Below are 71,809 nucleotides of genomic sequence, written 5' to 3' on the forward strand. Positions count from 1 at the left end.
AAGGAGTCTGGTGGCTCCTTAAAGACTAACAGATTTATTTGGGCATAAGCTTTCGTGAGTAAAAACCTCACTTCTTCAGATGCATAGAGTGAAAGTTACAGATGCAGGCATTATATACTGACACATGGAGAGCAGGGACTCCCTGTTAGTCTTTAAGGTGCCACCAGACTCCTTGTTGTTTTTGTAGATACAGATTAACACGGCTACCCCCTGATACCAGAAGTTGAGGAGGATCAGCAAAAACATCCGGCCTCTGTCCAGTGTCCTGATGAGATCACTGACCTCTGCCCAAAGCTCCCAGCTGCTGGACACAGAGTGTGGGCAGTAAGACCTGCCGCTCATATCGTTTGACATCAGGATGCTTTAGCCACATCTCAATAATGCCTGGGTCTGGATGCATGTTAACTACTCTGGGTGTCAGAAATGGCAAGATCAGTTTCCATTTGTTCCAGGATCACAGGTACATAGAGACAGGAAGGACCAAGCTCTACCAATGACCATGGATCTCTGTGGAGATTGGAGGAAACTAAACAAGTCAGGTGTGTGGCCTATCTGAATCTCAGTGATGATCCTTGCTTAATCCCCAGAAGGAGGAGAAAACTCCCAAGGTCCTCGCTTGTCTCTACTCCCTGGAGACTGGGGAGATGGAATTCTTCCTTGCAGCATGAATGAGAATCACTATCATGAAACATTTAATTGCATTTATATTTGGAGATTGATTGATCAATCCCTTGATCTAAAGCCTAACTACTGTGATATCTAGGCATGAACCACACAGTACTGAGAACTGTCTATTTTTTAAAGTCCTAATAAGGTGGATTGTGCCTTGATGCCCCATATAACTGTACCCTGTCCCTTGATAAAGCCTTCCTGTTCCTAATCTCAATCTCCTCCACTCCCTCTCCCTCGCTCAGATGATGCGGAGTGCCAGCAAGTCCCTCAATGGTGTCATATCTGTCCTTTTTATTCATTGCAGGGTTTATTTTTAGCCTGAAACAACTGCTTCCTAAAAATGGAGTTCCTAATGACACAGGAGCTGGGCAGAGCTATGTAAGGTATCCAGGGCTTGGCCTCGCAGCTTCTCCTGTCTGTCTCTTTGTCTTCAGCCCAGGACTGCAAAGTTTGCTGCTTCCCACTGGCCTGGACTGATCATTAGGAAGGCAGAGGAAACTTACACTCAGTTCAAACTTCACCCTGAGCCTTTGGTTTCTTCTGGCTCTTTTCCCTTCCCTTCTCAGAGATATAAGAAAAGACACCCCACGCTGTCTCCCAATGAAGACAGCTTGCTGGCTACTGTCAGGTTTTTACCTGTTCTTCTGCTGCAGGGCTGAAGAGGGACTGGACTTCCCCACCTACGATGGGAAGGATCGGGTGTTTGACCTGAACGAGAAGAACTACAAGCAGGCCCTGAAGAAGTATGACGTGCTCTGCCTGCTCTTCCATGAGCCTGTGGGCTCTGATAAAGTCTCTCAGAAGCAGTTCCAGATGACAGAAATGGTACTGGAGGTAAGTGCTGGTGCATGTCTGGCTGCACAGCTGTTTCAGCCAGGGTTTACTACTGCAGTGCAGTTTGGGGCCATCTGGACTAGCCAGGGGAAAGGACTCAAAAGGTTCAGGTGGGACAGATCCCCAAAGTATTGGGTGTTGAATTCAGCTGAAACCCTTGGGTCTGGAAATCTCATGAGAATAGGTTTTCCGGTGCTAGTGTTAGAATTTCTGCATCCATCCAAAACCAAGAAACCTTTTTCTACAGAACCAGCAGAAAACAAGATGATTGAGCTTTCTCAACTCTCTGGAAAGAGTTGAGGCTCCAGTTTGAATGCTGGGCAAATTTTCAGGTTACTTCACATTTTATCCAAGCTGTTTCGCCTGTCCATATTTTGGACTTGAACCCAATTTTCTAGCCCACTAGGAGGGCTCAGCAGAGGAGCCCTTACTAAACAGTGCTGCAAAGACAATACTTAGCTGCCTTTTTAAAAAAGCTCTCAGTCCCTGCCAATGCTTAATCCTTTGTGCTCCCCTGACATTCAGTTGTCTGCTTGGAGTCTTTCTGTAGCTTCTTGTTAGTTTCTTCAATATAACTATCGGTTTCTGAGCTGGAGAATATGTGATTAATTTCCCAGCAAGGAGAGGTTCTAATTAACTGATCCTTTGTAAAGGGAAATGCAGTAAAAATTACATGGTAAATTTGTAGCACTGACTCTTGCTCATAAAGTGCCTGTAAACTACTGGGTCATATTGGGGTGGGGGGCACCTGAGTTTAAGGGGGGGGGGGGGGGGAAGTGTCTTTAGATATTCATTTTCCACCTTGGTTGAGGAAGCTCCCCTAATCTCAGCTCAGAAAAAGTAAGGAGAGAAGAAGGGACAGTTACACTTTGCTTCCCAGACCTGGGGTTTAAATGCGTTGCATCCTAATAGCATGGCAATTGAAAGCTAGAAAAATAGAGAGAACTACTGAGGGTTCACTATCCTGACAGCATGTTAATCCAGCTTCAGAATTACCCATGCAACTTAACAATGAAGGTGACAGAAAAACTAAGGAGATTTTATTCGCCCATCAAAATTATTACTTGCCCCAGGTGAAAGAGGAGGTAGAGTTCTCTGCAAAGCTGGGTGATCAGCTGAGTAACTTAACTGCAGATCTCTAGCTGAGAGGTTTGTACTGATGCTATAACTGCATTGTTATTTAATAGGATAGTTATGTGCTACATAAATGGCAATCGATTACTAAATACATATTTATGGAGGCTTGACAGAAGGTATCTATTATATATTACAGGTGCTATTCCCTGCCAAAAATCTGTCCGTGAAAGTCTGTCACTAGCTATCTTATTAAATGTGTATGTGAGAATTCCCCCCCTCCCCTGCAAGGGACAGTCCAGTGGTTAGGATATGATTAGCTTTGGACTCTGGAGACCTGGGTTCAATTCCCAGCTCTGCCACAGACTTCCTGTGTGACCTTGGGCAGGTCACTTAATCGCTCTGTGCCTCAGTTCCCCAGCTGTAATATGCAGATAATAGCACTTGACAGGGATGTTGTGAAGATAAATACATTAAGGTGCATGCGGTGCTCAGACACTACTGTTATGGGGCCATAGAAGTACCACAGATGGATAGAACTATCATTCAAAGTGCTACCAAAATAAAACTCACTTAAAATGTACTCCTAAGAATCTGCCTGTTGGCCTGAATGAAGTGCGTTGGTGGGGTTTGTCTGTTCATAGAATGCTTTGGTGTCCACAGTTGATGGGGCCTGGTGGCACACTGACATGACATTCTTAGCGGAGATGGTTGGAAAGTTTTTGTTCCAACATTTTTCCATCAGAAAATACCATTTGACTAACCTGAAATTTTTCATGAAATGGGCTCAATTTCAGCAAAATTTCATTTGGAAACAGATTAGAAAAAATGTTTTGAAAAGGTCAACACTTCCCCTTGTGACCTTTTCAGGATGGAAAGTTTCAATTTTTCATCTCTAAATGGCTTTTTGTTTCAACGTTTTATATAATAGATTTAAATGAAGGGTTGAAGTCAAATGAAACATTCTGAGTTTAGCTAAATAATTCCCCCTCGTCCCCCGAATTTCTATGTGCAAAAAATGTTGGCTTTTTGTCCATCTTGGAGATTTAAAAAAAAAAATTGCCAAATTTTTTTGTAAGATGGAAAATCTATGTTTCAACCTGTGCTAGTTCTGAGTTCTTGGTTGGGGGAAGTGGGGAAACAGGGTTCTCTAACAGCCCCTGCTGTAGGGCACTCTGAGGCATGAGAGCAACTTCTCATACGACGTTGTGGTGGTGGAGGAGGAGGAGTGTACAGGGAAGGAGATGAGACAGTGTCACAGGGATGGGGTGGGCAGAGACAGACCTTGCTTCAGAAAAGCAAGTAAGCACCTCATTAAAGTTAAGCACAGGTTTAAGTGCTTTGCTGAAACGTGGCCACAATGAGCAGACTGGAGAGTAATACATTTTCAAGGAAGCCACAGCTAGTGTGACCAGATAGCAAGTGTGAAATATTGGGACAGGAGGTGGGGGGTAATAAGGGGACTGTCCCTATAAAATCAGGACATCTGGTCACCCTAGCCGCAGTGCAGCCTCATGTGTACCTGCAAAGACATTGGCACAGTCTGATCACATATGTCCACTCTGACACGTTCATTTTCAGGGTGGTGAGACAATGTGCCTTGTCAACAAGTCATTGACTTGTTGGAGTAGAACATGTAGAGGTAACTGTGGCTGGAACAAGTGACCCAGAGGTTGACAGAGCCTGGAGTAAGACAATAAGTGTATATTGGAGCCTCCACAGTTCGCTTTTGTTTTATTAGAAGTGCAGGAGTCAAACCGGCAGTGGTGCTCTCAGCGCCACCTACAACCCAAACCCCGCCCACTCAAAGCCCCTGTGCTCAGATACTATGGGCATGGGCACACTTTAAACAGTCAGACAGCAAAGAAGAGTAATGCCATAGCGATGGTGCATGGGGATTGCTCATTGTATCTTCAGGTCCCTCTTTAGGGTTCCACCCTGGTGTGCACGGGGGGTCCCGCGCTGGAGTGTGCTGGGCTTCCTTGCTGGGTCTGGGATCCTGCACTGGAGTCTGGAGTCCTACTCTGGCTTGCAAAGGGGTGGACTCCTGTTTTCTGGCAACTGCTACTCCTTCCAGGTGCAGGCAGAGAGGAGGTATTCCTCAGCCGCTGTAGTTCCTTGGACCTGCTCCTCCATTTGCTGCCTGGCAGGGAAGGAACTATGGCTCCCACAGCTCCCCCATGGCAGTGGCTGCCAGTGTGGCACCTGGTGGGGGAGCAGCAGCTGGGGCTCTTCTGCCAGCCTCAGGCAGCTGCATTTCTGATTTTGTGCCACTCTCTGACTGTGGAGTGGTGCCACTAGGGGCTGGAAGGGAGTGTTGCAAAATGGCAGCAGAATGGTGACGGTAGGGGTGTGTGCCAGCTGCTTCTAAGCCCTGGCTAAAGGGCTTTTCTCTCTTGCTCTCCCCTTCCCCCTCCCACCATATTAATTGTTATTGTACAGCACCTATGGTGTGCTACTATAAGAGCCGCCATCGTGGCTGATCCTGGGGATTGAAGCAGAGACTTTCAGAGCTAAAAATATTAGTGTCTACAGCCTAAGTGAAAGAGCAAGGCTGGACCAGACCCCTGTCCTCTGTGGGCTGGGGCCACAACACACACTGATCACTGGGTTACACTAGGTGCTTCACGGATAAGTCAGCAGAAAAGTTCCCTGATGATCTCACTCTAAATAGGCAAAGTGCAAGACAATGAAGCTGAAGGGAGAAACATCCCCTCTCCTGCCCTTTCCTTTGGCACTCTCCCTTCCCCCCCTCCTTCTCCTTGGCATCCCAACCTCACTTCCTCCTGTTTCTCCTCCCCATTGCCTCCTCTGCTCTTGTGTTTTCAGTCCCCCTCCCATTTGAGACACCTGCCTCTGGACCCATCTCTGCAGCAAATATAAATTGAATCATTCCTCCTTCCAGTGGGACAGCATCCATTTCTAGGGACAATAATAATCTATGGGATTAGGGGTTTTGCTTCTAAAATGGAAGGTTTTAGCAAAGGAATTCAGGTTCTCAAATACTGACCAGGCAACTTGCAATCAGACATGGCCTACATCCCTGCTCCCCTCCTTTGTTCCTTGCCATGTGGGCGTGCGCAAGATCCTTAATAAAAAGAGGCTGATCTAGCCTGACCATTTTAAGTATCAAAGCAGCAGCACCCGCAGGCTGAAGTTTCATGAAGCATTGCCCTAGCACAAATTAGTCTTGTTGAAGTTAATAGAAGAGGAACATGCTGGTGCTTCCCATTCCAGAAGAGGTCTAGCAGCACACTGGTATTCTGCCCTCACAACAGCCAACACAGGCTGCTTTAGAATGCCTCTGCTCATAACATACTTGGCCAGTTCTGAAATACTCTAGATAATGGGCTATTCCTCCTCCGTACCTGGGGAGATCAGCTCCGGAGATCTAATTCTCTCTCTCCTAGCACATAAGGACCAATGTTCTTAGAGATGAAAAGGCAGCTTTTGCATCCAGCACTGGATTAGGATTAACATGGCAGTCAGGGGTCAGGTTTAAGGCCCAAATGGGACAAGAGTTTGGGTTTGGGTTAGATGGCACTGAAATCTCACCAGCTGTTCTCATGAGATTTGGGGCCAGGACAGTGGAAATTTTGTGAGATCAGCTATTCTCAGGATAGATCCACCAATTTGGGCTGAATTCCCTTGAGAACAGATGATTCGTGAGAGAACTCAGATGTATCTGAAATAGAAAATAGGCCTGTCATAGCCCTGGCTTTGCTCCCACTGCTAGACACTCACCAGGCTTCATACACTGGACCTGTGTGCTTTTAAGCTCGTCTGAGTCTGGGTAGGCTCCAGCACGGTTTCTTTCCTTGGCCTCTGGCACACTTCCTGGACACAGATTGTCTGCTACTCCTTCATGGAAACAGGTTCTGCAGCCCTGCTGCCATAGGCCCCCAGGACTAGTGCTGATCCCCTCCAAGCATTCCCAGAGTTAATCACTCCAACCTTATGGGCATCTCTGGTTTTACAGTTCATCTCTTCAGGGACCATGTGACAGTGGAAGCACATAACAGAGGCTTTGCAAAGGGTTCCAAAACCAATTATTCTCCACATTAGCTAGCACAAGAGATATACAGATCTAGACAAGTTAATAAACTCCTGGAAGTATTTCCCTGCCTCAGTTTCCTCACCATTCTTGAGCGATTTTGGGGCTTAGGTGAAAGTCCTCTAAGGAGTCCAGAATCTGCCCTCCCCTCTCGTGACTGCACGTGGCTTCTCCAAATCAAGGAGTCTTCTCTCTAACCTCTGCAGCCAGCTTCCTTCTTCCTCAGCTGGTCCTGCAGTTGGAAAGGACACCTCTGCTCTGCTACAAGACTTTCCCCTCTGTTCTTCTCCCCCACCTAAGCTTTTCTGTGAATTCCGAGTTTTTAAAAACTAGCACTACCACCTGGTTTGTTTGCCTGTTTGGGGATTTTTCACTCTCCAGACCTACTTCTGGTATGAGCTGGGAGGTGATTGGATAGCCCCCTCAGCATACCCACTGTTCAGCCTGAGCACAGGCATTAAGTTTAACAACCTCTTTTGTTTGTTCTGTAGCTTTGTCCAAGTGAGGGAGCGGTCACGATGCTGATATGCGTCAGGGACCCTGTTGGCCCATATTTGAGTCACTACACATTGAGGCATTCAGTAATACAGCAATTTCATAACATTAACCAGAATTCATAAAAAGAACAGGAGTACTTGTGGCACCTTAGAGACTAACACATTTATTAGAGCATAAGCATATGCATCCGAAGAAGTGGGCTGTAGTCCACGAAAGCTTATGCTCTAATAAATGTGTTAGTCTCTAAGGTGCCACAAGTACTCCTGTTCTTTTTGCGGATACAGACTAACACGGCTGCTACTCTGAAACCTGTCATAATTCATAAGTTGTACATACACTCCGCAGATCACCACAAGAGCCTTCTCGCTTTGACATGGAAATTATAGGGGTGACTTCAGCTTTGAATCTGATTCACCCCAGATATTCAAAGGTGCTAGAGCTTGGGGATCTAGTTTTGCACAACTGTAGTCCAGTATTAGTGCACATAAAACTACCCACTCTCTCTAGGCACCCATGTTGTACATTTGGTCCGTCTCCTTGATTGACTGAAAAGGATGTCATCCTTCTTCACTGAAAATATGCTCATGAGATGGGGACCTCAGTCCAGCACCCAGTGGACAGGTATCCACAGTACACAAGCCAGGTTAATTAGCACTGATTGGCCCTCTTGCTCGCAGCATGAGCAAGAGAGGCCAAAGACTGAATGGGCTACAGAGATTGAACATGCTTCTAACTCCTAAGGACAGTTCCTCCATGGCACAGATAAGGCACATGTGTTGGGCAGGGTGCATGGAGGAAGCTTGCACAGCTCCATTTGCCATATCTGTTCTGGGGATAAAGAGAAGCTTTCGCAGTCCATGGCTGCCAGCAAGTCCAGCAACTTTCATCAGTACTAAATTCATGAAGGGGGAAAAAAAAAGAAAAAAAAAAAGGGGGGGGGGGGGGGGGGGGGGGGGGGGGGAGGGGAGGAGAGAGAGAGATCATGCTCCAATACCCTGGCCTTGTGGGCCATATGTGCTGCTTTCTATCCACCAGCTACTGCATAGCAGAGAAGGAGCACTGACGTGCACCTAGAGCTGTGTGTCTGTACAGCTCAAAGCACTTTTTTTTTTTTTTTTTTTTAAGAGAGAGAGAGCAGATAAGCATCATTCTTCCCATTTTGCAGTTGTGTGAAATGAGGCCCAGAGCAGCCAAATGACTTGTCCAAGGTCACACAGCAAATCAGTGGCAGAGTCAGGAATAGAACGCAAGTCTACCCACACCTTGGTCTGTGCCCTACCTACTTGACTATCTTCCCTCTTTAAAAGACAAAGCACCCTTACCAAGTCTCAGCAGGGAGTTTTGACTAGGTGTGAGGAGTTAGTAATACAAAACTCCATGCTTTGCCCCCATTCCTGTGTTTGAAAGGGAGAGTGTGTGCTAAGATCACCCTCTGGTACTCCAGCTGTTCATGGCCAGATGTCATCAAGAAGCCATCAGTGAGAGTTCCTTGTTGGCTAAAGCATTATGAAAGTAGAAATGACAGCTGTTTGTTCTGGGAGCAGGGAACAACTCTTCTTTCCAAGAAAGTTCAACGATCAACTGGTCCTTGGATATAACCAACACTATGCGGCTGCTACATGGAGACACTACAGAGCCCTAAGGGAGAAGGGCTTGGGCTAGTATCCAAACACTATGCAAAGCCAGGGCTGCTACGGAGCCCCAGGTGATCCTAACACCGGGTAGGCAGCTGTGCTGTTTGCCCAACTGGATAGCAAGCACACTCTGAGGCTGCCATGCAAGCCTATTAAGCCATATGGATTGCTTCATCTTTTTATTGTCCTCCCTTATAGCATCTATATAAGAAGATTTGAGGATTGTCATTGTGTCAATGAAGCCTAGAACGTCTGTTGAGTCAGTGTGAACTAATGGAAACAGCTATAATCATGGTGGAGAGCTCCTTTTGTTCAGAAGATCCCAGTGATAATTGACCCTGGTGATTTGCAGTCAGTTACTGTCCAGTTTTTAAGTGCTCAGCCTTTCTGATTTTATGAATTTCACTGGTGTGGTGTACAGGTTAAAGACAGACATGTATTGTGCCATGCATGGGCTGCAGATACAAGAGGCTAAGCCTCCCCAAATTGGGCAAGAAATGCCAGACGCAGCTGAAGAGTTCAGATCCAGATGTGAATTCTCCCAAGTCTACAGGAGTTTCAGATCCAGGAATCTGTCTCGGAACCATTTCAGGTATCAACACAAAAACCCAAATTGTACCTGGCAGGGGGTCACAGCCCTGAGCCCTGCTCAGCACCAGCCAAACATGGAGAATAGAGAGGGTAAGCTGCACTGACCAAGGGGATGGTGCTTTATGCACCAGCCCCCGGACACTGAGGTGCTGGAGGAGGGATTGCGCTCCCTGAGCTCCCACTGAACCAGGGTGACTGCACTGCCCTCAGCATGGACCTGTGCATTAATGATGGAATCAGGCCTGAAGTTTAAAAGGAGACGCTCTTATGCTTAGACAAAGCAGGGCAGAGGAAACAGGGATTAGAAATGGCCTCATCACCACTGATTTTACACCTTCTTTCCCCCCCCCGCCCCCATCTGTGCCTTCTTGCCTCAGTTCTCTTCAGAGGGGAGTTTAGTTTTGTGGGCCAGTTGCACAGTGTTAGGGCAGATCTAGTTTCAAATACTGCAAACAGAGGGGCAGGCCAGCATAGATAAGTGACATGCCCAGCTCCACATGGCTGTTCAGTGGGTCGGCTGCCCAGCTCAGTCAGCAAAATAACCTTCCTGGTGATGCCATTGAGCAGTGGTTAAATGAAGTGCCAGGGAGCTGTGTGGGAATCATGCGGAGACATGACTGGACCCCAATCAGTGTCCCTTTAGCTCATGGTTGGAAACTTGTGCCTTGGCTGAGAGCACACTTCAAATTAGGAACGCCCAGTTCAGATAAAAATACAAACCTAATAATGTTCAACCTTTTGTCAGGCATCTAAAGAGCCTATTAAGTTCCCACTGTGCAGAGATACTCCACTGTGTGTAATTAATGCCCACAAAGCTGCATGCCAGGATCACTAGCTGAGAAATCCACCTTCCAGTGGGGGGACAGCCAGAGAAGGGGCTCAGCCAGAGTGTGACTTTTTGGTGTTGGCGTTTTGTCTTTCAAGGCCGGCTTTCTGATTTGAGGGGCAGCAGCCTTCTGGAGGGGAGCCTCGGTGCTGAGTGGCCTCCCCATCTGGTTCTAATGGAGAAAGGGGGAGACTGGGCGATAAGTCGGCTCCCCTCTGGTCCCAGTGCCGGAGGGTATGATCCCCAGTAGCCACTCAGCTAGGATGACCAGACAACAAATGTGAAAAATCGGGACGGGACGGGGGGCAATAGGAGCCTATACAAGAAAAAAAGACCCCAAAATCAGGACTGTCCCTATAAAATCGGGACATCTGGTCACCCTACACTCAGCTGAGCCCTACCACCTATGTTCACCCCTACCAACACACTCCAAGACTCAGATCTCAGAAGCCTGTGGGGCTGTCTGGTGCACAAGTTCTCAACAGCCCAGAGCCCCACTAGCAGAGCTATGGTGACAGATGCAATAGAGAGGCAACTAGGCACCACCACCCAGCTATTGCTGCAGCTGGAAGTGGAAAGAGGGTTTCCTTCTGCCCAACAGGTCATCTCTAGTGCTGAAGGCAGGGAAAGCCAATCACTGGGTGGAAGTGCAGGGAGGGAGACAGTCTATTATCCTGCAAGGTTGCACATGGACTCAAAACATTTGACTAAACACCCAGGTCTTTGGCCACTGCTCCAAACAGTTTCCCAGCATTTTTGACACTCACTGACAGCCAGTTCCTGACCATCAACATATGCTTTAGCTCAGAGCAGTGGTCTCCAACCTTTTAATGCCCAAGTTCACTTTTTGAATTTAAGGGCAACCCAGGATTTACCCCACCCCTTACCTGAGGCCCCACCCCTTCCCCGAGGCCCCACCCCTTCCCCAAAGCCCTGCCCACTCCATCCCCCCCCCCTTTCACCAGGCTGGGGCAGGGAGTGAGGTTTGGGAGAGGGTGCGGGCTCTGGGTTGGGGCTGAGGTGTTCACGGTGTGGGGTGGGGCTCCAGGCTGAGCCTGGGGTAGGGGTGCAGGAGAGGGCTCTGGGCTGGGGCAATGTTGGGGTGCAGCAGGCAAGAGGGGGTGCAGGGTCTGGGAAGGACTTTGGGTGTGGGAGGGACTCAGGGCTGGATGTTGGGGTGAGGGCTCCCACCAGGCAGCACTTTCTTCAAGCAGCTCCCAGTCGGCAGCACAGTGGGGCTAAGGCAGGCTCCCTGCCTGCCCCAGCCCCATACCATTCCAGGAAGGGGCCCAACATGTCCCTGCAGCCCCTGGAGGGGCACGTTGCCCCTCTCTTCAGGCACTGCCCCTACAGCTCCCATTAGCCACAGTTCCCCATTCCCGGACAATGGGAGCGGCAGGCAGGAGCAGCGACTGCAGGCAGGAGCAGCAGGCTTGCATGTGCTGAGACCCTTGGGGCGTGCTGGCCACTTCTGGGAGTGGCATAGGGCCAGGGCAGGCAGGGAGCCTGCCTTAGCCCCGCTACACTGTCAGAGCTCGTGATAGACTGGGAGATTCTCCAGGATCAACCAGTCGATCACAATCGACCCGTAGGTGACCACTGGACTAGATGATCGTAATGGCCCTTTCTAGCCTAAAAAAAAAAAAGAATTTCTCACTGGCCTTTCATTTAGGACAAAGCATCTGTTTAATAAACCTGCACTCTAAAATGGGCTGGAGGCTAAAAATGGGAAACGTCCTACCATCCTCAATCCCAAAGCTCATTGTTATCAAATGTGCCCTGCTGGAAGCACATCTGGGCCTTCCAGTTGACTCCCATGGCTGAGATGTAGATTTTGCTCCCAGAGGCTGCGTGCACTTGTAGCTGTACAGAGGTCTTGAAAAGAAAAGGGGGGAGGGGGAGAGAAGAGGGGGAAGAGGATTCAGATTATTGGACCTGAGGCAGTTGAGTAGCATTGCCTTAAATTTGTATTCCCTTAGATAAGTCACCTTAGCATAGAGGAGCCACCAGAAGGGCAGGAACAACAGGGAAATGTAAAAGGAAGAATGCAGCACCTTGCGGAGGTTTCCCTTCATTCTCTCTCCTTCCTTTCCAGTCTCTTATTCTTCCAGCTATGCAGACTGGAAAAGAAACTGTCCTTGCTTAGCAGGAAGCTATTAATGCCAACTCCCTCTCACAGGGTCCACTTACCACACATGGCACCTCCTCCTGGCCACTCTGGGGAGTCCACTTGTTCCAGGTCTGGGGTCCCCTTCTGCTCTCTGTTGCTACTCTCTCTGCAACTCCAGGTGCTCCTCCTTCATGACTTGACCCTCCAGTCAGGTCACTGCATGTTTCCCCCTTCTGGGGTACCAAAGTCTTTTATTACCAGCAGTCTTCCCATTCACTGCCACTTCTCCAGTGGCTGACAGGGGAACCCAGGCCCTCTACTCCAGGTTCCAGCTCAGGGAGCCTCTAGTCAGCAGCCAAGGTCTGTTCCCTTTTCCCTGTGCCTTTCCTTACCTTCTGGCTCTCCACTCTTCTCTGTGCTTGCCAGCCTCATCACAACTCCCTTCTCCCAGGGAGTAACCATAGGCTAACTGCTGCTATAGCATCAAACATCCCTCCCAAGAAGTGACTACAGACACTTCCCTGCAGCCTCTCTATCAGTTCCCTGGCTTTATAAAAGCCAGGCCTGTTCCCACACAGGTGAGCTTCCCCTAATTAGGGCTTTCCTCTCAGCCTTCAATCTCCCAGCTTGCAGGCTAATTGGCCCAGCTGGCCTCCATTAACCCCTCCAGGGTAAGTGTAGGGTGAACACCCCATCACGCTCCCCCAAAGGTCCAAATTCATCACCCCTGTCCATCCCTGCCGGTTGGGGGAGCTGAGAAATGCTAGCATTACAGTTAGGGGGGCCCTGCCAGGCATGAGGCCAAGGGAAGTTCAGGCCACAAAACAAGCTGCCACCCTACAATGGGAAGCAGACAAAGCTGAGATTTCCCCAGGGCTTCCCCCACCTTCCCTCGGCTTCTCTGCCATTTGCGAAAAAAACTGACATAAAATACAAGCCTCAGCATGAGCATTAATATTTCCATCAGAATTATAATCATCCCTCTCTGCGAAGTGAAGGAAGAATGGTCAGCTGCAGAGCTCAAGAACTGCCTTCCTCACAGTCTGCCCAGACAGGATGCCTCTCTGCCCCTCCTCTAGTCTACCCAACCTCACTTTTGCTATTATACATCCTGAGATTTTGGAAACAGCCTTGAGGGCCTTATTAATCACCCAAAAGCTTTCAGCCCCAAAGCCTAAGCCCAAGTAGGTACAGAGAGCTCTCCCTTAGGCCCCAACAGCTCTGGAAAGGAGATGTTTCCTCTCCCTGCGTGAGACAGAGATTCATGTTGCTGTTATTCCAGCTGTCAGTGATTCAGACTCATAGACTTTAAAGCCAGAAGGGACCATCATGATCATCTCAGTCTGGCCTCCTGCACATCACAGGTCTCAGAACTTCACCCTCCCAACATAGGCGCCAACTTTTCCCGGCACCAGTGGGTGCTCGAGCCCCCCCAGCCCTGCCCCAACTCCACCCCTGCCCTGCCCCCTCCCACCCCCATTCCAACCCCTTCCTCAAAGTCCCCCCCCCCAACTCGGCCCCCTCCCTGCCCCTATTGGACCCTTTCCCCAAATTCCCACTCCGGCCCCACCTCTTTCCCGAGTGCGCTGTGTTCCCACTCTTCCCCCCTACCTCCCAGCACTTCCCGTGCAAAACAGCTGTTTCACCGCGCAAGTGCTGGGAGCCAGGGGGAAAAGCGGAGACGCAGCGCACTCAGGGGAATAGGCGGAGCTGAGCTGGGGCAGGGTGGGGAGCTGCCAATGGGAGCAGAGCACCCACCAATTTTTCCCCATGGGTGCTCCAGCCCCGGAGCACCCACAGAGTCGGCGCCTATGCCTCCCAATCCGGTAATAGATCCCTAACTTCTGGCTGAGTTACTGACATCCTCAAACCATTATTTAAAGACAGTTAGGTCCAGTTCTTCCAAGACAGCCTTTTTCCTCCCCCTCACCATGCAGCTGTTATAGCCAAATTTCTCGCTGTTGAAGCAGACACCATGACAAGGGCTCGGGTGGGCCAAACCGTCAAGGGATCTGCTTTTAAAAGGCAGGGCAGAGATGGCTGTGTTTGCGCATTAGAGCCCCCTCCCTCTCACGGTCCTGAGCCAAAAGGATTGTCGAAGTTAGAAACATTATCTGTATTCAAATCCCACTGGAATCAGAAAATACTGTAAGTGGATACATAAATGCCAGATACTGTATAAAGCAGGGTCAGCCAGCCAAGGTGCTGTGTCTCTGGCATTCTCTGTGCTCTGATATTTGATGGTGGATCAAATGCAGTGGCACGGAGAAGGCCATACCTAGGCAATGCATCAGACTCCCCCAACCAGCTGGGGTTAGGGCAAGGGCAGTCAGGCTGGTCAGTTCCTGTGTAGCTGGCATTATGGAGAGATTCCCCAGTGCGGGACTCTGGAGTGCCACACATGGGCACATGCTGTACAGCATACCTGACGTTATCTCAGTGTGACTGTCCCAGCAGAGCAGTCTGTTTGCCTGCATAACTCCCTGCTCAGTGCTCGCACACTGGCATATTAATACATACCCTCACAGAAACACTGCCAAACACACATACCCACAGAGAGAGACACGTCCAGAACTACTCCCCCACACACAACACATACCCTAATAGACCCAGCTCCAAACACACATGCACACACAGAATTCCTATCACACATACACACCTCCAGCCATACTTTCCCCCTCACAAACTCTAACAAACACATATGCACACACTATCTCTCTCTCTCACACACACACACACTGTCCTACCACAGAGGCTCTGATCCCATCTCCCACATTTTCCTACACACACTTACCCCAACCACCCATGCTCACAGTCGCACTCACCCCGCTGCCTGTGCCATGCCCCCACAAAAACTCAACCCCATTCACCCAACCACTCTTATACCTGAACGCTCATGTACACATGTGCCTATTCACAATCCCATCACGCAAACACCCTCGCTCACCCACACCCCCTCACCCACCCCCGTCCATGTGCACATAGCAGGTGTTTACACCTCAAAAGATGGAGACACATTTCAGAGCCCAGTTAAAGGCCTTTAGACACACCAGCCCAGATCCCAGTGTGTGGGGCCAAGGAGTGTTTGGCTGATAATAGCCATAGTCTTAGTTTCTTGGGCTGAACATATTTTATCTCAGTGCTCTCCTCTGGTCACAGGGCAGGCAGGGGCTCGAGTGCTGGACTCGGGGCCTGAGGAAACTGTTATTGGTCTATCAAACGTCCTCACTGTGGCAATCTGCTTACAATACTGAGTATTGCTCAGGAACCTCATACACTCCAGGGCTCACCATTCCTGTGTTCAGCAAAGAGGTTCTCTGGATAGGCAGCCCCTCATAACATGGAACAGGAAGGGATTTCATCCGCCACAGACCTCTGCTTAGCTGGCTAAGTACCCTAAAAGAGGGTTTAATCTTCCTCTGAATCATCAATTGCTACTACCAGATGCCTAATGCGGGTTTACATGGACAAATGGTCTGAACCAGTAGGGTAGGAGGTGGGGCACCTGGCTAGTGAGACCAATGTTCTCAGCCAGTATAGCGGAAGGTAGAATAAGGGAAATAAGAATTAAGTGCCCTAAGGGTATACTCCACTATGACAGAATTCTTTATGTTTTTCTGTATACAAATGGTAACCATAAACTTTCAGTCTGCTATCTGTCTTAAATAAGGAAAACAACAAAACAAGAAAGAACAAAAATAAAGTCTCCATGAAAGAGAGCCCAGTGAGTGTCTCCTTTGTAACATGCTGCATCAACTCTGCCTCACAAAATGGCAGCTTCCTTCACCAAGGACAAACCCCAGGAAGTTGTAAAGAGGAAACAAAATCAGAATAGTTATATGACTAGCTACACTACAAAGGGGAGGACTAGGGTGACCAGACAGCAAGTGTGAAAAATCAGGACGGGGGTGTGGGGTAATAGGAGCCTATATAAGAAAAAGACTCAAAAATCAGGACGGTCGCTATAAAATCGGGACATCTGGTCACCCTAGGGAGGACTGGGGGTGAAGAAACTGGAGCAGGCCTGGGAACATATCCTTTGGGGGAATGGGAAGCATAGGTGTGAGGGGTGGGGGGATGGACCTGGGGGCACATTGTTAGGGTTAAGGGAGTGAGAAGGCAGGGTGTGGGGAGGGGATGTCCTTTGGAGCAAGGGGGAGTCTGATTGTAAGAGTGGGGTGGTAGTCGAGGACATATTTTGTGGGGGAAAGGAGAGCATAAGAGTAAGGAAGTGGGGTGCAGGCATGGGAGCACGTACTTTGTGGAAGGGGAGAAGAGAAGAAAAATTTCACAAATAATTGTATTTCCCATTGTCCAAGCAAAGCATCTAACAGCTTAGCCATTAAAGTGCCTCGTTTTGCCCTAAAATTTTGGCAAAGGGTTTAACTGCTGCCAATGAATGGTGATGACTTAACCACGCATCCCTAATGAGAGACTCGGGTTCTGTAGCCAGCGTTTATCTTTCTTAATCTCCTGTCACCCTTGGGTTCAGACACAGGCTATTTATAGGAGGGAGGTTAGCATGCTGCACTTCTAAGGGAGGCAGCAGCTCAGAGCTATTGTGTGACATTCAAACTAGCCGGGAGGCGGGGTGTGGAGAGCACAGGATGCCCACAATGCTAGGCCCTGAAATGGGCCTTGCATCACTCATAAATCATGCCACAATATGCCTGAAGGTTTTCTTTCTCCATCTAGTCTTGTGGTGGCGTCCAAATGTAGCCATGTCCTAATAGGGGCATCCCTTTCCTACAAGTCATGGAGCTCCGTTCCTTGGGTCATAATGTTCCTCAAATACCAGTATGCAGAAAAAAGAGCTGTGGGGTTTTGTGGCGGTGAGCTGCCTTGTGACACATTCCTGGCCATGCCTCCTCCTTCCCCTGGCATACCCTCTGCCACACACACACATACACACGGATCTGCCCTCAGCACACACCCTGAAGCAGCAGCTCTTGTGAAGGCAAAGAGGCCCATGCACCAGAAGTATTCTCCAGGGGCAGGGCTTTCCAGCTGCTTTGCAGCCTCTTCGTGTCATTGGCACTGGTAGGGTCTGGGGCATTCTCTGTGGCAGAGTCAAAAAGGCTTGTCACTTGGGAGCTGGGACTGGGTGGGACTGGAGGTGGCCATGCAGTGGAGCGAGCTATGCTTAGTCATTAGAAGCCATTTCCTGTGCTATCTCAGCCAATTTGTACTGGGATTTTGTTTGTCTTGTTGCCAGTATCCAGCTGGCCTCTGAAGTTAATTGAAACAGTCTGACTGGCTAATCTGGATCCAGTGACATCATAGCTCTCTGCTTCCCACAGCACCATATCTCTCCCAAACGGCTGAAGCATGTTTGCGTTGAACACTCCTGAGCTTCTGGTTCATTCAGGAGAGACAGTGACAAAGGGGGCAGAGAGTGGAGATGAAAAGAAAAACCCCTAGTGACCAAGAGGAGCAGCAAGAGAGGCAGACAGCCATACAAGCTATTCTAGGAGATAAGGCACTGGTCTGTATTTCAGGGTTCTTCTCAGCTCATGCCCCAGCTCTGCCACTGACTACTATGTGACCTTAGGCAAGTCATTTCATCTCTCTGCATCTCTGTTTCCCCTACATGTGTCCTGAGCAAGGCAATGACTTGGGCACAGTTTGTCTTTGCAGTGAGCTTGGCCCCCAAGTTTCCGATTGTTATCTGCTGCTTACTGTGAGTAGAAATGTATGGGTTAAAATAAGTGGGTTCCCCTCTGCGTGGTGCTATAGGCTGGGGACTATGTGTTTTATATCAATGCAAATGGATCTTTTTTCAACGGTGCCTCCCACACTTTTTTCAACGGTGCCTCCCTGATTCGGGCTGTGAGCCTTCTCCCAACACCTGACTATCTGAGAGTAGTTAGCAGCAGATACTATCTTAAGCCAACCCAGGTCTGTGAGCGAGTGGGATGAGATCCAGTCACTGTGCCCTATGGGTAGCATACCTCAGCCAAGAAATGGCAAGTGATATGATCCACACATCAATTCTGCCCAGAAAGCAGAATGTGGGTCACTTGTCACTATGGTGCTGTCCTGGTTGGTCCTGATGACTTTTAACTGTCTTTTGGTGTTCATTTGAAAGACAAGGCGGGTGAGGTAATATCTTGTATTAGACCAACTGCTGTTGGTGAGAAGGACATACTTTTGAGCCACACAGAGCTCTTCCTCCCACCTGGAAGAGGTGCTTAGATCGTCACAGCTAAAGACAAGATTGAACAGACTGTTTGGCATAAGTAATTAGCACATATTCTAAGGGACCATTCAAGGTGAAGTGTCCTGTAGTCATAGGACAAAAAGGGGGAGTTAGTGGGTTACAGATCGTTGTAATAAACCATAAATCCAGTGTCTTTATTGAGGCCATGATTTTTAGTATTTAGCAGAGTTATGAATTTAGGCTCCCAGGCTCATCTTTTGAAGGTGCTGTGCAGGGTTCATTTGCGGATGAGGCCTGAGAGGTCAGACACAGAGTGCTCACCCACAGGTGATAGGGTGTTTTTGTCTTTTAGCATTTTCCTGTGTGAGTTCATCAAGAGCATATTGTCCTCATTTCACCCACATAATTGTTATTGGGCATTTAGATAGGGTGACCAAATGGCAAGGGTGAAAAATCGGGACAGGAGGTGGGGGGTAATAGGCGCCTATACAAGACAAAGCCCTGAATGTCAGGACTGTCCATATAAAATTGGGATATCTCATCACCATACATTTAGTGCACTGGATGAAGTAAACCACATGTGTAGGACCCCTGGAGCTTGAAAGATGAGTTGTGGGGATTGTTGATCATTGTAACAGATGCAGTGGAGATATGTCTGCAGGTTTTGTATCCGTTTTCTGGCAGGGTCTCGTGCCGCTTTGAATTGATGTGTCCTGGTCTGTGGGGAGCTTGCTTCTGATGAGCTTGGGGGGCATTGTTTGAAGGCCAGAAGACAGGGGTCAGGAAAGATTTCTTTCAGGATGGAGTTCCCATTGAGTATGGGTTGTAATTGTTTGATGATACCCCTTAGGGTTCCAGTATGGTGCGGTAGGTGCCAACTAGGGGTGTGCGGTCAGATGGGGGTTTATTTTGGTATTGAAGTAGGTTCTCTCGGGGTATTTGGGTGGCCTATGTTCATGGCATTTATGTTCCTGTCTGGGTTCTCCTACAGCTGGCTGCCCAGGTCCTGGAAACTAAAGGTTTCGGCTTCGGGTTTGTGGATTCCAAGAAAGATGCAAAAGTTGCCAAAAAGCTGGGTAAGTTTCATCTCTAAAATCTCTGAAAACATACACAGAGCACATGGGAAAGGTACCACACTGACAGCCCTGGAGAGGGCAACCAACTCATTATCCACAGGACAGAACGGTAGTGACAGCTTTCCACATGCATGCTGCCCCACCCAGCTCTAAGGGAATCATTCACTGTGTAAGGGCCAGAGGGGAGTTCAGGATCCATGATCCTTTCCCCCTTTTAGCTTCCCTTGCTGAGACTGCCAACAAAGAAGCCAGTCCTTGCTATTTGTGATGGTTGGATGGAGACTCACAATTCATTTAACAGAGCGTTGTCAGAGGGTAACAACCCTCCAATTCCCTTAAAGGACTAATGGACTTAATATATTTGTCCTGTCCAGGAGGGGGCTGGGCAGTACAGAACATCCATTTCTGGGGGGAAATGCAGGACTGGGGCGTGTGGGGGTCACCCTGCAGTATAACCCAGGCTGGTGAGAGCCAGGGTGTGGCTTGCATGTGGAAGGCTGTTTGTGAGCAGCCCAGATAGGAGCTACTTCAGCAAGGCATTGTAAGGCACCCCAGGTTGCAGGGCAGGGGTGACAGCCCCCCACTGATCCAGACTATACCCTGGTATATCACAGTGGTGTGCAGTCAGTCCTGCACTGAGCCAGATTTGAAGTAGTGATGTAGAGCTGAAACTTTCCGTAGCATATCACCAGTCCCCAGGAAATCATCCAGTCCCTTAACACATCCCAAGCTCTTCCTGGAAGATCCTCTCCTCCCCCAAAGAAGATGGGCACCCATCCACTTATGACTATGCTCAGGCACTGTTAGACTTTTTTTTTCCAGTCCATTTTCTCTCTCTTGTTCTTTCTTTTCAAACTCTTTTTTCTCTGCCTCTGAGCATGGTGGTGGTTTTTGGGTTTTTTTGTGGCTCTCCTTCCTGCACCCCACTTAGCAGGAGGCTACAAACTGCTTCAGATAGGAGCATTCACTGGTGGCAGGTTGCAGCTCAGTTGAATGTTACAAGAGCAGAGGAGAATAGCTAGATTCTGTAGCCTGCTTCTTGAGCCTGCAGTTCTATACAAGTGAGCACTCCTATGGTTCTCTACATTAGGGGCTACTATGGGAGGAGAGGGAATGGGACGGGCTTTCAAGAAGCCAGTCATTGCATTACTTCATGGTTGTGGGAGCATACTTATATTGGGAATGGTAGATCTGGAGTCATGCTACTTTCTTCACCCCCAGTGTTCTTCTCTGTCCCCTGCCCCCTAGACTACTTGTGATCACCCCTACAGGGGCTTGCCTCTCTAGTTGTGAAATATTGCCATCCCTAAAATGGATTCAAACTGATGACCTACTATAAGAGGTGTAAGGTTGCTGCATTCCACCCCAGAAGTGGCTGCATTTCAGGGGTGGGTGATATCTTTATATCTAGTCTGTGAAGCACTTTGGAATCCATCTATATACATGGTGCCACACAAACATAAGCTAGGCCTAGGTGAGTCTTAGAGAGTTTGAGACTCACTTTGGCTTATTGCTTAGTTCTTATTTTATACAGACTTGGCACAACCATCTCTAGGGATCCACCCACAACCATGAAGTCTAGATCCCAGATCTGAATCCAAACCAATTTTCTGAAAGTTCTGGGGTGTTTGGTTTTGGAACACCAGTTAGAGCCCAAGATTATTTATTTGTATTATTTGCTTAGCAAAATTCTTGCACTTTAAAGCGAAAGAAGCCCAAGTCATGAAGCTCACATCTGAATCAGAAACTGAACTTTCTCAAAGTTTGAGAGAAAACTGATCCAAGGTTCCAGATCCGGCCTGTCCCTAGTTGTGACGTCTCTCAGCGGATAGATCAGATTTGTTTCCCACAGGGAACTTTCACTGGCAAGTAGGCACACGCAGCTGGGCTGCTAACCATATTTTCCCAGAATGCACCATTAACCCTTTCTGTAGCATACTGACCATGTTGCGTCTCTTCATCCCCTTCTTCCAGGCTTGGATGAAGAAGGAAGCCTCTATATCTTCAAAGAGGAGCGTATGATTGAATTTGACGGGGAACTGGCTGCAGATGTCTTGGTTGAATTCCTCCTGGACGTAAGCACAGATAAGATCAGAACTGGGCAAATACTTCCAAAATGTTTTTGCAAATATTTGCCACAAATGAGCTTCAGCCCTATTTGCAACTCCTTCTTGTCTGAAAACATGACTTAATTACCCCACACCCTTTTGTATGTCACAGACGAGGGACCTGACTTCAGTTGGGGAAACAGTTGAACCGCAGGCCCTGTTTAAAGATAAAACTGTAATGGGGGCTGGCAGCTAATTTTCTGGGATAGCAGGAAAAACTCCATCTCTGCCTAAAACCAGGGTAAGTTACAGGAGACCAGAAGTTGGTGGCAAGAGATATGGTGCAGGGCCTGGTTTATAACAGCTTACTGCATGGATGGTAGTGAAGCTACTTTTAATTTACATTAAGTAAATTAGGCAAGAATCAGGCCCACAATATGTGCATCCCACTTGTCCTCAGCTTCTCATCTGGAAGATGGCACATCCGTCAGCATTATGCTGGGTTACTGAGTCAGTACTAGGGTGACCAGATGTCCCGATTTTATAGGGACAGTCCTGATTTTTGGGTCTTTTTCTTATATAGGCTCCTATCACCTCCCACCCCCGTCCCGATTTTTCACATTTGCTGTCTGGTCACTCTAATCAGTACAGACTTGCAGGGAACAATGCTGCATATTGGCTTCCCACCAGAAGGACGCTACTTCTGATATTGCTCCAGGGCTGGGCTCAGGGTAGGGATAGGGTCTCTGCTTTGGTGTGATAATGATTCTATGGCAACGACTTTGTGGCCCCCCAGCACTTTGCTATCATCAATAGCTGTTATAGGGTTCATATCCTCTGTCGGACAACCACTAGAGGGTCCTATAGTAACAAACACTGGAGCTGTTCTGGTTTTCCAGCTACTTTCTAGTAGGAGATAGCAAACACACATGATGCACACCCAAGCGTCATTATGTAGCACAAGTCGCTTGGTATGATGTTTTGTTTGATGTATTTTGACATGTGCATATAAAACATATGCAGTGACAAAAGAGAACAATGATCTTCTCTTCTCTCAAGAGGTGCCTTGTAATAAAGAAAATCCCAAACAAACAAGGGACAAGAATGACAGAAAATATCTAGTGTGTGAGCAGAATTGTCCCTTAAGAAAATGGGCCCAATTCTCTCTCATACAGCTTTTATACTGATCTCTCTCAGTAGATAAAGGGGGGAGGGATAGCTCAGTGCTTTGAGCATTAGCCTGTTAAACCCAGGGTTGTGAGTTCAATCCTTTAGGGGGGCATTTAGGGATCTGGGGCAAAAATCTGTCTGGGGATTGGTCCTGCTTTGAGCAGAGGGTTGGACTAGATGACCCTTCCAACCCTGGTATTCTATGATTTCCAGTGCAGTCACTTCTGATTTACACCAGTGTCATTGAGAGGGCAATCAGACCAATCCTTTCCTTGTCTGTGGCAGCTTAAGAAATCAAAGGCTGAGGTATGCACTAGACTTGGGTTTGAGCTGCAGACAGGTCTGGAACCCCTTCTTCCCTCAGAACTTGATTTGATATAACCCACTGCACAGATAGGGTCAGCCATAAAAATTCAGATTCAGATCCAAACTTTCCAGAAGTCTCTGGTAGTGTTAGGCCTAACTCTGACTTGCCTTTGAAATTACATTGTCACCCAGCATCATTTATTTGTTTACAATGTCTTCCCCCTTTAGCCTCAACCATTTGCACTAAAGGAATTCAAATAACCTCATGTTGATAATCAATAGTTTGTCAATGTAAAGGAGCAGACTCACGCCTGCAGGCGCCTCCTGCTGGTCATCCAGGGAATTAGCTCTCCAGCCTCTGGAGCGCCCTCTACAGGCTGGTGATCCACCTGTCCTCTCCTTCTCAGCTCCCATGTCCCTCCCAGGACCCCAGTGCCCCTTGCTCTGGGTGCTGCCCCCCTGGCAGTACCCACACACTAGGTCTCCCCTCCCAGGGGAACCCCCACCCACTATCCCCACCTTGCCTCAGCACTAGCCCACTGCCAGTCACCAACTAGCCCCCGCTCCCTGGGGCAGACTGCAGTACAGACCACACATCACTGGCAAGGGGGGTTTGGACCTGCTGCCCTGGACTGCCCTCTGCAACCCCCAGTACCCCTTAGCCTTCCACTAGGCCACAGCCTGGGGCTTTCCAGGCTAGAGCTCCCCAGCCCTGCTCCACTCAGGTATACTATCCCTAGCTTGCTGCAGCCAGGCCCTTCTCTCTCTGAGTGCAGAGAGAGACTGCTAAGTATCTGGCTGCCCTGGCCTTTATAGGGCCGGATGAGTCTGTTTGGGGCGTGGCCGCAGCTGCAGCCACTTCCCCCAATCAGCTCAGCCTAAAGGCTGCTTTCTCCAGCCACAGCCCCCTCTGGACCGGAGCGGGGTTACCACCCCGCTACAGTCAATAATCAATAACTGGTAGGAATTTTAACTGTGATTATATATTTAGTGAGAAGTGTTCTCTCCAGTTCAGATGAGTTTAATAATAACAGACCTCTGATAAGTCAGCTTTGATTGTATTTATTAATCAAACAGTTAAGAAAAACAGTATATACACAGGGAGGCATACAATTACCAATAGCTGTGGAAGACCTTCCCTGTAGTTTCTAACATTTGACATCCAGTCTGCAGATGATCTTACTTCCCCCTCTGATTTAGGAGCAATCACACCCTTGTTACCCTTATTGTGTGTCATTCTGGTCTTTATCTAATTTCTCTTTCTGGTACATACATCTCCTTACCTGATTTCCAAGGTTCCTTGTTACATTGCAACTTTCCAACTGTATCATCACCTGGTGGCTAGTCAGTGACTATGCCCTTTTTTGGATAATTTCATCCATTACACATCTTGTGGCCAGCACACTGTAAGAATAGATCTTAAAAATAGCATTCAAAATAAGCGAAGGGTTACTGCACAATAAAATTCCAGTCTTTGTTAGATATTGTTATCTTAACTGCAACACTATGGGAGTCTTGCTCCCAGGCAAACCTTAAAATCTTTCTTGGCCTATCTTAAGTGTCAACACTCAACTTCATCAACAGCTACTCTCCCAACCACCCCTCCAGCCTCTCTCAGCTGCTGATCACTCATTCCCCCCAACCCAAAGACACCCACCATCCTGCCTCCTAGCACTCATTCCCCCACCCCACCAGGTTCTCTGTGATCCTTTGGGCTGCTGATTGCTTCTTCTGTCTTCCCACAGCAGACCTATTCCTCACCCAGCTATCTGACCATCATACAAACCCCCTGGAGATGCCCCATTCTGTGGCCAGGTCCCAAATTCTCCCTGTCCACCTTCTCTCTGTCAACCATTCACTTCCCTGGTCCAGCCTTCCTTACTGACAGCTCCCTTTGAGGGTGCTCTCAGCCAACTCGACTGCGGGTTCCTTGCCTCAGGGCTGGGTTGGGAACTGTCGGGGTTGGGTAAGGCTTCTGGCAACAGGGAAGCATGCTAAGACCTCCCCTTTAGGCCCTCTGTAAAAGTAGCCTGTAGAAGGCTGGTGCTGCAAAAGTAGGATTGCTTATCAAATACATTTGTCATGGCAGTTGCTGGAGGACCCAGTGGAAATCATCAACAGCAAGCTGGAGCTACAGGCCTTCGACCGCATTGAGGACGAGATCAAACTCATTGGCTACTTCAAAGGAGAAGACTCTGAACGTGAGATTGACCTGTTCCTTGCTCTAGTCTAGTTGGGCTCTAGGAACAAGGTGGGGGATTCCTGATCAGGGATCTTAAGAGGGGAAGGTGTGCCAGAGAGGATCAAAATCTCTGTCAACAGGTGGAGGTGAGCTGAGAGCACCTGGAAATTTTGATCTGCTCTCTTTGTTTGAGCTTATTCACATGTTAAATAAAACAGCAAAAAACTGTACAGCAAAAGCATAGGTGTTCCAATCCTAATCCCACTGTAGGGTCGTAGGAGCGGCTGTTTCGGAACAAACCATTGACCCATCTACTCTGGTTTCCTATCTCCCTGCCACAAGTCGTCCAGCTAGTCCTGTATCCTGTCTGTAATAATGGTCCATGCCGGATGTTTCAGAGGATGATGAAAACCCTCCAAAACAAAGCACCTATCTGTGCAATGCTTATACTATAGTGAGGAAGCTGCTCCTGACCCCAGTTGGGGAGCTGATATCAGCTGTCATAGCGGAAACTCCCCCCACCCCCACAGTGAGGGCTAAGGGAGCTTGCATGGACATCCAGGAACTCACTGAAATCATTACCACTAGTTCAGCTGAACAGGACTTTCCAGCTGATGGTACATTTCTCAGACTGAGCTGCAGCTTTGGGTGTGGGAGGGTGGCTGCGGGCACTCTTGTCATCGGTAGGAGTTGGGACCAGGAAATTACCTTGCTCCGTAGGGCTGCTTGGAAAAGTATTTGCATTGCAGCATTGCCTGCTGGGATCTGTAGTTTCCATGGGCTACCCTTCTACAAAGATACCTTGGGAACCTGCAAACATTTATACAAACAATAAATCAGCACCAAATAGTTCTTGTTTGTAAGTCCAATAAAGATGAAAAAGGCTCGGTACTGTTATTATCTGCAACATGTTATAATAGCAAAACTTTGCATTGCCCCAGCTCCTTTTGCCCAAGGATCTCAAAACGCTTCACAAACAGCAATGACCTTAGCTTCACAACCTGCCTGAGGGGTGGGTAAGCACCATTATCCCCATTTTATCGATGGAGAGACTGAGGCACAGAGTGGTCAATTGACTTGGGTAAGGCCACACAGCAGCTGAGCCAGGAATAGACCCCAGTTTCCTGACCTCAAGGCATATTCCTTAGCTATAAGAAAGTCCTCCCTTCCCTGCTGCGTATTAACTTGAGTCCTCAGGGTCCTGACTGACAAGTTCCACTGGGTTTGTGTAGAGCACAGTTTGGTCAGATACCTTTGGAATCTTTTCTTTAATGCCCTTTTCTGTCATTTCTCCTTTCAGATTACAAGGCATTTGAAGAGGCAGCGGAACACTTCCAACCATCCATCAAATTCTTTGCCACCTTTGACAAAGGGGTAAGCATCCGGAAACTCCCTCCTGAGAGCTCACAGTCTCCTTTCTGCACAGCCAAAGTGCAATTCAACTTAGAGTTCAGGATTAGGCTAACAATGACTGAAATCAATGAAGTTAAGATCAGGACTTTCCCAAAGCTCAGCAGATTGGGAGTTTTCAGTCAGGGTTTTGAGAACCTGACTCTAAATTCCGTCCTGAGCCCTGATGCATTACTCGGCCTTGGCAAAGAAAATGCTCTTCTTACTGGAAAACAAGAGGGGCTTCTATCCCCAGCCAAACAAAGCAGTGACCGCTCTGATCTAGGTCGTTGTCTAAACACAAAGCACCAGGTTCCAGAGACTGTTGGCTTCAGTGGGGTTAGACCAGGGATGAATTTGTCCCAAAGAGACAATTCTGCTAGAAGTCTCTGACCTAAATTCAGCCATGTACATTATACATCAGGTGTAAATTAGTCAGAAAACAGCTGTGACGTCATGTAGCTTGAACCAATTTGGCATTCAATGAGTATATAAAACAAGTGTAACCTGCTCACGGGGAGGGCGGGGGGAGGGGGGCTTGATTCTGGGTTGCGTCTGTAAAGTGAACACTTTAGCTATAATTCGGTGATTAATTCTAGTGTATGTGAAAAAAGTAGACCATCCCGATTCTCCAGTAATTTCTACTCCAGACTTGCACACAGCAGTATACTGGGGTGATTGGGGCAGCAAACATGGGGGCTTTGCACCCACACCCCCATTTCCCTCTGTTCAGTATCGCCAAGTGTCATACATTGGACATGACACATATCTCTGGCCCTCCCACTCTGTCATGCATTTCCTTAGCCCTGCTGAAATGAACTTCCCCCTTCAGCAGGGCTGCAGGGACCAAGTGGCATTTCCCGGGGTTAGCTGTGAGACTGTCACTGAGGACAGGGAGATTGTCTCTCTTCCTCCTCTCCCAGCCAGTGAGGATCCATTGGGAGCAGGAAGCAGAAGGTGGGTGAGTGGAATCACTCCTGCCCCGGTGCCTCTCTAGCAGGAATAGGTTGTGGTACGGGGGCAGGCTAGCATAACAAGGGATGAAGGGAGATGGGGCAGAGTGAGGACTGAAGGAGCGACGGGGACAGAAGGCAATAGCCTTGGAAAGAGACAAGAGCTGAAAGGGGAAGCAAGTTAATGGGCTGGGGCAGACGAGGAATAATACAGGACTCTGGGGCAACTGTGAATAGCCTCACACATGGGGAGCAATATTAGACAAGAAGGTGCAGTAAGTGTTACACAGTAAGTTGGCAGGTAAAATAGACTCAGCTGTGGAGAGGATCTTTAAAAAAGGGAAGAAGGAGGATCCGGGGAACTACAGGCCAGTCAGCCTCACCTCAATCCCTGGAAAAATCATGGAGCAGGTCCTCAAGGAATCAATTATGAAACACTTAGAGGAGAGGAAAGTGATCAGGAACAGTCAGCATGGATTCACCAAGGGGAAGTCGTGCCTGACTAACCTAATTGCCTTCTGTGATGAGATAACTGGCTCTGTGGATGAGGGGAAAGCACTGGATGTGTTATTCCTTGACTTTAGCAAAGCTTTTGATATGGTCTCCCACAGTATTCTTGCTGCCAAGTTAAAGAAGTATGGGCTGGATGAATGGACTGTAAGGTGGATAGAAAGCTGGCTAGATCGTCGCGCTCAACGGGTAGTGATCAATGGCTCCATGTCTAGTTGGCAGCCGATTTCAAGCGGAGTGCCCCAAGGGTCGGTCCTGGGGTCGGTTTTGTTATCTTTATTAATGATCTGGAAGATGGTGTGGACTGCACTCTCAGCAAGTTTCCAGATGACACTAAACTGGGAGGCGTGGTAGATACACTGGAGGGTAGAGATCGGATACAGAGGGACCTAGACAAATTAGAGGATTGGGCCAAAAAAAACCTGATGAGGTTCAACAAAGACAAGTGCAGAGTCCTGCACTTAGGACGGAAGAATCCTATGCACTGCTACAGACTAGGGACCAAATGGCTAGGTAGCAGTTCTGCAGAAAAGGACCTAGGGGTCAGAGTGGATGAGAAGCTGGATATGAGTCAACAGTGTGCTCTTGTTGCCAAGAAGGCTAACAGCATTTTGGGCTGTATAAGTAGGGGCATTGCCAGCAGATCGAGGAACGTGATCATTCCCCTTTATTCGACATTGGTGAGGCCTCATCTGGAGTACTGTGTCCAGTTTTGGGCCCCACACTACAAGAAGGATGTGGAAAAATTGGAAAGAGTCCAGCGGAGGGCAACAAAAATGATTAGGGGTCTGGAGCACATGACTTATAAGGAGAGGCTGAGGGAACTGGGATTGTTTAGTCTCCAGAAGAGAAGAATGAAGGGGGATTTGATAGCTGCTTTCAACTACCTGAAGGGGGATGGAGCTCGGCTGTTCTCAGTGGTGGCAGATGGCAGAACAAAAAACAGTGGTCTCAAGTTGCAGTGGGGGAGATCCAGGTTGGATATTAGGAAACACTATTTCACTAGGAGGGTGGTGAAGCACTGGAATGCGTTACCTAGGGAGGTGATGGAATCTCCTTCCTCGGAGGTTTTTAAGGCCCGGCTTGACAAAGCCCTGGCTGGGATGATTTAGTTGGGAATTGGTCCTGCTTTGAGCAGGGGGTTGGACTAGATGACCTCCTGAGGTCCCTTCCAACCCTGATATTCTATGAGGCCCACCCCAAGAAAGGGAACATTTATCAGCTAGAGGATGAGAAGCACATGGAAATTTTGCCTCCTTGTGGATAGGCAGGTCATGCACCTGCTGGCATTGAGAAGTGCAGTCTCTAGAGACAGACCTGGGAATCAGGATTACTATGTTCTGTCTGCAGCTCAGCACATGAGTCACTATGAAATTTTTGACAAGTGTCTTCATCTCTCTGTGCAGCAGGTCTCCATCTGCAAAATGAAGATAGTAATAATTAAATTACCTGCCTCCCAGTGGGTGTTTGAAGAAATTGATGGTTGTACAGCACTTAGGCCTTGGCTACACTTGCACATGTACAGCGCTGTGAGTTAAACCTGTCTTCGTACAGCTGAGTAGGGAAAGCGCTGCAGTCTGTCCACATTGACAGCTGGAAGCGCACTGTCGTGGCCACATTTGCAGCAATTGCAGTGCCATTGGGAGCAGTGCATTATTGGCAGCTATCCCACAGAGCACCTCTTCCCATTCTGGCGCCGTGGGTTGTGGGAAGGGGCCGTGGGTGCGGGGAATTCTGGGTCCTGTCCCAACACCCCATGATGCATCGCTTCGCATCCCAGAAATCCCTTTGTTTCCGTCCACCTTTGGCGCCATCTTTCAACGGTTTCTGTGCAGCGCGATCTGTCTGTGGGAAATGGAGTCCGAACTGCTGAGGCGTATGCTGCTGAGTCTCGCCAGCACGTCACATTTGGCTGTTAAACTATTCCTTAAGATCTAAAGTGACAGTGAGAGTGAGGGTGAGGAGTCCGACGATGCTATCGAGCCGCGTAACGCGTATGACACGAAACTGCTTGCGGCATTCACGGTCATGCTCAGCACCGTGGAACGCCGCTTTTGGGCTCGGGAAACAAGCACTGAGTGGTGGGATCACATCGTCATGGAAGTCTGGGATGAAGAGCAGTGGCTGCAGAACTTTCGGATGAGAAAAGCCACTTTCATGGGACTGTGTGAGGAGCTCGCCCCCACCCTGCGGCGCAAGTACACGAGATTGAGAGCTGCCCTGCCAGTGGAGAAGCGGGTGGCTATTGCAATCTAGAAGCTGGCAACTCCAGACTGCTACCAGTTGGTCGCCAACCAGTTTGGAGTGGGAAAGTCAACCGTTGGAATCGTGTTGATGCAAGTTTGCAAGGCCATTAATCGCATCCTACTCAGAAGAACCATGACTCTGGGTAACGTGCAGGAAATAGTGGATGGCTTTGCACAAATGGGGTTCCCTAACTGTGGAGGGGCAATAGATGGGACGCACATTCCTATTCTGGCACCACCCCACCTAGCATCCGAGTACATTAATCGGAAGGGGTATTTCTCTATGGTTCTCCAGGCGCCTGTGGATCACCGTGGGCATTTCATTGACATTAACACAGGCTGGCCAGGAAAGGTGCATGACACACGCAGCTTTCGGAACACTTGGCTGTTCAGGAAGCTGCAGGCTGGGACCTTTTTCCCAGAGCGGAAGATTACGGTAGAGGAAGTTTAAATGCCCATTGTGATCCTTGGAGATCCCGCTTACCCGTTCATGCCATGGCTCATGAAACCCTACACAGGGAGCCTTGACAGCAGCAAGGAACGGTTCAACTACAGGCTGAGCCAGTGCCGAATGACTGTGGAGTGTGCCTTTGGCCGTTTAAAGGGCCGCTGGCGATCTCTGTATGGGAAGCTGGACTTGGCTGAACACAGCATCCCCGTGGTTATATCCGCGTGCTGTGCCCTCCATAATATTTGTGAAGGGAAGGGTGAAAGCTTCACTCAGGCATGGACCTCCGAGGTTAAACACCTAGAGGCTGAATTTGCACAGCCAGAGAGCAGGGCTATTACAGGGGCCCAGCGCAGGGCTGCAAGGATTAGGGATGCCTTGAGAGAGCAATTTGAGGCTGAAAACCAGCAGTGATATCTGGTGCCCTGCACGGGAGTGAAGTGCAGTAGTTCCAATCTTTAGGAATCAGTGTTTGCTAAGCAGATTTGCAGTGCCTGTTGATTTCCTGGGCTAAGGAATCTTTATTTTATGCAATAATAAAGAATGTTTTCAAAGCCAAAAAATCCATGTATTGAAAAGAAAATTTATTTATTGAAAAGAAACACAACTGCTTGGGAATCAGAAAGGGCAAGGGGGTGGAGTGGGGAACGGTACAATCACAGATTCGCGTATGTCCTGTCTGGTGTGCTGTGCAGTGAGTGCTGCACTTCAGGACAGCTATACTGCATGGTGATGGGGGTTGAGTGCAGAGGGTAAGGGTCGTGGTTTTCAGGGCTGGGTGGTGAAGATACTGGTGTTGGAGGCAGCGGGTGGCATGAAGAACATGGAAGTTGGGGAAAGTGGGTTGGAGGTGACAGTGGGGCACAAGGGAAAGAGTTTTGGGACAAGGGCTGTATGGGGGAGGGGTGGCGTTTGCGGTACTGCTCCTCTTTCTGCATGGCTACCAGCTCCTGGATAGTGTCTGCTTGGCGCTCCAGGATGCTTATGAGCCTATCAGTGCTTTGCCGCTGGTGCGCTGCGTTTTCCTGGCGGATCCTGCTTTCTCTCTCCCTCCAGTCCTGTGCTTTCTCATTCTCTTTAATAGATTGCCACATCACTTCTTGCAGCATGTCTTCTTTGCTTTTTCGCGGTCTCTTCCTGAGTCTTTGCAGTCTCTGAGCACGCGATAAGAGGGACGGCTGAGGTCTCAAGGTTGATGCTGCTGTATAGGCAAAATGCAACATTTAACAGAGGCACCATTGTTTATACCAGACAGAGTAATGATTCCCCTCGCACTTAAGGAGTAGAAAATACACAGGGTCTACACAATAGCATAATTTTCCCGTCCCAAACAGAGCACACATAACCCACGGGAGCCTCAAAATGGTGAGTAAGGGGGACTGATTGTTTCAGGGCTGCACTGTCCTCTAGGTTTCTGTGCCTAGGGGAGAGCCAACAGCTTCAGGGGGCACCTACACTGAACACTGTCCCAACGTTTTCCACAGGAGTTCGTCCTGGACAATATCTCACTGCTGAGGGTGACCTGGGAAGCAAGGGAGGGTCTTCTACTGCAATGCGGCTTCTGCCCTGGCCCATATGCAGCTTGTCTGTGTGCAGCAATGGTCCCCCTGCCCTTAACGGCACAGTGGTGCGGACACGTTAGCCTGGCTGGGACAAGGACCACAGTGGCTCTCCCGATAAACCTGCGCAAGCGCATTGCACACGTTCTGGATGAGACATCCGAAGAGATTACCGAGGCCGATTACCGCGATGTGATAAATCACATCAATGCACTATTCGGTATCTAGGCATGCATGCCTAACCCTCCTCTCCCAGAGAGCCCACACCGAAAAAATTCCTTCACGAAAAAAAAAACCGCTTACCGGGAACCTGCTCTTCTGTTTGTTCTCCACCAAGTACCAGCCGCTGCAACTGGCTACCTTCCTCCTGGCTCGAGAAGAGCTCCTGGCTGCATGCCTCCAGGGATTCCGGGGTGTCTCCATCCGCTCCACCACCCTCACTCCTGTTTTCCTCCTCCTCCTCCTCCCACCCCGGCTCTGAAGTGTCCATGGTGGTGCTCAGAGTGGAGGTGGGGTTAACCCCAAGTATCGCATCCAGCTCTTTGTAGAATCGGCAGGTTGCGGGGGGAGCACCCAGTGGCCGTTTGCATCGCGGGCTTTGCGGGAGGCACTCCGCAGCTCCTTCACTTTAATCCTGCACTGCAGGGCGTCCCAGTCATGGCCCCTTTTCATCATGTCCTTTGATACCTTCCCGAAGGTATCGTAATTCCTACAGCTGGAGCGCAGCTGGGACTGGACAGCTTCCTCCCCCCAAACACTGATGAGGTCCAGCAAGTGATGAGTGCTGGGGCTCGCTTGGCGCGTGGAGGCATTGTCACCTGGAAAGATTCGCTGATAGCACTCCACGCCACGCAGGGCTGAGCAAACAGGAAGGGGATTTTAAAATTCCTGGGGAATTTTAAGGGAGGGTCACATGGTTGGTTACATGAGGCCAGGGCAGTAAAGTTTGAACTGATGACCAGAGTGGCTAGAACAGGCATTGTGGGATACTGCAGAATACTTCTGAAGGCCATTCACAGCGCATTGGGCAGCCACACTGGCGCCGCAGCGCTGCAGCGGCGGCATAATACACGGTATTCCTCTCGGGGAGGTGGAGTACATGCAGCGCTGCAAACACGGAGATACAGCGCTGCAAATGCCTTGCCAGTGTGGACGGGGAGTGAGTTACAGCGGAGACTTTACAGCACTGTAACTCGCAAGTGTAGCCAAGGCCTTAGAGACGTGTGGATGGGAAAAGGGTTATAAAACACAAATGAATATTCTGCTTATCAAAAACCTGTTCATCACTGCAAACGCAACAGCTTGCAATAGTGCTTCTAAGATCTAGAGATGGTCCCATATCTAAAATTTGGTTCCAGATCAGGATTTTGATTACTCCAGGTTTTAATTTGTCCCTATTATAAGGATAAAGGCCATTTTTGCAATTCAGATGCAGATCCTGGTTTGGATTTGAAAACCAAAGGGTGAGATGTGTGGGCCCAGTTCTGACACAGTGTTTGAGGCCATTACTGTAGAAAGCAGTATTGACAAGGGAAGGATTGGGCTATGTGTGCGACAGATGCCCATTACAAGGTGTGCTCAGAGGACACCACACTCACCACTCCTCTGCAATAGGGAAGACATTTGCTAACCCCGGTGGGTATGTCAGACCTATTCACCTGTAACTTCTGTGATTGCCATAGGTTGCAAAGAAACTAGCTCTGAAGCTGAATGAGGTGGATTTCTACGAGCCATTCATGGATGAGCCAGTTCATGTCCCCGACAAGCCTTACACGGAAGAGGAGCTGGTTGAGTTTGTGAAGGAGCACAAAAGGTACATAGCCTGCTGTTCAGGGACTGGGGGCTTGGGCAGTTGGGACTTGCCTAGGAAGCATGGCACCTCAGGGTTGCTGGTGCCAGTCCAAATCATCTCAATAGTAAGTGAAGGTTACTACCATCTGTTAGCTGCCCAGTGGGCTATGTGACATTAATTTTGTGAGACTGTGCCTAATTCCTAGTGTACAGGTTACAGTGCCTCACAACCAGGCATTCTGAACTAAGGATTAAATGGAGATTGAACTCCCCTCTTCTTCACAGAGGTGGTTCCTCTACGGCAGTGGTTCTCAATCCGCGACCCATGGGCCGCTTGCAGCCCAATCAGCACACAGCTGCGGCCCATGTAGATATACAGGTAGTATATATATTGTGTGGATCCGGCCCACATAACACATAGACCTGCCTATGCAGCCCACAATGGTAAATAGGCTGAGAACCACTGCTCTAGGTCCAGATTGAGACATACTGATAGCAGAGTGTGGAAAGCATGCACTGCTCATGCAGTTCCTTCCTTTGTGGAGAAATAGAAGGCCTCGTTCTCCAGGGCTGTCAAGGCAGCACTAAATGCAGTCCAACCCCACCCCACCCCTGACTATCTTCTGCTCCTGATGTTAGAAATGACCCATCAGCACGTGTACTGAGCTAAGACCACGGTGCATTATTTGAGGTGGGATAAGAGGAATAATACTGTACTGTGTGCTTGGTCTGAGTGGGCTGATGAAGGAAGCTACTTCATATGTGGTTATACTGGGCCGGGTCTGGAGAAGTTTCCACTCAAGTCAATGCAAATTGTGGATGCTCCAGACCAGCTTTTATATTCAACTAGGGATGGGGCAGGAATAAAAAAAAAACCCGGTAGCCCAAGATTCTGGACGTGCCTAACGAGGTTATTCCCATCTCAGGGGTTAAATCTATGTATGCACCTATGCATTTAAAAATAAAGTGCAATGGAGTTCAGACAGGGCATCACCCTGCACATATAAATTGCTTTTCCCAACAGTTATACATATCCAAATTTATCCAATAGGCTATCAAGGATCAAGAAAGGATTCAAGGAAAACATGGTCACCAACGGTCTCATGGATCATAAATGGGATTAGATTGGTGATTTTTGCTCATGCACATGTGGTTAAACTCATTGTGAGGTTTAGAGTCAGGAGGGAATTTCCCCTGGATCTGTGGGCAAAGAACTCGGAGATGGTTTCACTTTCCTCTGGAATGTTGAAGAAAGCTCCTGTCCATCAGGTAGGTTCATCCCCATCATCAGTGTCCTGCTCTTCTTGGACTGATGTGGGAAGCTTTGGCCCCCAGCTCTTCCTGTCTTTTTCAACACATTCTTTCCATTAAACAGCAGGAACAGGAGGCTGATTAAACACTCAGCCAAACACCAGGCCCTGAGGTTCTCCATCTGCTGCTAACCATCAGCAATGAAAAGGCAAAGGAAAATCTCTGACCCTCACAGATTGCAAGATGATACGGCAGGTTTGGTGGGAGGCAGGGGACGACTGATGCCATCTGCACCCAGGATCAGGGCGGGGGGGAGGTAAAAGGGGTTTAATGAAATCATATATCTGTGAACATCCAGCCCATCAAGAGCCTATTGTGTCATGAGGAAAATCTTCAGGTCCCAGTGATGTGTTCCTGGCAGCTCATTTTGAGTCCCTCACAACAGACAAGCTCTTCCTGTCCTGCTTCTGGACCTGGGGCATACAACTACATAAGCCAAAACTGGGAGGTGCATTTAGCTGGAAATGGAAATGACCAGCCCTGTATGGAACATGTGGTTAAGTCAGCAGTTGAACTCTTTAGACAACTGATGAGGAGTATATCACTTCCTCGCCAACAGATGGAGTACAGCCCCCTCCCAGCTGAAGATTCATTTCTCACTCCTCCCAGCTTGCCATCTCTCAACCCCTCAGAAGTACTCTAACCTGGCCTTTTGCTGGTTCCCTACATCTCCCAGCTACAGCCTCTTGTATGTTCCTGCCATTTCCCTGCTCGACTCTTATGCACATCTCCTTCTATCCAACCCACCTGCCATTCACTCGTTTCTCAGTGGTCAAGTCAGCAACGGGCAACAGAGAGACAGGTTGGACAGAGCTCAGAAAGGGAGTGTGGCAATGGATTGAGGGGCCATGTGGGAGGACAGCATATTTATGCAGAAAGAACGTGTTACATTAGTGCCTGCTACCTGACATCTACAAGTCCCTCAGACATTTTGTTGTTTGGAGTTCTCCACTCGGGAACTAGCCAGGTCCTGGAATCACTGTTTTGTATTGGTGCCATGGCATTGTAGAAAGCTATCAAATGTACAGAAGCAACCACTCCCTCTCATGTGCTATGATGACTCTTCAAGGGCTTTCCTCCACCTTGCAGCACATCTTCATTAGGTACGCACTCCACCCTGTGGTGAAGAGTTGCTGAATCACAACTTCACCACCACCCCAGAGCATGCTGCTGTGATTTCACCTAAGCAGTGAGAGAAAAGAGAAAGTGGGCTAGGAAACAGGGATGTGGAGGTTCAAACCCCAAAAGAAGAGCGGGAAAGGAATAGCAGAGAGAGTCTGTAGTGAATCCACGTGCTGCAGGCAACAGGCATAGTTAGATGTCTTCAAGTCTCCAGGGCCTGATGAAATGCATCCTAGAATACTCAAGGAGCTGACTAAGGAGGTATCTGAGCCATTAGCAATTATCTTCGAAAAGTCATGGAAGACAGGAGAGATTCCAGAGGATTGGAAAAGGGCAAATATAGTACCCATCTATAAAAAGGGAAATAAGGACAATCTGGGGAATTACAGACCAGTCAGTACCTGGAATAGGGTGACCAGATGTCCCAATTTTATAGGGATAGTCCCGATTTTTGGGTCTTTTTCTTATATAGGCTCCTATTACCACCACACACACACTCCGAACCCCTGTCCCGATTTTTCATACTTGTGGTCTGGTCACCCTAACCTGGAAAGATAGTGGAGCAAATAATTAAATAATCAATTTGCAAACACCTAGAAGATAATAAGGTGATAAGTAACAGTCAGCATGGATTTGTCAAGAACAAATCATGTCAAACCAACCTAATAGCTTTCTTTGAACGGGTAACAAACCTTGTGGATGGGGGAAGCAGTAGATGTGGTATAGCTTGATTTAAGTAAGGATTTTGAGTCTGTCTCACATGCCCTTCTCATAAACAAACCAGGGAAATACAACCTAGATGGAGCTACTATAAGGAGGGTGCAAAACTGGTTGGAAAACCATTCCCAGGGAGTAGTTATCAGTGGTTCACAATCATGCTGGAAGGGCATAATGAGTGGGGTTCTGCAGGGATCAGTTCTGGGTCCAGTTCTGTTCAATGTCTTCATCAGTGATTTAGATAATGGCATAGAGAGTACATTTATCAAGTTTGTGGACGATACGAAGCTGGAAAGGGTTGCAAGTGCTTTGGAGGATAGGATTAAAATGCAGAATGATTTGGACAAACTGGAGAAATGGTGATGAATTGGATGAAATTCAATAAGGACGAATGCAAAGTACTCCACTTAGGAAGGAACAATCAGTAGCACAGATACAAAATGGGAAATGACTGCCTAGAAAGGAGTACTGTAGAAAGGGATCTGGGGGGTCATAATGGATCACAAGCTTAATATGAGTCAACAGTGTAACTCTGTTGCAAAAAAAGCAAACATCATTCTGAGATGTATTAGCAAGAGAGTTGTTAGCAAGACACAAGAAATAATTCTTCCACTCCACTCTGCGCTGATTAGCCCTCAGCAGGAGTATTGTGTCAAGTTCTGAGTGTCACATTTCAGGAAAGATGTGGACAAATTGGAGAAAGTCCAGAGAAGAGCAACAAAAATGATTAAAGATCTAGAAAACATGACTTATGAGGGAAGATTGAAAAAGCTGGGTTTGTTTAGTCGGGAGACGAGAAGACTGAGTGGGGACATGATAACAATGTTCAAGTACATAAAAGGTTGTTATAAGGAGGAGGGAGAAAAATTATTCTCCTTAACCTCTGAGGATAGGACAAGAAGCAATGGGCTTAAATTGCAGCAAGGAAGGTTTAGGTTGGACATTAGGAAAAACTTCCTAACTGTCAGAGTGGTTAAGCACTAGAATAAATTGCTTAGGGAGGTCGTGGAATCTCCATCATAGGAGATTTTAAAGAACACCTGTCAGGGATGGTCTAGATAATACTTAGTCCTGCCATGAGTGCAGGGGACTGGACTAGATGACCTCTTGAGGTCCCTTCCAGTCTTACGATTCTATGAGTATATAATTCTTAGTCTAATCTCACACACACTTGGGGGAGTCATAATTAGAACCCTGATTCTTCAACTCCAAATACAAAGGCTTTGTAAAGGTTCATAAATTCAGCTTCACACTACACCTGCATGCTACAGCAGGACAGTACGATCTCCAGTGCATGGCTCAGGAAACTGATCTATAGAGCAGTGATGTGACTTGCCCAAGATCACCAGCAGATTAGTGCAGAGCTGGGAATGGAAGCCAGGAGATTTGACTGTCGGTTTCCAGACCAGACCGAATTCTGCTCCCAATTGCACCAGTGTAAATTATGTAGTAATTCCACTGAGTACAGAGACGTTTCTTTGGATTTTTACATCCATTTAACTGAAAACAGAATTTGGCCCACTCTACTTTAACCACTAGACCATACCCACTTTCATGTCGCTGTGCTTCCTACTTCTGAGTGGTTAGTGTCCAAATTCCATCAGAGAGACTATTCGTATGGGGCCAGATCCTCAGCTGCTGTAAATCAGCTTAGCAACATTGACTGAAAGGTATTTTTAACCTTAATTGATATACCTGACTTCCCATTAGGGCGTTTGCTCTCTCAGGATCTCCAGTTCTTTTACAGCCCCAAGCAGTTCAGACATTTTGAATAAGCATCCAAAATTTAGGGTGTTTATTTGAATCTAACCTCCCAGTTCTTTGGGGGTTCCTCTATCTCTAGTGTAGATATATTCGGTCAAATTCTGCTCTCAATTACTCACATAAAACCCATAGGTCCTAATTCTTCTGTAAATCTGGAGTAACTCCATGGAAGTCAGTTGAGTTACACTGAGGTAAAACCAGCAGAAGTGAATGGAGATTGTGGCTCATTTGGGAAGTGTGAGTGTAAATGGCCCTGGATTGTTGTAGAACTATACCTTGTCTTCTCAAAAAGCTTATGGGCCACATTATGCTGTCAGTTACACACAAATGGGACAACCCATGGTGTTTGGAACCATATCTCCAAAGTGTCTCCAGTAGGGTGTGACAACAGAGTTGTACCAGTATAATGGTGATGAGATTACAAATTTGGGTGATAAAGGTAATAGTGTTGATGTAATATACTTAGACTTCTGTAAAGTGTTTGCCTTGATACCACATGTCATTTTTATTAAAAAATTAGAAACATATTAAATTAACATGGCACACATTGAATGGATTAAAAGCTGGCTAGCTAATAGTTCTAAAAATGTAATTGTGCACAGGGAATCATCAAATGGGTGTTTCCAGTGGGGTCCTGAGGGATTGGTTCTTGGTGCTACACTATTTGACATATTTATTAACCCCGTGGAAGAAAATATAAACTCATCACTTATAAAGTTTGCAGATGACACAAAAATTGGGGGAGTGGTAAATAATGAAGAGGACAGGTCACTGAGACAGAGCGATCTGGATTGCTTGGTAAACTGGGCTCAAGCAAACAATATGTGTTTTAATATGGTTCAGTGTAAATATATTCATTTAGGAAAAAGAATGTAGGCCACACGTACAGGATGGGGGAGTCTATCCTGGGAAGTGGGGACTCTGAAGAGAATTTGGAGTTCATGGTGGAAAGACAGCTGAACATGAGTTCCCAGTGCGGTACAGTGGCCAAAAGAGCTAATGTGATCCTTGGATGCAGAACCAGGAATCTCGAGTAGGAGTAGAGAGGTTATTTCACCTCTGTATTTGGCACCGGTGTAACTGCTGCTGAAATAGTTCCCGAAACAGTTCTGGTGCTCACAATTCAATAAGGATGTTGACAGATTGGAGAGGGTTCAGAAAAGAGCCACAAGAACGATTAAAGTATCGGAAACATGCCTGATAGCAATAGACTCCGGGAGTTCAGTCTGTTTAGCTTAACAAAGAGAAGGTTAAGGGGTGATTTGATTGTAGACTTTAAGTATCTACATGGGGACCAAATATTTAATAATGCGCCCATCAATCTGGCAGAGAAGGGAATAACACGATCCAATGGAGGGAAGCTGAAGCTAGACAAATTCAGACTGGTAATAGGGCATAATTTTTTAACAGTGAGGGTAATTAACCACTGGAACAATGCACCAAGGGTCGTGGTGGAATTGCCATCACTGACAATTTTAAAATCAAGATTGGATGTTTTTTCTAAAAGATCTGCTCTGGGTATCATTTTGGGGCAGTTCTATGGCCTGTGTTATACAGGAGGTCAGACTAGATGGTCACAATGGTCCCTTCTGGCCTTGGCATCTATGAATCTATGAAATGAGAGCAGAATTTGACCCTTCTGTCCACACTCAGAAGGGGCCTAGAGAGGTGAATCCCACTGGTAGGTATCCGCTCCATGATTGCTTTTTCCATTCACACCAGCAATGTGAATAACCTGCCTGCATCCTAAGAGAAGGTGCTTTTCTTCTTTCCAGAGCCACCCTGAGGAAGCTGCGCCCAGAAGACATGTTTGAGACCTGGGTAAGCATGCAAGGGAGGGAAGCCTTTAGTCCCCTGAAATCTTTGAATGAGAAACAAATCTGCTCTGGCTCGTGAATTGCTACAGAAAAGCTCCAAGCTGTGATGATTAGACAGCAGCATTATCCCCCAAAGCCTCTGCAGCTTTACGAGCACATTGGATGATTATGCAGCTTCATCCATAGCTTCCAGTGTGTACAGTTTAATCACATGCTTAAGTGCTTTGCTGTTTGGAGATAGACTGCTGAATCGGGGCCAGAATCAGGGACAATGGTGTTGAATGCACAGTGCTGAGGAAAATCAAAACATAATAACTATAACAATTCATCTCCTCGCGTAAACTGGTCAAATGGCACTCTGGGTCAAGATTTAAAGAAGCAATTTCCCAGCACCTTAAATAATTGCTTCTTGGAGCAGCTGGGTCTAGAGTACAGAAGAGGAGAAGATATTCTCACTTCAGTGTTAAGTAACCACTCTAGCTGGTTCAAGATGTAACTCTTATTGAGCCTATAATGGTGACTACAATATACTCATATTCAACATCCTTGGGTAAGGAATCCTCTATTCACCTGTAGTGTTCACAGGGTTAATTAGATAGATCAGCCATGTAGTATTGTTTCTGGATGACTTATGGAACTTACACAGCATGAATTGTGAATGTTACAATAGATATCCAATTCGAAATTCAGGCTGGGATTGTTAGGTTAGTCACATGAGTTACAGAACAAATTGTACATTGATTGTAATAGCCACAGTTTGAATGAACTGCAGTTAAAAGAGTCTGAAGAAATTCACCAGCAATTTGAAATGTAAGAACATAGGCAAGAATTCCATGTTCTGTGAACGGGGGAAAAGTGGTGACATTCATAGAATGAGTTATTTGCTACAAATGACTCAGCTCTAATAGGCATGGGTGTGACATTAAAAGCCAGTCAGGAGCTCCAATTGTGTCCAGCATTCTGACAAATTCACTTAATATTATTCATTCATGGCGTTGCCACCCATGGTGCTTTACAGACATTGAAGAAGATACGATTATTTCTCCAAAGAGCTCAGGGCCAACATTTTCAACAGTGTCTGCTTGGCTGCCCAATTTGAGACACCTTGGGCCTGATTTTCAAAAGAACTGATTGCAGAATTAGTCCTTGAGACAATAAGGAAAGAAATGATGCAACGAAACCTTGACGATTGAGTCGTTCAGTCTTTATGTCTTGTTGGACCCAGGGTTTTCAGTTATTTTTTAAATATGGTTTTCATATATTGGGTTAAATCCTGGCTCCAGTGATGTTAATGGTCATTTTGTTTTATCATTGACTTCAATGGGACCAGGATTTCACCCACAGTGATTTTGATTTAATATTAAATATGTCATAATATAGTCTTGAAAAAAGCATGGATTGTCAGTGCTGGAAAGTTTGCTAATAACCACAGTGTTAAAATACAGGGTTTTCATCCATTAAGGTAAGGAGATTTTTATACTCAAGAGATCAGAGGCTAGATTCTGATCTCAGTTACCGAGGTGTAAATTCAGAATAGTCACAGTGGCATCACTGGTATTACTCCAGGTTTACACAAGTGCAGCTGAGATCAGAATCTGGCTCCATTTGTCTAAGGAGAGAGAGATTTTTTTTTTAGTATGTTGTGCAATGATCTTGCTGGCAAATGTAAAGGAAAAACAAAACTGCAGGCTACACAATCTGTTTGTGGTCTGATTTCTGTAGCAAATCTGCCCTAAGTATCCCTGTAAAAATGGGATTCCCCAAAGAAGCTAGGACAGGCCCAACACCATCTCTTGTTTTTAAAGATAATGTTTTCCATTTAATCCTTTAGCTTGTTTTATTGTGTTGTTGTTGTTCTTCTTTTTAGTTTTGGATAGTGTTTTTGTCACCTCTGGGCTCAAAGGGGAAAAGAAATTAGCATTTAGATGGGAATTTTTTTCTTGCATTAAAATCAATTGAAATGAAAACTGGGATCGGCAGAGGATGAAGAAACTGAGGCTTTAACGTGGGATAATTCCGAGACGACTTTCGTAGCAGGTGCACAATAAACAGCCTGGCTGATACATTGGCTTTTGCCAATGTCATTAGCCAAGCCCTACTCGCACCCCCACAGCTTTCATGGAGCAAATCACCCAAGCCTCTCACATCAGCCTCATCTAAGTCTGTCAGATCTCACAAAGACACCCATCTGAGCCCCCTCACCTCTCACTGACCCCGTCTGATCCCGTCACCTTTCACCCGCCCCATCTGAGCCCCTTCCCCTCTCACCTGCCCCATCTGATCCCCCTCACCTCTCACCAAACCCGTCCGATCCCCTCACCGCTCACCTGCCCGGTCTGAGCCCCTTCCCCTCTCACCTGCCCCGTCTGAGCCACCTCTCCCTCCTCTCCCCTGCCCGCTCTGAGCCCCCTCCCCTCTCCCGCGCCTCGTCTGAGGCCCCTCCCTTCTCACCCGCACCGTCTGAGCCCCTCACTGCTCACCCGCCCCATCTGAGGCCTCTCCCCTCTCACCGACCCTGTCTGAGCCCCTCACTGCTCATCTGCCCCATTTGAGCCCCCTCCCCTCTCACCCACCCCATCTGAGCCCCCTCACCTCTCACTGACCCCATCTGATCCCCCCACCACTTACCCGCCCCGTCTGAGCTCCCTCCCCTCTCACTCGCCCCATCTGAGCCCCCTCATCTCTCCCCCGCCCCGGCTGATCCCCCTCCCCTCTCACCCGCCCCGTTTGATCCCCTGACCGCTCACCTGCCTCGTCTGATCCCCTCACTGCTCACCCACCCCATCTGAGCCCCCTCCCCTCTCCTCTCATCTGCCCCATCTGACCCCCTCCCCTCTCACCCACCCCGTCTGATCCCCTCCCCTCTCACCCACCCTTCTGACCCCCTCACTGCTCACCCACCCCGTCTGATCCCCTCCCCTCTCACGCCCCCATTTGATCCCCTCACCGCTCACCCGCCCCGTCTGAGCCCCTCACCGCTCACCCGCCCCGTCTGAGCCCCCTCCTCTCTCAACCACCATGTCTGATCCCCCTCCCCCCTCATCCACCCCATCTGAGCCCCTTCCCCTCTCACCAACCATGTCTGATCCCCCTCACCTCTCACCCGCCCTGTCTGATCCCCTTACCTCTCACCCACCGCGTCTGATCCCCTCACTACTCACAGTGACCCCCCTCCAAAACCTCGTGCTCTTCACCTCTTACAGAGACTCATTTGAGCCTCTTCATTGCTCCCATTATTGGAGGAGGAGGGACACCAGCTGATGTTATTGGCATCACTCACCAGCCCAGAAGGGGCATGTCTGTGGGGGGTGGGGCGTGACCATGGCCCTGCACACTGAGCACTGGCAGCAGGGAAGCATTTTGGAGAGTTCAGGCTCCAGCTAGTGTAGAAAGACCCTGTACTCAGCTGGCTGTCTACAGCACCCATGGGGCACTAGGTCTTCTACAGGAACAATGCCTCTTCACCACTGCCAGGCCTGCAGGAGCATCCTTATCTCTCTTAGCAACTGCGTCCAAGCCTTACAAAGTGCTCTCTTCCTCCTTCTTCTCTCCCCGCTTCCAACCCTATCGCTTGGCGTGGTGGCCTCCTCCTCATCTTTCACAGCAGATCCCATCCAATGCTGTGCGTTACTCCACAGCAACCCCAGCCAAACTCTTCTTTGGGGTACCCATCACCTCCACATCTCCACCCCACCTAAGCCCCACCCTCTAATGTCACATCATGACTCAGTCTCAGATGCTCTTAACAGTGCCCCTCTCTTCCTCATCCAGATACTTCTCCTCATGGCACCCCGTTTTTCCTCATCTCCAACAGCAACCTGCGCTCGAGCTGCCCCTCCCCCTCTCAATGCTCTCTCCTCCTCTCTCCTGACCAGTCAGTAACAGCTTTCTTGTCCACAGGAGGATGACCTGGATGGAATTCACATTGTGGCCTTCGCCGAAGAAGACGACCCGGGTAGGAGGCCCTTCCCCACCTCCACATAACTCCTGTCTCTCCCCACACCTAGCTGGAAATCTATTGTACCTAGGATCAGCTTTGACTTGAATTATGGTTACCTGGTATGAGCCTCACACATAGGCCCTCTTCTCAGCCCCAAGGACTTACACCACCTCACCCCTTCTTGCTAGTTGCTTTTCCTGCAAGACTCCTGCCTCCCAGCCCCACAGTGTGTGTTACATCAGCTTACACTCTGTTAAACTGACTCCACATCTTGGAGACACCTTCTCCTCCTCCCAATCCCTTCCCAATCCCAATCCCTGCACTGAGCATCCCAGGATCTGTGCTGATTCTAAAGGGAAGTCTCTCTCCCCTTCACAAGTGCAGCCACAAGGAAGCGTCGCCCAGAAGGAAGGTGTGTCTGCTGCTTTGCAGTTCAGTTACCATACCTTACCTGGCATGAGAAAGTTTCCAAAGCAAATGCAGTCTGGCAGTTGGCAAGCCTGTCAGACCAGTTCAGCAGGGCCTGCCTCCATCGAGCAGCGAGAACCCCATACACAAAGTGGGAAAAGGGAGACAGGGATCTGGAGTCAGGATGCTTGTGTGAACTTTTAGCCAGTGAATAAGAATAGCCTCAGCAACTACACCAGTTAGGATTAAATTGCAAGGATTATCAATCCTCATGCTCCAAGCCTTATATTGGTCACCAGCTCGGGTCAGGAAGAAATTTACCCCTCTCTCTGGTCAGTGTGGCACAGACAAGCGATTCGTGAGGGGCTTACATCTTCCTCAGAAGCTTTTGACTCTGGCAGCTGTTGGAGATAAAATAATATTCTGCATGAACTATTAGTTAGTTTCAGATGGCAGTTCCTAGAGTCCTATTGCACAAGCTGAGTGAGCAGAGAACAGGATTCAGGACCGTTAGTTTTTTTGTCCCAATTCTGCCAGTGACTTGTTGTGTGATCTTGGGTGAAGCACTTAGGATGAGATTTTCAAGAGTGCCTTAGTGATTCAGGAGCACAAGTCAATGGAATTTGTGGTCCTAAATCACTCAGGCATTAGTGAAAATCCCACCCTTCACTCGCTCTGTGCCTCAGTTTCCCCATCTGTAAAATGGGGATAATGCAAATGCCCCACTTCACAGAGGGATTACGAGGCTTAATTGATATTTCATTCATTTTGATATGCTCGGAGGAAGGCTGCTAGAGAAGTGTCATGTAGCAGCCATCATCACAAGGAACAGAGGTTAGCTAGAAACTTTTTAAATAAAAAGGAGCCTTGTACGCCCTCTTTAGCCTGGACATTGCAACAAAACAAGGAGCGTGTATCGGGGTGCTTGTTTGAGAGACTAGGAGGTTCATATATATCATTTCAGATGGCTTTGAGTTCCTGGAGACTCTGAAGCAAGTCGCCAAGGAGAACACCAACAATCCTGACCTAAGCATTGTGTGGATCGATCCTGATGACTTTCCTCTGGTGAGTGGCAGAGGATCATTTCCCTCCTTGGCTGTTGGTGTGGGTGTGTGTGTGTGTATGTGTGTGTGTGTGTGTGTGCACTCATCCTACCAGAGCACACAGAGAATGTATAGGAAGAGAAGAGAAAATGTGGGAGAAGTTGAGACATAACATGGCAAACTGGGAACTAACCATCTAGGATACACCTCCCAGTCAAATCTGCATGACAGTGCTGGAGAAGAAACTGATCTGGTGTTGCCACCATTAGATGGATGCTTTTGGGACAGCCCACTGGTAAGCTCTTTACACTGCCACACAAGACAGCCCATCTCTGATTTCCAGGACCAGACTGATCACTGGATGGCTTGTTCTTCAATAGCCAGCTGGCTGTGTTAATATGAAGTGGTTGTTTAAATACCTTTGTCTTAGCTTCCTTTTTTCCCCCCCAATTGCTGCAGCTCATCACCTATTGGGAGAAGATCTTCAAGATTGACCTATTCAAGCCACAAATCGGGGTGGTAAATGTCACAGATGTGAGTATGACAAACACAGCAAATCCAGTAAGAATCTGAGATGCTAAGAAGGACAAGACTTAGGGCAAAATCCTGGCCCCGGTGAAGTCAATAGAAGTTTTGCTGTTGACGTCAGTGGGACCAGAATTTCACCCCGGTGAGCAAAGCAAATGTTAAGCCACAAAATTTACCTTTAGATCTGGATTTTCAACACTTCAAAGTGCAGGAATGTTCAGATCCAGTTTCAGTTTGGGCCCAGTTCTACTACTGAGTCACTTGTAGGCTACCTCTGGCCAATGCGCAATTGTTCCCTACAGACTGTTCCCCAGTGCTTTATCCAACTTAATTTTAAATGACTCGTACAATGAGGTTTTCATCACTTCCCCTGGGGTCTTTCCTAGTCAGTCACTCACAGTAGGGTCTTATTTGCATGGAATTCTATAGGTCTCAGCAGAGAAACAGAGCAGCAAAAGATAGCTTAGGGACTGAAAGAAGGAAGAGGGTAGCTGCATGGTAAAACCAGAAGGGCACAGTTTGACTGTGTGAGGAAAGACAGTCACTAACAGACAACAGTGAGCAGCTGCACAGATTAAAAATACAGTAAGAAACCCGAAGGATGCAATATAAATTGACAATGGTGGGAACTTCGTGGAAAGAATATTGAATATCAGGGCTTCCTCTAGGCTTCCAGCCCACTGTGAGACCATTGTGTTCAGTGGCACTACGGAGAATTTGATCACAGGCATAGCACAGTGCCAGTGGATGTATCAGTCTTCACCACCGTGAAGCAGATGAGGGTGAACTCATGTACTTAGACCACAGCACTGGGTTTAATGTACAGGGAGCAGAACTGGTCCATAAGCAGGTGCTGTTCTTACATAGGCACCTGGCTGACAATAAGCACACTAGCATATTCTCTCTGAGGTCTTTTAATGGAATTTAATTACGCCTCACTTTCCCCCAGGCCTTACGCAAACTGTGAGTGTAGCCGTTCCTTCCCAACTGCACACCCCCGTAGTCTAAAACCAAAGGCCCTTTTCTAGCCATGACACTGCTCGATCACAAAACCAGTGAGGGCTCCTGCACGGCTCGAGCTGCAGTGGGGTAGAGGAGGAAGAAAGACTTAATTCTTCTCACTGCCTAGGGTAGGGGAAGCCCTTGTCATACCTGTTCAACAGGTATATCCAATACATTCCACCATGCAGCAATCCCAGCGCAGAAGAGTCACAGTCCTGGCTTCACCCTGCCCAGAAACACAGGCTGGGCCTCCAGTACTGCCGGCAGCACTGACCAGCCATCCCCGCTTCATGTTCCCTAGTGAGGAGAGCCACAGTGAGCCTAGCCCTGGGGAGGGTGCACTAGACCAGAGGAGTGAGGGAGGTTCCCCGAGTCCCTCCCCACCCATGCACACGATCTGGGGAGTATAATTCAACTCTTACTCTGTTTCACATGCATGCACAGTAAAACAAAAGCTAAGCAGCCCCGTCCTATTGCACTTCACAAACACATGGAATTTTCCTCCCAGGTTGGCAACTGTTTCTAAGTCATGCCATTGTGTTACCATGGAGAGTGCAAATCAACTCAAAACATACCCATGTAACCAGTGCAGTTGCTGAGAGGTGCTGAGTCCTAACTCGCATTGGAGTCCAGGGTGCTCAGCACATCCCAGGATCAGGCTCTGGGTGACTCAGACTTTGCCATTGTGCTACCTGCCTGGGTTTTATGAGCAGTAAATCTTGCCATTAAAAACTATTATTTCCACTGTGTTGTACCAGGCTTGTGTGGGACTAATGTCGGGTTGCAAACTCCCTATGTATGTACTGACAGTCAGGTGAGGGACCCAGTCCTGCTTCCAAGCAACAACTAACCATAAGGAACAGTCAGGAAAATAAAATGCACGTAACATGCCAAATGGCAAGACAATGGAGGAAAAAAAAAAACATTTTCCTCATTCTGACAGAAACGTCGAGATTATCTGAGAACTTCTAAGACATACTCCAGATTTACAGGCTTCTTCTTTTCATGGCTGGATGCTGTGCAATGTAACCTTTTATAACCATAAAAAGGAGCTGTCTGGAAACGCAGCAGCTTGGGAATCAGAATTCCCTCAACTATGTAAATACTCATAACATGGAGTCTGGGTTTAACGATCCTTTCTGTGTTTGAAATTTTGTTAATAAAAAATCTGAATGTTAATTTGACCTCAGAGGAGAGTCAAGAGGGACTTCAATGGGCTATGACAATTTATGCCAGCTAAGGATCCAACCCTTGGGGGTCTATTCCTGGCTCTGCCATCTACTTCCTCTGTGACCTTGAGCAAATCAGTTCACCCTTCAGTTTCCTCTTCTCTACAGCAGGGATAATGAAACCCATGTGTATCGGAGGGATACTACAAGATTTCATTTGCTCCTATTTGACAAGTGCTGTGAGATCTGTGGATGGATGGTGCTGTAGAAGGGCAAACCAGTAGTATTATTAAGTAACTCCAGGCCTGCTCCTGCTCCTACTGGAGTCAGTGGAAAAGTTGGAAATGTAGAAAAACAGCAAAGTTTGGGTCAGAAGTTATCAAGCACCTACACAGATTACCAGATGTGGCTGATTTACTATTATGATTATTTATATTGTTACCCCTTCTGACCCAAGTGGCTAATCAAAGTTTGAGGCCCTGTGTGTGTTCCACATGGAATTAGAAATTGGTGATGGGGGCTGATGTTTTCTTTGGCGCAGCCTTGTTTATTTACAAAGAATGGACAAAGTCCTGTTTCTCTGAACACAGGAGGAATCACATAGCAGTAGATGGTTTCTTTGTTCACTGTTCCAAGCCTGCCTTTCCAGCCAGAACTCTGTGTCCAAAAAGCTTTTCTCTTAGATTTGTTTCAGGGCCACATTACTGTTCTTTCAGGCAGTGTCTGCTTGACTTTCTCACTTTACTTCTGTCTTGCTTCTGTCTCTCTCTTCTGTTGTCTCTCGGCTTGTGTTCATTTTGTACCACCTACCCACCCACCCGCACAGAGGCCTGGCCTACACTAGGGATTTATATCGCTAAAATCCACATGCCTGAAAGACGCAGCTATACAGACCTAACCCCCAGTGTAGACAGTGCTAGGTCAACAGAATACATTTTCTGTCAGGGAGGTGGGTTACCCATGCTGACAGGAGAATCCCTCCTGTCAGCATAGGTTGTGTCTACACTGAATCACTGCAGCAGCTCTGCTGAAGCATTTTAAGTGTAGACTAGCTCACACACATGCACAAACAATCCCTTATGGAGCTCTCCACCCACAAAATCCAAATCATTGAGTGGGTTTGCATACCCTTTGTCTTAGATGGGGCTGTTTATCTGTCTCTGAGCAACCTTAAATGAGGGGTGGAGGTCACAACAGTTTAGATGAGGTTTAAGCCAAGCCATTTAACAATATTAAAGCAGTGGATAGAGGCCCTGATCAGAAACTGGGGCCATGTTTTGCTAGGCCCTGTATGTACACATATTAAGGGACGGACCCTGCCCTGAAGAGCTTACAGACTAAGGGCTTGTCTACTCTTAGAGCACCACAGTGGCTCAGCTGTGTCGCTGCAGCTTTGCCGCTGTAGCGCTTCAGCATAGACAAGCGTGGGTGGGTTTTTCACACCCCTGACTGATGTAGTTAAACCAACCTAATTTTCTACTGTGGACCAGGCTTAAATAAACAAGGCAGGGGAAGGAAGGAAACCAGAAGCATGGAGAGATGAAATGTCTTACATAAGATTGCCCACTAGGTCACGTAGGAATAGAACCCAATGCCCTGGATCCAGCGCCCTGGATACTAGTCCCAGATGTGTCCTGTTAATGAATTTGCAGCAGTTGTTTGCCTTTTAAGTAATTTTAAAGTTATATTAAATAGACACCAATGGAAATTTATGGGAGTAGACCAGTTGGTAGCAAGAACATGACACGTAATGAGATATTGGCCATGAATGCCGGTTACCCATTGGAACATATTTACTATCCAGAGGTTATCTAGACATAGGCACTGAGTCCATGGGTGCTCTAGGGCTGGAGCACCCACGGGGAAAAATTAGTGGGTGCTCTGCACACACTGGCAGCCAAGCTCCCCTCAACCCCCGCCCCACCTCCTCCTCCCCTCCTGAGCGCGCCGTGTCCCAGCTCCTCTGCCTACCTCCCAGCGCTTCCTGCCCTGGGAAGGACAGTTGTTTGGCGGCATGCTGGGAGGGACGGGGGAGGAGCAGGAATGTGGCGCACTCAGGAGAAGAGGTGGGTCCGGGGTGGGGATTTGGGGAAGTGGTTGGAATAGAGGCAGGGAGGGGGCGGAGTTGGGGTGGGGATTTTGGGGAGGGGTTGGAATGGAGGCAGGGAAGGGGCGGGGCCTCAAGGAAGGGGTGGAGTGGGGGCGGGGGCGGAAGGGGTCGAGCACCCAGGGAAAAGCGTAGAAGTCGGTGCCTATGTATCTAGAGATCTTTCAGAAGAGGTGAATCCCATCATTTGACCACAGCTTTGCTATAGTTTTCTTTGTAAACAAGCTAGATTGTTGACCATAGGGGTTATAAGAGTTTTAGTTCATTCTCCTAAGTATGTGTGACAGGTTGGATCACAGAAACCCCCTTGGGAGCTGCCACCCAATGTGCAAAGACTACCCCTGCTCCTGTTTTCCCTGCCAGCTCAGGACTCCAGCACCCTGTCTTGCTGAGCCAGACACTCCTGTTTGACTCCAGACACAGATCCAGGGTCTGAATCACTTGTCCCAAAGCTGCAAGTTTACCTGAAAACAGCTTACAGTAGTGTGCTAGTCTTTAGCACTCAGATGCCCAACTCCCAATGGGGTCTAAACCCAGATAAATCCGTTTTACCCTGCATAAAGCTTATGCAGGGCAAACTCATAAATTGTTCGCCCTCTATAACACTGATAGAGAGATATGCACAGTTGTTTGCTCCCCCAGGTATTAATACATACTCTGAGTAAATTACTAAATAAAAAGTGATTTTATTAAATACAGACAGTAGGATTTAAGTGGTTCAAAGTAGTAACAGACAGAACAAAGTAAGTCACCAAGCAAAATAAAATAAAATGCGCAGATCTATGCCTAATCAAACTGAATACAGATAATTTCCTCACCAGTTCCAGAGTGCTCCCTTTTACAGGCTAATCTCCTTTTAGCCTGGGTCCAGCTATCACTCACACCCCCTGTAGTTACTGTCCTTTGTTTCAGTCTCCTTCAAGTATCCTGGGGGGGGTGGAGAGGCTCCTTCTTTAGCCAGCTGAAGACAAAATGGAGGGGTCTCCCACAGGTTTAAGTAGACTCTCTCTTGTGGGTGGAGACCTCCCTCCTATGCAAAGCCCAGCTCCAAGATGGAGTTTTGGAGTCACCTGGGCAAGTCACATGCCCCTGCATGACTCAGTCTTTGCAGGCCGACGCCATTGTCCACATGGCATCTTGCATGTCTCCAGGAAGACTTCTCATGTGGATTGGAGCATTCCAAGATGCATTGTTCCCTAAGTGTCTCCTGATCAGGTACTTAACCTGGCGAATTCCTTCCTAAAGAAGCTGACCAAATGCCTCACAAAGCTTACTTAGAAATCAGGCAAGCATACAGCCCATATTCTTAACCTCGAGTAGAAAATGATATATATGTACAAATAGGATGAATAGATATAGTAGATCATAACCCTTACGGAGATATGTTACATGGCACAGGCAGCACAAAACATATTCCAGTTATGTCATACATACATTTATAAGCACCCCCTCCCCATAAAGCCTTATGGGGTACACTGTCACAGTATGTTTTCCATTTATCTAGAAGGAAGTTTTAAGGAAGGTGCATTTTGGTGCGGTATAAAAAAAGAAAAATGTTGGGCCTGATTCAGCACTGCAATGCTCCAGTTTGACAGTGTTGTAAATCCACTGAGATGCACTGATATAAAACGGAGTAACACCATTTCCATTGACTTCAGAGGGAGTAGCCTCTCTGTTCCCATCACTTCTCTAGAAATCCGCCAATAAAAATACCATTCTGTTCCAGGTTCCCACTGCCTATTCTCACTGTGGCGGTGTATCAGTCCTGCCACTGTGCATTGCAATATACTGCAGCTATATTTGCCACACAAGCAATGAGTCTGATTCAGCTGTCTTTACTCACAGGAGTAGCCCTCATTCACCCAAACAGTGCCATTGAATTCAATGGGACTACTCGAAGGGCATCAGGATCAAGCTCTGTATCTCTTTTGATAGCTTCCTGTTTGATAAAGGAAATACTTGGGGATCTAATCCCTCCCTAGAGGCGGAAATGTGACCAGACATTTTATCAAAACATACATCAGGACCCCAAGCAAATTAGGTCCCTCAGGCAAGGAAAGACTTTGCTTTGGAGATTTCATTGCTCCAGTGCCTTTCAAAGCATGAACGAATAGTGTCATTATCTCCGCTTTACAGCTAGGGAAACTCCATAGTCATGCAAGGAATCTGTGGCTAAACAGGGAATAGATCCCAGGTCACCTGAGTCCCCTTCCACTAGACTATGCCTCCTCTCACTACTCCACAACTTTATTTTGTACAGTGTCTTTCATACCGACAGAAATCCACAGTGGTTTGCAGCTTTAAATGATATGAGCAGAGAGAAGAGTTTAACACATACAGACCAGGGGGATGGGCAGTATTTTCTGCAGATTTGGAATGAACTGTGGAGTCAGTGAGGCAAAGAGGTGTTATGGGAAAAGGCTCTTCCAGATGGCAGGAGCTGCTGTAACCCCAAAGAGTGTCCCTCCAGACTGTGTGATAGGCCGGAGAGAGTGCTGGCAGGAGAAGAGTGGAAGGCTCAGGGAGATGAGTAGAGATGATGAGGTCTGGAAAATCCAGTGGAACAAATCCATGGAGATAGTTGGAGACAAGGAGAGGAATATGAAACTAATTTGTGAAATGGGGTAAAACCAGCGGAGCTACTTCCCTATGGACTATTGGTTAATATAATTAGCTAGCTGGTCCAATAATGAGAAAAATGTGATCAAAATGCATGCTATTACCTGCCCAGTTCCTAACCGTCAGTTTAAGAACATGATCAGTTCCATGCAGTACAGCTATTACAATCTTTGGCCATGTCTCCACCACAGGGACTATACCGTCATAAACCAGTAGTATAGGCACAGCCTACAACGATGGAAGGGGTCTTTCTGTTAGTGTAGGATCACCACCATCCCAAGCAACAGAAGCAAGGTCTTCTGTCACCCTCGCTGAATCTACACCAGGGGCCAGGCTACAGCGGGTGGATTTGTCACAACCTTGAGTGATGTAGCTATGCTGACCTAAATTTTAAGTGTTGCCCAGGCCTTAGTAAAGCAGTACTGAGTCCCCCTGTTAGAAAGAGGGGGCTAATCCTGCCAGCCCCTGCTTGACATATGAGCTAATCCCACCGCACCTAGTTAGAGAAATGAGCTAATCCTACCCCCTCCTTGGAGAGGTGAAGTAATCCTACCACCAGCCAGCCCCTGGTAGGGAGGTGCTCTGATTTCTTGCTGTGTTATCTGTTCCTTCAGGCAGACAGTATTTGGATGGAAATCAAGGATGATGATGACCTGCCCACAGCTGAGGAGCTGGAAGACTGGATAGAGGATGTGCTCTCTGGGAAGATAAACACGGAAGATGATGACGATGATGACAATGATGATGACAATGATGATGACGACGACGACGACGATGACGATGACGATGACGACGACAATGACGACGATGATTAGATTTGACTCTGTACAGTTTGTCTTCCGGACAGTGAGCATTTTTCACTTGGGGCAGGTTGCCGTGCCTCCTAAATGGCTGTCCCGCCTACTCGGCCTTATGAAGACTGTTTCCAACGGTCACAGAATACCCGTCTCCTCCTCCTTTCCCATCCCTCCTGCTCCCAACACCAAAAACACTCCTTGGCCTGGTTTCCAGAGGTTCTGCACACCCACAGCCCTCAGTGACATCAACAACGGCTGCAGATGCTCAGCACTGCTGAAAATCAGGCCTCACCAGTACGGACAACAGAAATCTGCCGGGAATTTCCCCTGACGTTTCTGTGAGTTACTCCTGGGAAAATGGTAGGGGGCCTTTCTCCATGTCACCAAAGGGCGTGGGGAGCTAATTTCTATTTCCATGCTAATTGGCCTCTTATATTTTAAGACCTAATCTCATTGTAAGATACCAGGAAGGTCACTGAAAAATACTGCCCATCACATTAAACAAAACATCCTTCACAGCTGCTCAGCTAAACAGCACAGCAAAGACCACAATATCCCACAAACTCTGCTTTGGGTGTCTGGTACTACTTCACTGATGACATCATAAATGCCGTGGCAGTTAAAATCTCAATTATCCGTATAATGAAAGAATATTCCCTTCGTGCAGAGCTGTGCAAAACAATTGCACCCAAACCCATGAAACCTGCCTGGATTGGTGTGTCACTGCAGGCTCCAAACTCAGGCAAGGTTGGTGAAAGAGTAGAAATACGGATGGGTCAGAACATCAGGTCTGAAAGATCCTGAGGAGTTCAAGGTTGGTGAAAGAGTAGAAATACGGATGGGTCAGAACATCAGGTCTGAAAGATCCTGAGGAGTTCAAATCAAGGTCTGAATCCAAACTCTGAGGTACAGAAACAATGGACTAAAATGAAACATTGATTCCTGACCCCAGAGCTTTGAGATAATCCAGATCTGAACTCTGCCACTCTGATCCATCTGTATGATGGGTGGAACCAGAGCACCATATACGAACTACCTGAATTTTGGGGAAGTTTGCATCCACATCTGAATCTGGATCTAAACTCTCTGTCTTAGGCCTATCTCTTCTTTTAAAGGATCCTTAGCTGATTTGTCATTGTGCATTGAGATCACATGAAATACACAACTTGAAATTACATACGGGGCACACCCCGCCATACGTGGAAATCAAAAGAAACGTTCATACTAATCCACCCACAAGCCCTCCCATTCTGCATGACTGTACAACCCTAGAGTTCTCTGAACCTTATTCCTGCATTGCATCTTTTCCAGTGAACAAATTGCCAGACGGGGACCGGTCTGTTCAGCTTCACTAGACAAGCTCATTGGATGAATAATTTTGGTGTGGTAACCATCAGTGAAAGGATCAAATTGTCTGGCTTTTAAGTAGTTGTGGGACTGGATTTGAAAGTTATACTCCACATAAATTGTTCACACATCCCTTAGTACTAAGGGTGCAGCCTCTTTTGGCTGCAGACTCTAAAGGACATCACAGCATTCATCTGCAGTCAAAGGGTCACCCACAATAGGGGTCAGAAACTTGATCTTGCAGAATGCAGGGCCGTCTGTGAGAAATCCATACATAAACCAACTTGACATCTTTAGGGCTCATGGATTTCCCTCATCTGCAGATTTCAATTGTCCTGCTTTATTAGGTTTTAGTGCAACAGAAGGACGATCTGAGGACATTCTTACCCGTAGGAATTAATCCTCAAATTGTCTTGCCTCATTAGCTTAGTTAGGGTCTGTTTCTTCTCTCTTACTAGAGATACACAGCCTTCTGATCTTGTTTACACTGGGGCAAGTCAGAAGTAACTATTGAAGTCAATGGACTTAACACCGATGTAAAGCTGGTGGAGGTGAGATGAGAATCAGGACTCATTAGGTCACTGTATTAATGTGAATTAGCCCAACAAGAGCTAAGGTTTACAGTCCAGAAACTGCCTCTGTCTAAGTGAACTGCAAAGCAAAATTTTATAGTGCTATCTATATCTACATATAGCTATAAACCTGCCCTTTCCTGCTTCTGTCCCAAAGGTTTAAAATATGTGCGTTGTGGGGGTGGGGATTTTCTATGTATTTACATTTGGAACATCAAGCGCTCACTTCCCTTTCTGTTCTAGAAGACTTGGTGAGAGCTTTGGAGGATTTGAAGGATGATGTCACTCTAGGCTGTGCTGTGAGCTGTCTCCTGCTTTCTTACTGCTTCCAGAAAGGGGGTGCTAAGTCTTAACCCTTCTCCCATTGGCTGAGGTGAGGGGGAGTCACAGCTCTGTCTACAACCACCAGTGATAACCTTATGGTTCAGACTCTCCAGAGTTCTGCCCAAGATCCTCTAGGGTGACCAGATGTCCCGATTTTATAGGGACAGTCCCGATTTTCTTATATAGGCTCCTATTAACCTCCCACCCCAGTCCTTATTTTTCACACTTGCTGTCTGGTCACCCTAAGATCCTCCAGCACAGAGAGGGATGTGAGGACCTGGGACACCTCGTGTAAATAGCAAGCAGGATTTTTATTTAAGTGTGAGGACATCTTTATGCATTGTAAAGTGCAGGAAAGGGTAAAGCCAACATTTTTCAGTCTCTCTTCTCAGTTCACCACTAAGGGACAGATCCCACTTGCATCCTCATGTGGGAAGACTGCCGGCTTTGCCTTCACCTTGGGGCTACACACATGAGTAAGGCAAGCAGGGTTTCACCCTTCCTGGCTAATCAGAAGGGTTTGCAGATTACAAGGGAATAAAGACCCCATGCATTTTTGTCCTCACCGTTCACAACATTAGCTGCAACCCCCATTATAATCCCTGTTATAAAACACATTTTAGTTATTTATACAATTTCCTGATCTGCTTCTCTCTCTTTGAAATTATGACCCATTCTCAGGAGCTGTTTGGGTGACATCAGCTACGCTGAGCAGTTCTTCGATTGAACTGGCTCATGGAAGGGTAATTCCAACATGAGTAGACACTGAAACAGACACAGATTTGTAATCGGAAAGTATAATTAATTTATGTGAACATGAAGAAAAACAAATTAGTTATTTTATCCTTTCCTGGTCATTATCACTAATGGGACATCCCAAATGCTCACTAGCTTTCTGCATGCCTCTTTTCAGTGTCTTTTCTGCTCTAAGGACCTGGCTACATTAGGTATATTTGCATCACTAGCTACACTGGTGCAAACCTCTCCCATAGATGCACTGTGCCAGTGTAAAATGGGGTGAGTTGCATTTGTGCAAGCCCCACCTACCATGTGTCTTGCACTGGGGCAGCAATATTGGTAAGGCTACACTGATACAAAAAGGCATTTTAAAGCATCAGGCAATATTTATTTTGGGAAAAGAGACACTTAGAACATGGATATGTTCCATGCAGAAATTGGTGGGTGATGTTGTATCCTGTGCTGTGGGGTTTCAGTGCTTCATAAATTGGACTAGAAAGCTTTTCTTTGTATTATAAAATAAAAAGTTAAATATGCAACTGTCCTCCCTGTGGCCTGTGAAGTTGCTTTTGGTACTATCCTTTCTCCCTCCCCATTCTTCAAACATGGCTTTCTCTGCTTCTCTTCACCCATAGATCATCTGGGAGCTTTTTAACTTTACCTCTTAATTAAAAAGCTACAGCTATTTAATTCTCTTCCGTTTTTTGCCCTTTTAAAAAATAAGTAAAATTTGAAGGGAGGGGAGAAGGAGGCAGTTCTGGCAATGAAGAAAGCAGGAGGGAAAGCTTATTCGAATGCGTTTTTTTCATTCATTTGGAATGTCCCAAATGCTCAGTAGTTTTCTGTCTCTTTTCAGTACCTTTTCTGCTATGATTTTACAGAATGGGGCAATAGCTCTTTTGGGAAAAAGAGGTGATTAGAATGTTACCGTGTACCCTGCTGTGACTAGTGGGATGTTGGGGGTTCTGTGCTACAACTGGTGGACCATAGTCTCTTGGGACCTATGACTACTACATCTTACAGTCACTGGTCAAGCATTAAACAGCTACCACTCAACTTTGCTAATGAATAGCAATAACCATGGAAGGAAGGGTGCTCAGTGATTGATGGGGGATGGTGCCTTTTACTTATAGTTCGCTGGTTTGAATGCAACCCCACTCAGTCATTATAAACCAAAGGCTTCTTGGCTTACAAGAAATGAGATTCCTGGTGTTGCTCCCATTCCCAGAGCACGGGGACATACATCCCAAAAGCCACCATAGTTGGCACTAGTTGGCCTCTTTGTTGTCAGTCTCAGCAGAGACTGAATGAGTCCTGGAGATTGACTTCCCACTCCTCGAGTTGGTTCCTCCCTGTTAGCCTGGAGGCACCATTGTGAGGGCAGCATGATGGGGGAGGGTGTTGGCGTTTAATCCATCACTACCTGGCACATATTCACTAAGAGAGAAAGAGACATATTCAGTCCCGAGGGCCGTCAATCTAGCTTCTTTCATGGGCCACTGATTCAGTTAAAAATAAAAAGTCAATGAGTTATAAAGAGGACCAGCAAAAAAATGTTTTTTAATGTTGGCCTTTCTGAATGCTGGCTATCTCACAGGATGCAACTTGTTAGCACTTACATCTTAGCAGAGAGTCCCTTTCTCCAAAATGTTGATTAGTTATTTACATTAAACAGATGGTAATAAAAATAAATAGAAACGAAGGGCCAGGCCCTGACACTCCCCCACCCCCACGGATGTTCCTTTGTGTTCATCAGCCAGTGCAAAGCAGTTACAAAACTACCTTCTTGCTACCAAAAGATAGTGGGGGACTCCCCAGGTGGCATAGGGCCAGCATGGCTGTTCCTATGCCACCCCATCCCCTGTCCCCAGATATAGGGGGAAAGGATGTGTCCGGAAGGCCGCCACATCTTGCCAAGCCCTGGCTGCTGCAGCAGTCTCTTAAGAGTCATTACCAGCATGAGTGGCTTAGAGAAGCCCGGAAGTGGTTCTAAATTGCACCTAAGGACCAGCCTGATAGTCACAGGATAGACGAGACATAAAAGTGCTTTAAAGCCACTTTAATGTGCCCCTCCCCCTCTACACCTCAAGCTGTAACTGGTGCAGAAGAGCCATTCGCCAGGAAATGCCCCATATTGTTTTAAACCCTCTGACTAATAGTCACTTAAGAACATAAGAACAGCCATACTGGGTCAGACCAATGGTCCAACTAGCCCAGTATCCTGTCTTCCGACAATGGCCAGTGCCAGGTGCTCCAGAGGGAATGAACAGAAGAGGTAATCATCCAGTGATCCATTCCCTGTCGTCCACTCCCAGAGTCCCAGCTTCTGGCAAACAGAGGCTTAGGGACACCCAGAGCTTGGGGTTGCATCCCTGCCCATCCTGGCTAAGGAACTTATCTAGTTCTTTTTTGAACCCTGCTACAGTTTTGGCCTTCACAGCATCCCTGGCAAAGAGGTCTACAGGATGACTGTGCGTTGTGTGAAGAAGTCCTTTCTTTTGTTTGTTTTAAACCTGCTGCCTATTAATTTCATTGGGTGGTCCCTGGTTCTTGTGTTGTGAGAAGGAGTAAATAACACTTCATTATTTACTTTCTCCACACCAGTCATGATTTTATAGACCTGTATCGTATCACCCCTCAGTCATCTCTTTTCCAAGTTGAAAAGTCCCAGTCTTATTAATCTCTCCTCATAGGGAAGCTGTTCCATGCCCTTAATAAATTTTGTTGCCCCTTTTTGTACCTTTTCCAGTTCTAATATATCATTTTTGAGATGGGGTGACCAGATCTGCACGCAGTATTCAAGGTATACCATGGATTTACATAGCGGCGTTAGGATATTTAGTGTCTTATTATCTATCCCTTTCCTAATGGTTCCTAACTTTCTGTTGGCTTTTTTGACTGCCGCTGCACATTGAGAAGATGTTTTCAGAGAACTAGCCCTCCTCAGGCATTCAACTTTTACTCTATCATCATCATTTCACTGGTTCTCCCATAGAGACTTCTGGGCTAGGCAAGATCTGAACTGTCACTGTAGCACACAAGCAAAAAATATCTTTAAAAACCAACATGCTGGTCAGGCCCTCTTTATCCATCAGAAAGAAGCAAAAAAGGGCACAAGCCCACTGCTCTTGCTTTTGCAGTTCACCTTAGATGGCTATAAGAGAAGGGATCAAAATGGTTGAGCGAGCCAGACGCTGGGTGATCTCAAACCATTTAAGTGACAGCTTCCAAATGAAAGGGAGAGAAACACATTGGAACACATGGTTTATCTAGTAGTTTAAGACTCAGTAACCCTCTGGATGTGCAGGAGGATGCCTCTAGGGATGATGGCCATGAGATTTAACTGTCCCTTTTCTATGTCTGGATAAAGTATTCAAGACACCCTTGAGGATTTCCTCGCCAGAGCTGTGCTGCTCAGCCAGACATGCTCAGTCAGGATACAGGGTGCTTTGCTGACTGTCCGCACACACCATGCCTAAAAAATGATTCCGTGGTTTGTTATCAAGCCTGAACTTATTTCTGGAAATAATCAGTTGGACTGAAATGTATCTGATCCTGCCACCTACTCCCACAGCCCTCTGAAATTAGGCCAGAATCGCTACAATTATTTTCGTTTCATGCTAGCTTTGGCTATTACTGGAGGCTCACTCCACAGCCATCCTCACACAGGAGCCTGGCTTCTTGAGGCTGTAGAAGTTGGAGAACTGGGCCAACAGGTAGCACGCGGTGGGAGAGCAGATTGCTCTCTGTGCACACAGAGCTTGGCACAGAGCTTTGATACTCTTAATACCACAAGCATCTAGTGTTCCACTGCTGGTGCTGGGCCTGCCTGCCACCTGTCACCACTGGCATCTATGCAGAGCGGATGTAAGACACTACCACGTGGTGTACGTGACTCAGGGTTCCTTCCGCCCATTTTGCACAGATTGAAATGAGGCTACAAGGCACGAGATGGGGGAGAATCAGGCTCACTTTGCTCAGCTAGTCCCCGGGAGATGTTCAATACAAGGCTGAAGAGGTGAGGACAAACTTTATAAAAAGCTCCGGGGGTTCCCTGCTGCTCACAGACCTGTGTCTGGAGCCAGATTACAAGTGGCTCGTGTGATGAAAGCAGAGAGCCTTCCCTGGTGTCTCAGCTTCCCTCCTGTAGCCTACCTCCATGCTTTCTTCTCGCTCTGGGCCTGACTCTTCTCTCACTCACACCAGTGTAAGTGAGGAGGAAGTCAATGGACTTACACCAGGGGAAAACCAGTGTGAGGAGGAAATCAGGCTATCCCTTGCCTCCTTCCTCTTCTTTTTCCTCTCTCTCGCCATCTATCTCCCTCTGTCCCTTGCTTTCTCTCCTGAGTTCTCCCGATGCCCATTTTCTCCTGCTCCTCCCTCTCCCTTTTCTCCTGCCCTCCAATATCTGCTGTCAACGTCCATTTAAGGACAGGGCTAGAAACTGTCCCCACGACCTCATCTCATCTCCGTGCTCTGTCACTGCCAGGCGACCACACTGCTGCTCACAAACCTACCGGTCCGGGAAGCACCCACAGAGCTGCTGCTGCCGCCTCCCCATCCACTTCAAGCAGGGGAACTGTCTCTAAATCAGAGGTCCCCAAACTATGGGGTGTGCTGGGGCGTGAAGGAACTTTTGGGGGGGAGGATGCATCGGGCCTGGGCCAGCCCCCACTCAGCTCCGGCCCCACCCCTAGCCATGGCCCCAGCTCCCGGCCTTGCGCCTAGCCCTGTCCCCAGCCTTGGCACGGCTCTACACCTGGCCCGGGTCTCAGCTGTGGCTCCACTCCTGCCCTCAGCCTCGGCCTCTGACCGCAGCTTCATCCCCGCTCCTGACCCCAGACATACCCCCAGCTGCAATCCCAGCCTCAGGCCCCTTACCCCTGTCTGAGTCCTCCCCTCCCCCCGGAGCTGCGGCCCTGCTCCCAGCCCCAGCTCTGGGGGGATGGGAACAGAGGTAAGGGGAGGAATGACCCTCAAAAGTTTGAGGACCACTGCTCTAAGCGGGTCTGGGACTCATTACTCAGTCCCAGCTGAGAGCAGGAAGAGGAGATGGCTGCTCCCAAGGAGCCAACCTGCAGAGAATAGAGCTTCCCCCTCCTTAGGGGAGAGTCCAGGGCAAACAGGACTCAGATCTCCTTTTGCTTTGGGGGGGACAAGATGGTGCAGGGCAGTGTCCCAGCTCATTGCGAGCTCCCTAGAGCAAGGCACTTAGCGGGCTTGGTTCACGCTGAGCTCCCTTTGCTGTGAAATTCCATTCAGGCCGTTGAACGCACAGCCATTGTCAGGCCCCGACAGACTCCATCACGAGGGAGCTTTACTGCTCCCATCCGCACTGCATGGGCACCCACTAAACTCCCATAGACTAGACCTGCCCCAGCGAGTAAAACCTGGGATGGATTCTATGGGGAAGGATCTTTTCCAGTTGTCCCAAAGCCCTGGTTAGTTGCAAAGCAGAGTTTCTTCCCAGATTGTTTCCTGCAGTGACTAAAGATGCGACGTAGCTCTAGTTTGTACTCCAATAATGTCTTTCTCTGTGGGAGGCTGAACAGTGGCCAGAGAATGAATCCAAACACCACATTGCCACCTGCTCCTAGGTTTTGTTTTAAGGTTTGAATCCAAAATGTCATAGGCCCCCACCCAGTTATTTCCATAGAAACACACACAATTAGGCAGCCAGGTTACTGAGCGGCAACCAATAATCATATTAGTCAGAATTTCTTTTTTTTTTAAATCTCATACAAAACCACATCTGACAGCACTCCAAAGCAGCAGCAAACTAGTTATGGCCACCCCCTGAATCGTTACAGAACAACACAGTTGGTATAAATATTGGGCCTAGTATTTTCAGTGCCCAGGGACTCAAGGTTGGCCTTTGCAAAAACCAAATCAAAAGATTTACAGCTTCCCCATCTTGTCTCTCCAAAACACACACACACACACCTCCCTTTTAAGTTGTACGTCTGTACTGCTCATGCTGTTCCAACATGCTAAGCAGTTCTGTGCTGGCCATAAAACATTTTCTGAGCAAGCTGAAAGACTGTTGAGATGATTAAAGGCACTTTACCAGGAAGCCCCCTGCCCACTTTTCACTGAGGTTACCTTTACTAGCAGTAAAAAATGAAAATTCAATCAGAGAACAAGAATGTATCCACTTGGGAGTCAGATTATCGCCTTGTAAAAGAAGGAGGAAAAATATTAGGGCTTAAAGAGTAGCGTTGTACATGTAGCAATACAACCATCGTGTCTTTGTTTTAAGTGCTCTGCACTTTTATGTTGCTACTATGGGCGGCGGGTGAATGAGCTGTTGTGGGAGCCTACCAAGAGGCCACGTCCCTCCCCGCCGGAGCCCAGAGCACAAGCACACACCCTGTGGGCACCGGCCCCCCCGTGCATCCCCAATCCCAGGACCAGAGTGCCCCCAGCCCCAGTGTGCCAGGCGGGCAGTGCAGCTGGAGCACCCCGTAACCCCAGCACTGGGCAGGAGGCACAGTCCCAGCACCTTCAACCCCAGTGCTGGGCTAGAGGTGTGGCACCAGCCCCCTCCAGCCCTGGGCCTTGTGAGCACCAGGCCCAGCCTGCCCCAGGCTCTCCGCCATGGAAGAGCAGGAAGAGAACTGGAAACAGGCAGGAGGAGGCCTGGGAGCAGAATGTGGGCGGGGCCACACCAGGCTGTTTGGGGAGGCACAGCCTTCCCCAGCCTATGCTACCCACCACCTTTGGTTTCTACACTTAACTTGGTAGAGTAGTCTACACTACAAAGTTAAATCAACATAAGCTACCTTGCACCAACTTACTTGTGCACGTGTCTACACTTACATGTGTCTCCCACCAATGTAAGCGCCCCGTTACGGCGACGCAATAACACCATTCCCTGAGTGGGATTGAGCCATGGTTGATGTTCTGAGATCAATGCAGTGCGAGTATAGACACTGTGTTACTTATGTTGACCCTAACAGTCCTCCAGCAGCTCTTTCACAATGCCCGGCACTGACCACTCTGGTCACAACTGTGAACTCCACTGCCCAGGGCTCATGTAGACTGGAAGCCCCCTCCCCCCATACACTTTAAAACCGCATGAATTTTTTTAATGCCTTTTCCTGATTGTCCAGCGTGGCAAACACACCTATCAGCTCTCCTGTGTTGTATGCAGCCACCCAGCTTACCATGCCCGCTACACGCTCCATACATGCTCTGGCCTGGAGTAGACAGTAGATGTTGGATCTCCTGGGCCTGTGAGGAGAAGATGCTGTGCTAGGGACCAGCCATAGAAACATTAACAGCTACGAGCAGATTGCATGAGGGCAGCAGGAGACGGGCTATGACAGGGACCAGCAGCAGTGGCGCGTGAAAGTGAAGGAACTGCAGCAGGCCTATCCAAAGGCCGGGGAGGCAAACAGCCAATCGAGCGAGAGGCGCTGTGGGGAGTGGGGAGGGGAGAGCTGGGCTGCTGGTGGGTGCTAAGCACCCGCTAATTTTTTCTGTTGGTGCTCCAGCCCCAGAGCACCCACTGAGTCGCCACCTATGTGTGAATGTATTTCCCATTTCAATGATGTACTGCTGGTGCCTTTCAATTTAACAGGACACAGCTATTGACTTTTCATAGAAGAGGTAATGGCTGGTGCTGAGTGGTGCCAGGCACAAGGACTCCAAAGTAGACATGTCAATGGGCATGTCTTATTTAAAACTTCAGGGGAGCAAGGGAAGGGAGTTCTGAACCTTAACTGTCACTCTCCATTGTGACTATACTGACAATGGAACCTCTGCCGCTGGGTGTTTTATCTGCAGCTGCTGCCATTGCAGCCTTGAAGGGTTCCCTATCCACACCCACAGAATGCCTCAGATACAGATGAGAGAGAAGAGGACTCGGGATGACACGTTCTGAAAAAGCTCGCAAGCCAGTGCGGCATTGGACCGTGAGCAGAGGGCCTGGTGGGTGAATATTGCAGCCGTATGGAGAGGGAAAGAGCAGACAGGAGAGCGGCCCAGGAGTCCCAGCAGGAAAAGGAAAGGGAGATGCACCAGGACATAATGGCGCTTCTCTGGCAGCAAACACAGAGGCAGCAGACTCTTGAGGACCTACAGGTCCAGCAATTCCAGGCAGGGCCGTCTCTACCCATATGCAAAGTACGCAGCTGCATAGGGCACCAGGAAATTGGGGGCACCAAATTTCCTGGTGCCTTGCGCAGCTGCGTGCTGCTCCATCCCCTGCTCCACCTCTTCCCCATGGCCCTTCCCCATGGCCCCCGCCCCAGCCTTGCCCCCACTCAACTCCTTCCCCAAATCCGCCGCCCCTGCTCCACCCCTTCCTTGCCCTGCCCCTTCCCCGCCCCAGCCCCGCCCCTGAGGACTGCAGCAGGGCTGGGCCTGCACTCACCGGCAGTAGGAAGTGCAGCGGCCTGGCCCTAGCTGTGCCGCCGGTGAGTGCTGGGGGGTGGTTCCCCCTTGTCCCCAAGCCAGCCCCCCCCCCACGGTGGCCTGGGCTGGGGGGGGGGCTGCGTAGGGCCCCAGAATAGCTAGGGACAGCCCTGATCCCAGGTTAGCTTCCCTTTGCAGTCCATGGAGAACTCCAGTCTAGTGCCTCCCTACATCACCTCACTCAAATATTCCACGTGTCATCAGGGGCTGCAAGCCCTACTCCTACCACTCCACTCCAGGAGACAGTAAGGACAAGCACAGCTTCACATACACTGACTTGGGAGAGCCATGGTTGATGTATGAGTAGCTAAAATGGACAAGAATGTTCCTTCCTCTTCTTTAAGCTATTTTCCATAAATTTATTAAGGTTTTAACGTATTTGCTTTTAACTAGCACAACGTGTTTTTTGAAGTGTTTTCATCATTCAATAAAACTGTGTTGTTTGGGAAATAATTCTTCTTTATCAATTCCCAACATATGCTTCATGGGTCTGGCAGTAGTAAAAGTACCCAATTATTGGTACTGTACAATGTGATGCAACTTAGAGGATCAATGACAAACACAGTGTGATAATCATAGAACCATAGGACTGGAAGGGACCTCGCAAGATCAACTAGTCCAGTCCTCTGCACTCATGGCAGGACTATGTATTATCTAGATCATCCCTGACAGGTGTTTGTCCAACCTGCTCTTAAAAATCTCCAATGATGGACAGTTAGGAAGTTTTTCCTGATGTCCAACTTAAACCGCCCCTGCTGCAATTTAAGTCCATTGCCTCTTGTCCTATTGTCAGAGGTTAAAAAGAACAATTTTTCTCCCTCCTCCCTCTATGTACTTGAAAACTGTTATCATGTCCCCTCTCAGTCTTCTCCTCTCCAGATTAAACAAACCCAATTTTTTCAATCTTCCCTCATAGGCCATGTTTTCTAGACCTTTACTCATTTTTGTTGCTTTTCTCTGGACTTTCTCCAATTTGTCCACATCTTTCCTGAAATGTGGCATCCAGAACTGGACACAATATTCCAGTTGAGGCCTAATCAGCGCAGAGTAGAGCGGAAGAATGACTTCTCGTGTCTTGCTAACAGCACTCCTGCTAATACATCCCAGAATCATGTTTGCTTTTTTTGCAACAGTCTTACACTATTGATTCTTATTTAGATTGTGATCCACTTTGCTCCCCAGATCCCTTTCTATAGTACTCCTTCCTAGGCAGTCATTTCCTATTTTGTATGTGTGCAACTGATTGTTCCTTCCTAAGTGGAGGACTTTGCAATTTGTCCTTACTGAACTTCATACTATTCAGACCACTTCTCCAGTTAGTCCAGATCATTTTGAATTTTAATCCCATCCTCCAAAGCACTTGCAACCCCTCCCAGCTTGGTATCGTCTGCAAACTTGATAAGTGTACTCTCTCTGTCATTTTCTAAATAATTGATGAAGACATTGAACAGAACCAGACCCAGAACTGATCCCTGCAGGACCCCACTCAACATGCCCTTCCAGTTTGACTGTGAACCACTGATAACTACTCTCTGGGAACAGTTTTCCAACCACTTATACACCCACGTTATAATAGCTCCATCTAGGCTGTATTTCCCTAGTTTGTTTATGAGAAGGGCATGCGAGACAGTATCAAAAGCCTTACTAAAGTCAAGCTATGCCACATCTACTGCTTCCCCCTATCCACAAGGCTTGTTACCCTGTCAAAGAAAGCTATTAGGTTGGTTTGACATGACTTGTTCTTGACATATCCATGCTGACAGTTATTTATCACCTTATTATCTTCTAGGTGTTTGCAAATTGATTGCTTAATTATTTGCTCCATTATCTTTCTGGATACTGAAGTTAATCTGACTGGTCTGTAATTCCCCAGGTTGTCCTTATTTCCCTTTTTATAGATGGGCACTATATTTGCCCTTTTCCAGTCTTCTGGATTCTCTCCCATTTTCCATGACTTTTCAAAGATAATCGCTAATGGCTCACATATCTCCTCAGTCAGCTCCTTAAGTAATCTAGGATGTATTTCATCAGGCCCTGGTGACTTGAAGACATCTAATTTGTCTAAGTAATTTTTAACTTGTTCTTTCCCTATTTTACCCTCTGATCCTACCTCATTTTCACTGACATTCACTATGTTTGACGTCCAATTGCTACTAACCATTAATGTACAGCATGCACCACAAAACTAATAGGTGCATTGTCAGTGCTACACTCAGAAATGTGCACCAAGCACTACACAATTCCTAACAGAGCCCCAAAGTACAGGGCCAGTTAGAGCACAGCCCATCACAACACGTTACTGCAGCTTGCTGATAAAGTGCTCTTTCAAAGCCTTCCTGAGCTGTACAACTCCACATTGAGCTTTTCTGATAGGCCTTGTGCCTGGCTGTTCAAACTCAGCAGACAGACACTCCACCTCCACCACGTCAGCAACTTTTCCCCCTTTGCCTCACAGATATTATGCACAACACAGCAGGCAGCTACAGCGATTGGGATATTTTTCTCATTGAGATCCAAGCTTGTGAGTAAACAATGTCAGCATCCCTTCAATCTACCAAAAGCACATTTAATTATCATTTTGCATTTGCTGAGCCAATAGTTAAATTGCTCCTTGGTGCTGTTGAGGTGATCAGTGTACGGCTTCATGAGCCAGAGGAGTAAGGAGTAGGCTGGGTCCTCCAGGATCACTATTAGCATTTCAACATTGTCCATCGTAATCCAGTGGTCAGGAAAGAAAGTCCCTACTTGTAGATTTCTGAACAGTCCTGTGTTCTTAAAGATGCAAGCATTATGCACCTTCTCTGACCAGCCAATGCTGATGTCAGTGAAATGTCCCCGGTGATCCATCAATGCTTGTAAAACCATCGAAAAGTAGCCATTTCTGTTGGTATATTCTTTGGCAAGGTGGGCTGGTGCCAAAATAGGGATATGTGTGCCGTCTATCACCCCACCACAGTTTGGGAACCCCATTGCTGCAAATCCATTCATTACGTCTTGCATGTTGCCGAGAGTCACAGTCCTGCAAAGCTGGAGTTGATGAATGGCTCTGCATACTTGTATGACAACAGCCACCACAGTGGATTTTCCAACTCCAAACTGATTTCCCATTGACTGGTAGAAATACGATATTGCAAGTTGACACATGTGACTGCCACTAGCATCTCCACTGTCGGTGCAGATCTCATTCTGGTGTCCCTGTGCAGGAGGGCCGGGGTGAGTTCTGCACACAGATCCAGGAATGTGGCCTTGCATGGGTGGTAGGCCTCACAAGCCACAAGAGGCTGAGCCTCCCCATACAGCGAGGTGTGGCCCCACCTATGCTCCGCCTCCAGACCCCCTCCTGCTTCCTGCTCTTCCCCTGTGGCCCAGCTGGGGCTGGGACTCAGGGTGGCTGGGGCCAGTGCTTGTGCTGCCTAGCACTCCGGGGCTGGGAGTACTGGGCTTGGGGGCACTGGGGCCACACCGCCCACCCAGTGCTCCGGGGCTAGGGGTGTTCGGGCACCCCGGGGCTGGGGGACCAGCAGCTGCAGTTGGGGGGGGAGTCTGCGGTTGGGGGGGTCTGGGCTCTGGCAGGGAAGGGGGGTAGAAGAGGCAGGGAAGGTGTGGGGCCTTGGGCAGAAGAGGAGGGGGCAGGGGCCAGTCTCCCCAAACAGGCGGCTCACACGCTGCTCATGTGGCTTTGCACATCCAAAAGTTCTGCAGCCACTGCTCGTCATCCCAAGCCTGCGTTACAATGTCAAAGCTCATTTCTCAGGCACAGAAGTGGTGCTCCATCATTTGCAGCTGCTTCATGACCACCACCAAAAATCTTGAACTGGTTCTTGCTATGTCCCACAGCAGTCCGCCCTCAAGGAAATCATCATGTTCCCCATGGCTCTTGTTGTGGTGCTGCAACTACCAGTGGATCGTGCACCCTGTGTTTGCAACGCTCATGATAATAGTGCAGAGCTGTGCAGGCTCCATGCTTCTGTCAGAGATGATGGACAGCGACTAGTCCTGCTTGGATTCATGGGATATTCAAATTCGGTGCAAAAGTCATGAGATAGAGATGGCATTATGGGGCTGAGAAAGTTGCATTATGGGAACTTGACCCTGCAGTACCAGTCAACCCCTGCGTGACTCATTTCTGCCCCAGCATGTATCGCCAGAACTTCCTAAAACATGGTGCGCTGGACGATGAGTTGCACAGTGAGATACCTACCCATGGTGCACTGCACTGTGCATCGATAGAAGAACGAACACACACACACACACACACACACAGTGCTCTCTCCTGCTGACTTGCCTTTTCCTTCTTGTTTCCCTTAAACTAAATAAAAGTAATTCAGGGTCATGGTCTCTGGCTGATCTCCATGTATAGCAAATGGAACAAGCAACAAGTGTCTTGTGTTCCTAAAAGCTCATGCTTCAGGGTTTCAATTAAACCCTGAAGCATGAATTGGAATTTCTCCCCAAATGTAACATGGGAGGGTTTTTGTTTTTTTTTTAATTTCCTTCTCAAGTATTATGTACAGCCATAACTGGCAAAGGGACATTGGATGGGGTGGGGCTCTGAGGTGGCACCTAGTATTCTGTCTCTCAGGGGCTTGCCTGGCTGGTTCTTGCTCACAGACTCAGGGTCTAACCAATTGCCATATGTGGGATTGGGAAAGAATTTCCCACAGGTCAGGGATTATGATTTAAGGCCAATGACGGTACAAGCACATAGGAGGGAGGAGATGGTATTTCCTGATAGATCCACTTGATTAGGGACCAGTATCTATTGGGTGCCTGGAGAAAGCCCTCTTCACAGGGCTGCCATTACTCTCAGAAAACCGGGAAACCTGGACAAACGCCCCTTCCTGCCATGCTAGGGCAGCACCTCAGCATTATTGATAATCTACTACTGCAGGCCAACAGGTATACATGAATCAAGGCTCTATGAGATAGGTATGGGGCATGGGACCTGAAACAGACATTGGTGCCTCTGTAAAAGTAACTGATAATCAGTGCCATCCCTTGGATGGGGCAAATTGGGGCAACTGCCTCAAGCCCCGTGCTTTGGGGGGGGGCGCACTTTGATAAAATCGGAACTGTCCTGATATTTAGCCCTTTGTCCCAACCGATGTACGATCGGGACACTATTTCCCCCCGATATTCAGGTGAGGAGGGGCGTGAGGAGGCTGGCAGGCAGGCGACGAGAAGGAGAGCAGCAGGTGGGCGGACGGGGCAGAGGCCCGCCGGACAGACGGGGAGGAGGCGGCGGCAGGCAGAGGGGTGGGTGCTCTTGGCAGACAGTGAGGAGACTAGCAGGGAGGCGAGCAGCAGGCAGGTGGGAGGGCGATCTGGGTGGACAGGGAGGAGACTAGCGGGGAGGCTGATTTATCCTGGGTCCTGCACCCCCCTAGGGATGGCCCTGCTGATAGAGAGAGAATATGCACAAGCAGGATTCTCTCTCTCTCGCACACACACACAGTATCACACCATCCTCCCCCTCCCACGAACATGCTGTGTACACGTGTGCACCTGTGTAGCAGACAAAGGGGTGTGTGTGTGCATGCACACATGACAAGAGGCAAGACACACACCCCCATTGGCTTATCTGTCAGTACCAGAAAGGGCTGTAACCCAAGCCCAGTGCCTTCCTAGTCCAAGATAAACTCAGATCAATCTTTCAACACCACGCTCTGCTGGCCAATCCCAACAACAGGTCTGCCCTTCCTGCATACCCAATGTGACATAACCTGCTGCAGAGGGATCCTATTCCCCAAGGTACCCCACCCCTTCCAGTGCTTCAGGGCCCAAATACTCAGCACACATGCCTGTGACCGGCCTCAAGCTTAGGCTCTTCCCACCCCCCAGAGAAATCTCACTGCTGGTTCGGATTCTGGAGCGAGTGCCAGGGTAGCTCAATGCCAGCAATAAAGGCCAGTGACATAAGCCGGAAGGTTGGTTC

The 71,809-nt window shown here is 48.0% G+C and overlaps 1 protein-coding gene across 2 annotated transcripts; it reads left to right on the forward strand.

Annotated features, from left to right (window-relative positions):
• Window positions 1-1,006: 1,006 nt before the first annotated feature.
• CASQ2 (calsequestrin 2) lies at window positions 1,007-58,000 on the forward strand. 2 transcript variants are annotated; one of them, XM_034788851.1, is made up of 12 exons: window positions 1,007-1,506; window positions 19,445-19,529; window positions 21,504-21,604; window positions 25,143-25,254; window positions 26,536-26,609; window positions 34,023-34,153; window positions 40,821-40,866; window positions 44,763-44,817; window positions 46,175-46,275; window positions 46,713-46,787; window positions 54,293-55,263; window positions 55,331-58,000. In XM_034788851.1, exons 1-11 carry the CDS (start codon window positions 1,273-1,275, stop codon window positions 54,491-54,493), a joined length of 1,215 nt encoding a protein of 404 aa, XP_034644742.1. In that variant the 5' UTR covers window positions 1,007-1,272; the 3' UTR covers window positions 54,494-55,263; window positions 55,331-58,000. The 2 variants fall into 2 exon arrangements, with proteins under 2 accessions (XP_034644742.1, XP_034644734.1); XM_034788843.1 differs by having other exon boundaries at window positions 54,293-55,222; window positions 55,290-58,000.
• The last annotated feature ends 13,809 nt before the right edge of the window (window positions 58,001-71,809 follow it).

The sequence above is a fragment of the Trachemys scripta genome, chromosome 1 (assembly GCF_013100865.1).
Source record: "Trachemys scripta elegans isolate TJP31775 chromosome 1, CAS_Tse_1.0, whole genome shotgun sequence".
Lineage (NCBI taxonomy): Eukaryota > Metazoa > Chordata > Testudines > Emydidae > Trachemys > Trachemys scripta.

Bases quoted from the DNA above. Each gene is read 5' to 3' on its own strand.
- CASQ2 (XM_034788851.1), top strand. From the start codon at position 1,273: ATGAAGACAGCTTGCTGGCTACTGTCAGGTTTTTACCTGTTCTTCTGC. The intron at 26,610-34,022 runs GTAAGCATCCGG...TGATTGCCATAG, and splicing joins TTGCCACCTTTGACAAAGGG to GTTGCAAAGAAACTAGCTCT. The intron at 46,788-54,292 runs GTGAGTATGACA...CTGTTCCTTCAG, and splicing joins GGGTGGTAAATGTCACAGAT to GCAGACAGTATTTGGATGGA.